The following is a 72,089-nucleotide window of genomic DNA, read 5'->3' as shown; positions in this document are numbered from 1 at the left end:
AAAACCATAAATAAAATCCTAAATTTCTTAAAACCATTAAGATTAAAACCTAAAGTCCATATTTTTCTCGGACTTGTCGTTGAATTTTAAGAAATGTCGCAAGATTTTCCGGGTCGAGATCCGGTTGGGGCTTCGTGTTTATGATTTGAAGATCGGTAAGAGCTATTTTTTGGCGGTTAGCGGCCTCCGACGATTCGTATTTTTTTTCTAGGAAAACTAGAGCTTTATCTATGGATGTCGCAAGCTTGCTGTCGCTAGTTGCCGGTGCTTTTCCACTTGAAGACGCTCCTTTTCTTGCATTGTCACGTCCCGGTGGTCAACGAAGTTGGACGTTTGGTGGGCCCTCCCCCTCAGTGGCGTCGAAGTCATCATTGAGGTCGAGTCCAAAACCCACATCCGACTCGGATGTTCTTGCCCTTTTGTTGGAACCGGTTGTAGATCACGAATGCCCCATTTCCGGATATAGAACCCATTTTGGACTGTTACGACAAACTTCTCACGCTTTTTGGTGGCCGAACGGTTTACCGTTGGTGGTAACTTTGTATTCGTAGGACGCGGTCGGTAAAATGTTGAAGTCGTTGCTACCACTAGTATGCATATTTTTAAGCTTGTCAAATATGCCATTGAATTTGGTGCAATCCGCTGTAAGTCACGCCATTTTGCGTTGATCGAGTCGTACGTCCGCTCCGTTTTCTTTCCTAATAACGCGTGGAAATGATCTAGAATATGACACCAAAAACTTTGACCCGATTGTGCGTTGGCGACATCCCCGTCTTGGGATATGAAAATCCAAGCTTTTACTAAAGCTTCCTCCTCGTCTTCGTTCCATGCAGTAGTCTTTTTTTTTCTTGGATCTTTGGTTTTTTTTTTTGCCTTCGACGAGTTGGTTGTTGTGTTTATTGGACCCGTTCATCGCCGTCGTCATTGTCGAGATTTATAGGTTGAGATTGAGATGGTTGAAATTGTTGAGAAGGTTGTTGAAATTGTTGGGAAGGTTGTTGTTGAAAGGCTTGAAATTGGGGTTGATTGAATTGTTGTGGTTGTTGATAGAAAGTTTGTGGGTATGAAGTGGTGAATAAAGTTTGTTGTTGGATTGGGGAGGTTAGCAATTGCATGTAACTAACATTTGCATTTGGAGTGTTTGGAGTGTTGGGGGTGTTTGGGGTGTTTGGATTTGAATCCATGTTGAGAGAAAAAAAAAATGAGAGATGAGGTTTTTTTGTAGAAGGTAATAAAATATAGAGAGTGTTTTTTGAAATGTAAAATGTAAGTAGAATAGTGGATAATTTATAGGTGTAAATATTTGTGTTTAAATGGTAAAAAGTAATTTTTTTTATGTTAGAAACGACTATATAGCCGTTAGTTTACAAGTTCCGACCGTTACAAGCTTAAACGAATTGTGATTGTGCGTCCTCTTGCGTCTTTGGCACCACGTCACATGCACCCCACCGGCTATGGGGGCGGTGTTCACGCGTGGGAGAGGTTGCCACGGCAGCCCATAACTTGTACGTACTTGACATCCACAATTTTCATAAACAAATCCAAATTCTTTGGACCGCTCATATTCTTTGAAAATGATATCAAGTGCATAAATTGAAACGAAATGACACAATGGTTTTAGATGTGGTATTTCGTAGTACCGATGTACAATCAAAATTTTGTTATGCGCAAGACTCGCTTTTATACCTGTGTATTGTGACTCAACAACATCAACAATACGCTTCAATGATTTGGCGATATCTAATCATGATGTTTCGACATATCTTTTTAACTTGGTAATGTTAACTTTCAACTCTATTAGTTGTGTGATTGCCAAAGTTAAGAAACTTATCGGTTCATGCAGACACAAACTTTTCTTTGTGTGGTGTCAACCATGTTTTGTTTAGATAAGAAAATGCATCTGAAATACATAAAAAATTTCAGTTGATGTAATGAATTATAACATATTATAATGTATATTTAAAAATACCTGGATAATTGTTCGTAGTTTTTTCTACTTGTGCCAAATTCTTGTTGTATGCTTCCTTTGTTTCAGAGTTAACCAACCTCGTCCATGACGTACAAAGAACATCCCAACATGATTTGCATTTCTTCATGATATTGTTATTTATATGCCATCTACAAAGTAATCCTTTAGCATCTGGAAATATAATAGTGTATGCGTTCATGAGAGCCATTTCTCTATCAGTCACAATAACACGCGATAACATACATCCTTCCATTACCGATTTTAGACAGTCTAAAGCCCAAACATAGTTGGACTGTTTTTCTTCATGCATGTACACAAATGCAATGGAAAATGTTATATTTGTTGGAGTTACACCAACAATCTCCAATAGAGGCATCACGAACTTGTTTGTCTTATATGTTACATCCATTAACAAGACATGTGGAAATGCACGCCATATTTCTAATGATCTTGGATGAGCAAAGAATAAATCTTCTAACTTATTTTTCAAAACATTTGTACGACTATAATAAACATATCCATTTTGATCTAGAAATTCCATAACACCTTGCATTTGAGTTTTACCTTCTCTCTCCCTACGTCGAAGTTTTTCGTCTGCATTGTAGATAGTTTTGAGAGTAGATACATTTTTCGGATTTAGGTTTTTTAGTGAAGATAATATATCTTTTGGTTTGACATTTTTTTTCAACAAATCTTCCACTATTCGATATTCATATTCAGTTAGTCGTCGTGGATAAGGATGACCTTCTAAATATAATGACGGCTCATGGTTATGAAATTCACATATCATTTTTATTTTCCAAGAATTATCTACTCACGAATATTTACCCTGTAGGCTAAATGGACAATTAATTTTTTTTGTCCCTGTTTTTTTTTTGGAGATTTATGTACTTTTGTATGTACCTTCACGGTCACATTGAAATACAACATTAAAGTTGCATTTAGAATTTTTTATGACGATGACATAACCTAAAGTATTTGCCATATTTTGCACCCAATCCATCAATTCTTGACGAGAATTGAACACCTGACAATTATATTATTATTAGTAGCAGACAAATCCACTTGATGCTTACATTACAGTAACAACATACTAATGAATCTATACCTTATTTGTTTTGAAGGGTGATGTGTCATCGAAGAAATAACGACTTTCGTTTAAACTTTCATTTTCATCTACTTCATTTGTGTCCATTGGATGAATATCCGTTTCGAATGGTGATGTGTCGTCGAAAAAATAGTTATTTTCATTGAAACTATTATTTTCATCTACTTCATTTGTCTCTATTGGATGAATATCATCTCTCTAAACATAACAAAGAGAAAACATATAATAATAATAATAATAATAATAATAATAATAATAATAATAATAATAATAATAATAATAATGATAATAATAATAATAATAATAATAATAATAATGATAATGATAATGATAATGATAATAATAACAATAACAATAACAATAACAATAACAATAACAATAACAATAACAATCACAATAACAATAACAATAACAATAACAATAATAATAATAATAATAAGAAAGGTTAAGTACAAATACCTCATAATATGTGTCACCCATCCATTCTTTTCAACTTATCATTTAATAAAATCTATATTTATAACAAATATCATATGTTTGCTTTTAAGGAAAGTTACTTTCAGCAAGTCGCTTTCAGTTTACCATATAAGAAATACCAATCCTCTATATATAGAAAGAAATTGTAACCAAATTTTCATTTTTATCCCTTCTATTTTTGTTAATGTTTCATAGTTTATATTTCTTATTTAACAAATTATTTTTTTCTATTAATATTTAATAATATTCATTATTACTCTTCTTGTAAATATATTCATGAGATCATTTTAATTAAACAACTTTTATGAATAAGTAATATGTTTCAATTTGTTAGTTTTCAAAATTAATAAAGTTTTAGGAATTTAAGATTTAAATTGATAAAATCTAGGGTCTTTTCTAAAACTACAATGTAAACCGAAGGTATAAAATTGTAATATTATATTTTATCGATAAAATGATTATGTTATCAGTACATATATTAATATATTTTATCGGCACACATATTATTTTAATAAAGTTATATATTGATCGATCAATATGAATTTTGTAAATAATAAAATATATTATTTTCATTAAATATCCTTACATTTATATTTGATTTTTAAATCAAACCTTATATTCTGCCGCCTCGGCCAGGGGTGTAACAATTGTATGGCTTAAAAATAATTGACAAGTTACTAATACATTATAATAGAACCCTTATCAACATTTGACCATAATAATAGTTCACAAATCAGTTCTTCTGCTTTCATTCAAGCTATTATTTTCATTTGTTTTAGTTGTGTCCATTGGATGGATATCCGTTTCGAATGGTGATGTGTCGTCGAAAAAATAATTACTTTCATTCAAGCTATTATTTTCATATACTTCATTTGTCTCCATTGGATGAATATCATCTCTCTAAACATAACACAAACATAACTAAGCGAAAAACATACATTTAACAAAAAAAACTATAAAAAATAAGAAATGTTAAGTACAAATACCTCATAATATGTGTCACCCATCCATTCTTCTAAACTTGTCATTTAATAAAATCTACATTTATAACAAATATCATATGTTTGCTTTTAACAAAAAGTCGCTTTCAGATTAACAAATAAGAAATATCAATCGTAAGAATCTGAAACCAAATTTTCATTTATCAATATTCATTATTACTCTTCTTGTAAATGTATTCATGAGATCATTTTATTATACAACTTTTATGATTAAATAATATGTTTCTATTTGTTAGTTTTCAAAATTAATAAAGTTTCAAAGGTTTAAGATATAAATGAAAAAAAAAAATCTAAGATCTATTCTAAAACTAGAATGTAAACTAGATGTATATAATTGTAATATTACTTATCAATAGAACTGATTGGCACTAATTGACACGCATTTTAAAACCATAATTGAAATGATATATGTCAGTTGTCATTTTAATATATTAAATTGAAAAGATGATTAATTTACTTAATTTTACTTAAATAATGTTTTTAGCAATGGGTTAGAAAAGTTATAAATTGGTTTATCGTTAATAATATGAATTTTAAAAATAATAAAATATATTATTAACGTTTTGATGAAAAATATATTTATTGAAAATGATTAGAATACATACCTTAACATTTTAATTGATATTATTTTGAATATATATATTTAAGATTTTTTAGTATTTCTTTTTATATGTGTATTTCATATAAAGTTGTTGAAATTAAAAAGAATAAAAAGTAGGAGGGTTTGTTTTGTAACTTACATCTAATTGAAAGGGAAGAAAATGAAAAATATAAAAACAATTAAAAATACGAAATCAACAAATATGATGATGGGATTGATTCTATAATGATTGCGTATACACGAATAAATTCGTGTTAATAGGAGCACCCAGTTTACATGACTTTGTTTTAGGTTGAGAGGATTCACTCTTGGGTACCCAGAGTTGACCATGGCTTTGACTTTGACCATGACCATCAACAAGGCTGTCACAGTTGTTTTCCAGGCAAACCTTGTCACAAGAGAGAATTTTTCTAAAACTTGACCGAAAAATCTCGGGCAGGGTTGTGAGTTTTTTGCCTCTGCCCACTACCCGAATGATTATCTTCTGAAGTAGTAACTACTGTATCATTTTAGACCTAAACAACAAACCTGATAATGAGGACATGTTAAATTGCAGCAAGAAACTCCAAAGATGCTAGACCTAAAATTAAGTAGATCATCACATTACAAAAAACTAAAATAGTACTTTAGAAAAATAGGACATTACAACAAATAGTGAAGAACCTTGTTTGATCAACTTTAAAGCATATTGAGTTGTATGAAATGTTATATTTTCCTTGACATTAAACTATTTGTGCCCTAAAACATATCGAAAATAGGTAGAACCTAAAGATACAAGATGTGGTGTAAAGCAACATGAATTGATTAAGTACAAAGCTAAAATTAGTGGACTTTTCAAATTAAAAGGACTAGATAAAGAAAAAATGTAGACTTTTGAAAGTTAAAATGTTGTCCCAAATGAAAACTAAAAATTGCAATGTTATAAAATAGTTGAACTTTCAAATAGAAACATGCTTTTAAAGGAAAATTCAAATTGCAATGCTTTAACTGGCAGATTTTTCAAAGTAAAATGTCTTGATATGAAATATATATATATATATATATATATATATATATATATATATATATATATATATATATATATATATATATATACAATCTTTTAAGAAAAAATCTGAAAAATGCAATATTTTTCAAAGGGAAATATGCATATAATAAGAAAACTGAAAGTGCAATGCTAAATTTGGTGGATTTTTTTAAGTAAAATGGTTTGATTGGAAATTTTTTGTACGATGTTTTATACAAAAGAAAGCTGAAAAGTGCATTCCATGCCTCAACAAAGTCGAGCATTCTAAAGGAGGATAAAAAGGGGAATTCACCAAATAAAAAAGCATCTTTGGTAATGGAAGGGTAATTTAGGCATTTTTGGTTTTATTTCTGTTAGGAGGGTTGGCTAGTCATTTTTGTCCCTTGGTTGTTACGTGAATGGAAGGAGAGCACATTGTCATTTTCTTGTAATCTTTTGAGTGATTCCGACTTAATCAGATGTTCTTGTTTTATAAATCAATTTGTAGTCAAGTTCATAGCAGTAATTAGCTATTTATTGCATTTAGCCCATTTGCTTATTAAAGTTTTTGGTTTGAAGTGCTAATCAATGTAAACTACAACAAGAATTTAGAAGACACAACAAAATAAATAGTAGATGTTTAGTAGAAATAACATACCTGGATTAAGAACTGAAAGTGTTTTGCTATTTCTCAGTGTCTTGGCAATTTGCCACAATCAACTTTCTTGAGAAATCTGATTGTCATACTCTACACACCAACTATGCATCAAATTATGATCACGGAAGTTTATTTTCTTAATAAGCATGCTATTGAAAAAATAAGAAAGAAAAACAACATGCTCATCAACATTGTTCACTACTTCCAAAGTGGAATGTAGTTGCCTTAGTAAAGTTATCCAAACCATTCACTCTCGGTTCATAACATAATGTAACACCTGCATAAGACATAATTAAATGGTAAATATAACCGCTTTTAACCCTAGGGGGGTTTAAAAACATATTTTTACAATTAAAACTAAAATAGTAGTTTAGAAAAATAGGACATTACAACAAATAGTGAAGAACTTTGTTTGATCAACTCTATGGCATACTGAGTTGTATGAAATGTTACATTTTCCTTGACATAAACTGTTTGTGCCCTAAAACATATCAAAAATAGTTAGAACCTAAAGATACAAGATGTGGTGTAAAGCAACATGAACTGATTAAGTAACAGACTAATGAAAGTACAATACTAAAAGTGGTGGATTTTTCAAAGTAAAATGTCTAGATAAGGAAAAAATGTATAGACTTTTTAAAGTTGAAATGTTGTCACAAATGAAAACTAAAAATGGCAATGTTATAAACCCGTTGAATTTTCAAATAGAAACATGCTTTTAAAAATAAAATGCAAAGTGCAATACTATAACCGGTAGATGTTTCAAAGTAAAATGCTTTGATATGAAAAAAAAAATTACAAAGTTACAACAATCTTTTAACAAAAACACTGAAATGCAAATAGTAGGGTTTATTTTTTAAAGGGATATATATATATATATATATATATATATATATATATATATATATATATATATATATGCATATAATATGAAAACTGGAAGTGCAATGCTAAATTTGGTGTACTTTTTAAATTAAAATGGTTTGATTGGAAATTTATTGAAATTTCAAATGAAAGAAAACTGAAAAGTGCAATGCTAAAGTTGGGTATATTTTTCAAAGGAAAGTGTTCTTAAAATAAGAAAAACTTAAAGTGCAATGCTATATTTGGTATATTTTTAGTAGAAAGAACATACCTGGATTAAGAACTGAAAGTATCTTGCTATTTCTCAATCAGCATAAGGAAGATTAAGTATCTCCACTATAAGTGACAAGAATTAAGACCACACAATTAAATATACAGATGTTTAGTATCACTCGGTTATATCTTACATTGTCAATGAGAACATTCAAATTGAAAAAGAATAACAGAAGCATAACATACCCAGCAAGCACTGAATATGAATTCCAAAAAGAATGCCTACGTGTCTCACTTTAAGTGTCAGATGCCTTCAAACTCATCTTCAAATAATTGGTGACTGTTATACATAATTAAAATAAATAAATTAGAGTTTCAAGATCCACATAGTGCTCAAATACTAGAGTCAATTTTAACAATTATTAAATATATCTTTCCTTTCTTTAAACTAATTGTTTCAGAATTACCTATTAGAATATTATGAGTCACTGAATAAGTGATGAAAACCAACCAAGAATCAACCGTGCCTACATCTACAAGAGGAGACTTATAAAACATCCTTCACATGGGTGCCTTTTATCTCCAACACATTCTCAATCATATCCTGTATTATATAAGAATAAAATAATTATTATAATTTTATATTTCAAGAAATACTGAAACTTGGAAACAAAAGTGACATGAACTTTATTTATGCATGCTTGCTCTTCTTCATCAACTCTGCAACCCTAAACATCAGCTTGAGTTCATCTTCTGTCACAAATGGCTCACTGGGGAAAAATTTAATTGCAAATCATTAACTTAAAAAGATTTAAAGTATTTAAGTTGAAATAAATGGCTAACCTTTTTCCCTTTTAACCCAAGAATTTTAAGCACTCCAACAACCCTAGCAACCACAGTAGCATTATGAAAATTAAAAACCAAACTATTAAGCTTTTCAAATGACCTTGTATTTTTAAATACTGTTGTGAATCTCATTATCCCTCTGAGAGAAGACCTTATCCCCATGTGTGAGCTTTGTAAAGCATCCATCCATAGCCCACTCACCTGAGACAAAGAATCACATGAGCAAGAATTGGAGATAAATATCCTTGTCATCATCATCCTGTGCATGTTTGAGAAATTTTATGCAAAAGTTATCATCTTCATAATATTTTAACTGACCAAAGAGAAATCACTATAGACCAACCTGAGTACAGATTATCAAGCAAGAGTTTTGTCACACTCTGCATAAAAAAAAAATCAGAAGCCAAGTATTTAAACAATCAGTCTCAGATGCATATATACTACTACCAGTCTCACACACATACACAAATGTATTAACAACCTAAACTCAGCCAGGAAACTATTCATCAGGTGTCAAAAACTCTTGCATGTTTGTAAATCTTCATCAAACAATCAAGGTTCTCACATTATAAGTCGGCAACAAACTCATGAACTTCAGTAAGTTTTGAAGCATAATTATGTTTCATGTGGAAGTCATCTTTATGCCCAGACTGTTCATCATTATCACCTTCCTTGTATCCAATAATTAATGTCATTCAGTTGTTTCCAGTCCTCATCCGTGAATTGCAAAGGTTTTGATTTTCATCTTCCCTAAAACCACATACTGCAAAATTTCCTTGACAAATAGAAGAGAAAAAAAAAGTAACTTGATACTTGAGAAGGTGAGGAAAAGAATACCTATTTTTACATGGAAGTACATTAAACATCAACGAGAAGATGAACACCAATAGCAGAAAACCCCTGGACAAATAAAGTAGAATATAGAATTACAAAAAATGAATATAAGAATGAATACATGAAGAAGAAGAAAAACCCCAACGAGAAGATGAACACCAAGAATACCAACGAAAAGAACAATAAAATGCAGTTTCCTTTTTAAGTTGTACAGTTAGTTAAGCAGACAAAATCAGAGTTCACAGAAAAACCCGCCAACGAATAGATGAAGAAGAAGAAGGCATTAATCCCAACGAGCAGACAGAGAATAAGATAAGATTAAGAAAATAGCAATTAACCTTTGATTCTTTCTTATTCAAACATCAATTTTAATTTACAAGGAAATTACAATATCGTAATCACAAAATAAAAAACCTAACAAATACTTACAATGATCTTGATAATTTCTTGGACTAAAGAGATGAATCAGAGTTTCCTGCGCGAGGTTGGGGGTGATTAGGTCTCCGGCAATGGAGTTACATAGATCGCTATGGATCTGGAGGTGTTTGAATTTGTTGAGAGCGGAATGACTGAAGAACGCGCGACCACAAACCAATTCTTTCGAATTCAAAGGGTATCTTAGATCTCCGGCGAAGGAAGTAAGGTGGTGTTTTGGACTCCGGGGAGCGGAGGAGTTAGAGAGATCATCAGGGGTTTTGGTCTGTTGAGAGCGGGAACGAATATACTGCGGGAATACGAAGCCAACCCTTTCGACTTCCAACGGTTCAATTTTCATTTTTTGTTTTTTGTTTTCTCTTTTCGATTTTCGTTTTCCATTTTTATTTTTCATTGAAAAATTTAGAAAACGCGTTTAGTTAAACTTATTCATTTTTTATTTTCAGTTCTAGAAAATTAGAAAACGTGTTTAGATGTGTATTTTTCTATCGGTTTTCATTTTTAAAAAATAGTAGCGGTGGTAGGGTGTGGGTGGGGGCGTTGACGGTAGCGGGTCGGCGGTGGTGGTGGTGATGACAGGCGATGGTGGTGGTGGCAACAATTGTGTCAGTGGTGGTGATGGTAGCAGCAGCGGTGGTGGTGATGCTAGTGAGGGGTTAGTGGTGGTGGTGGTGATGGTAGGTCGGTGATTGTCATGGTGGTGTTGGGTTGGTGGGGGTGCAAGTGTGTGTTTGTAGGGGAAGGTGTAGGTTTGTGTGTGTGGGTGTATGTGTCTGTGAGGGTGGGGGTGGGGATAGGTGTGGGTTTGTGTGTGCGCGCGTGCGGGTGTGTGCAGGTGTGTGTGTGTATGGGTGGGTATGTATGTGTGTGTTTGTGGGTTGGTGTGTGTGTGTGGGTGGGTATGTATGTGTGTGTGTGTGTTTGTGGGTGTGTGTGTGTGTTTGTGTGTGGGTTGGTGTGTGTGTGGGGGGGTGGGTATGTATGTGTGTGTGTGTTTATAAAAAAAAGTTTGGAATTAGAAAAATGTGGAAAACAATGATTATCAGTTTTCCAAAATTTTCCAACTTCTTTGTACTTTTAGAAAACGAAAAATTTTCATTTTCCGTTAAAATTTTAGAAAAATAGACGAACTAAACGCGTTTTCAAAGTTCTCATTTTTCTTGGAATTTTTTTTCGGAAAACGGTTCATTTTTCCGCAACTAAACGCATCCTAAGGTTTTCTATGTTACAGCTTATGAAAGCTAACATATCAAATTTTGAACTTATGCTTAATTCTTGTTTTGTATAGAAAAACTTAAATGTATTAATATGTTTATTTTTTATTTTTTATTTATTGAAGTATCTATTTATTAGTGGTTTTAGACATTGCATTGTTTAAATGAATATATTTTTTTTTCACCTAAATTTGGCCTATGATCCTAAAGTCAAAATGTTATTTAGAGACAAATGTAGATCCATAATCAACCCATTGTAGTGTTCAAAATATTTGGTTATTGATTTTTTTTTACGCAAATTGCCACTGACAATTTTGTTCGAAATATACCATATTAAACTTTTCTAGACTTCTTTTCAAGTTATTGTAAGACTTGTTTTACATTTTTTATAACTTTTTTTAATATTTTTATGTACTTTTCGACAACTTCTCTTTTGTAAAAAAAAAGGTCTAAAAATTGTAAAAAAAAAGAATAAAATTGCTAAAAAGTTGGTAAAAACGTTGGAAACAATTTATAAAAAAACTGCATTTTATGAAAAGTGGTAATAAACGTTTGTAAAAAAATGTTTAATGCTGTTTTTAGAACATAAATGTTACTTTAATGATAATTTGCATAAAAAATAGATGAGAGGTCAAATGTGTATAAAGTACATAGTTTCCATGTAAAGTCATTAACCAATTGGAAGCCTCATTGAAACCAAGTGGGTGTTTAGGATAGTTTTAAAAAAAAAAAAAAAAAAAAAAAAAAAAAAAAAAAAAACTTATTAACTTTTTAGCTTTTTAAAAAACTAATAAACGAAAAAAATGTTTGTCTATTTAAAAAGCGTTTTTTAAAACAGTTTTTTGGATGGAAAAAAGTAAAGCTTTTAAAAAACTGTAAAATCCTAGCTTTTTAGTTTTTTAACCATTTTACTCTTGAAAAAACAGTTTTTCGCATCCAAACACTTTTTAAAACCAGCTTTTTCTAAAAACTATAAGCTAATAAGCACTTTTCTTAAAAATCACTTTTGATATAAAAAAACTAACTCAAACATACCCAAGTAGACTATCTATTATCGATCAAAATTATAGATTTCAAACACTATATGTGAGTTAATGGTAAGTCATGTACAAACAAAATACAATGACCAAATATGTAAACACACCATAGTGTGTTAACATTTGATACTTTCTTACTTTCTTACATTTGTTTTTAAATGCTTTTGAATCACCATCTAATTTAAACCATTCATAAAGATAAAGCGTTTAAAAACAAGGATGTAAACCATTTGAAACCAAAATACCAAAGATTTTAGACCTTTTATGTGTTCCAAATTCAATCCAAAATGGTCCTAAAAAATTTTAGACTATGAATGGCTTAAATTGTAGCCAAACCTTTGAAGTCTCAACTTTCTCATTATATACCTAAAAATGTTACAAGTTTAACTTAGAAAAATCCATGGATTCATCACCATTCATATCATCTTGTGGACAAAGCTCACAAGACACTTGAAAACTAGGCATTTCTTTCACGCATTGATCAATATTCTTTTCAAGCCACGCCAGTCGCCTCTCAAAACTCAACACTGCACCATGCATAACCCTAACATCGAGTCGACCCACTCTTGCACATGATCTTAATAAAATATAATAATCCGCATGTGAAGCATAAGTATAGTTTCCATCATCTTTTTTCCTTGTATAATGTAAATAATCATCGGGTCTTTTAATTTTAGTCCTTGGAGGAATATAACAAAATCTTTTTTCTTCCATATTTGATATCATTCGTCTTATTGCCTTTTCTTTTTGGGTCTCATTGCTAATTCTGTCATCATTGTCATCTTTACATTTCTTGAGCTTCTTCACGTTGGTTTCGGAAAAATCAAAAGGTCTCTTGTGGGAACCACAATTAGAGCTTGGAGATGATGGCTTGTGATCCTCCTACCAGAAAAAAAAAAAAAAAACTTATCATGAATTCCATATGTAAAATTGTAAATCTCTTCTCACTGATATCATGTCATACATACATACCTCTTCTTTATGATAATAATTCCAAAGATCTTCTATTATCTGATCTTCTTCATGATCCTCAAATGACAATTCCACACCAGCAAACACCACATTCTTGCAATATTCAAGATACGTTTCAAGATCCCTACCAACAACTACCAAACAAAGACAGGACAATCTGTTGGAAAAATACTAAGAGTAGGTGTAGTTGGATGGAATGGAATAACAAAGGAGCGGAATGGAATGAACAATTCCATTCCTTTCCATATTCCATCACTAACCTAAACATATGAAACAACTTAACGTATTGTAAACTTCATGAAAATCAAAGGTTGCAACGATTTATACCATTTTCAGATTACGGTATAAAATCTAAAATTGAAATTTGTAAAAGCTTACCACTTGTATCAATGAGTTGACTGTATTTTGACTCGAGCAAAAGTAAAATCTCTGTATCATCCAAGTTCGATTGTTTCGGTAGTCGCTTATCATAACTCTCGGAAACAAGATTATTAGAAAGAGACGACATCTTGCATTCTGATTCCGATTCCGATTCCGATTCCGCTGTTTTATCCAAAATCTTAGATTCCTTTCCGTCTTTTCTCTTCACCAAACCCTTTTCCCACTTCCCAAAACCATGTATCTTATAAAGAATCCTAATTGAAAAAATAAGAATAGACAACACACAAGCACGTGTAGGAAGCCGGAATTCATTTCCAGACAACCAAAGCTCGGGTGGCATTGACCACTCATAAATCCGGGAAGCATGAGGGAGAATGGTCTCAACTGGAAGAGACAGCTGCCCGAGATACCGGGCAGCAATTCCATAGAAGTTGACCGGAGGTAATTCCAATCCAATGGAATGAGCAATTGAAGCAGCTAATGATTCCAGCTTCTGAATAGAAATACAATGTAATGGTCTGAACATACGACTTGAACTTAATGGACACGCGTTAGTTGGGGATCCGATTTGTTTTTCTATTTCAAGAAAGGCTGTGAAATACGGAAGTTTTCCTTCGAGTGTCCATTTTGCTATATCAGTTGATAAAATTGGCTCTCGTGCCAGGTGGCAGAGTAAAAAAGAAATGGCTAAAGAATATGGTAAGGGTATTGTTTTGCTTACGGATCTATACCATATCATTACGGATCGTTTTCCGAGTATGTTATGAGGTTCGGATTTGTGTTTGGCATTTGGTGCAACAGCTTCTGTTTCCCCTGAAATAGAATAAGAAAATGTCAGTATTTCTCTTTATAAAAATACCCAAAAGAAAACAATAAAACGAATACCTTGTACTTGAGATTCTGATTCATTAATAACCTCATCAGCCCAATCATCACTGAAAAGCTTAGTGGATGCCACAAATCTTAACCAAATGGGCTCCACCATATCAACAATTATAGGACACACGTTGAATTTTTCAACCAAAGCCTTAACCTGCAACTCAATCATGATCTGCACTCCCATTACATACCTCATCCTAATTTCTGAATAATAATCTTCATAACTCAATGTTCTTGGCCCTCTCCCAAAATCAATAGGCTCAGTGGGACCCACCCCATCATCATCATCATTCTCTTGGGTCCTTAAAGTTTTCCAAAACTGTGAAGGGGGTTGAGATTGAGAGAGAGGTTCAGGTTTGACCACAGCTACACGTCTTTGCACAATTCCACCAACATTTTCCTTTGTTAAAAGCATCTCATCATCATCAACAGCTGTATCTCTGATTCCATCAGCTTGAGAGCCACATCTTTGGCAATAAAAGAAGCCATCTGAACCATCATCCAATCCCACGAAGCCACAAACTTGGCATTCCAAACCTAATCCATCTGTCATCTTTGGATTGGGTGCCTAATTGCCTATAGAAACACAGCATCATGTAAGAAATGAGAAGTTTAGACTCTTATTGGTTTTGGACTATATGATTCTTTTGCAACTATTTGAATTTGATTGGTTTCTTTGATAACTTGGTTTGATTAAATAAGTTACAGGTTGAAACAAGTAATTATTTACACTGATTGTTTTCTTTAGTACCTTAGTTTGATTGGAATAAAGAACAAATTGGAACAAATAAGCAAATAAAAAACTAAGAAGTCTTGCAATCAAGTTCAAGTACTCATGAATTTCAAATAAAAAGCGAAGTAAACAGTTACCCTAATCCTAATTCAAATAGAAAAATCCAATTGATTTTAACGGATATTTGATTACCAGCTCTAGTAATGATCACTGATTAGGGCAAATTTTAAATCCACTGAATTAGGATTAGAGCTGGTTATCAAATATCCGTTAAAATCAATTGGATTTTTCTATTTGAATTAGGATTAGGGTAACTGTTTACTTCGCTTTTTATTTGAAATTCATGAGTACTTGAACTTGATTGCAAGACTTCTTAGTTTTTTATTTGTTTACTTGTTCCAATTTGTTCTTTATTCCAATCAAACTAAGTTACTAAAGAAAACAATCAGTGTAAATAATTATTATTATTATAAAAGTTAAAAGACCCCAACAAAGATAAATACTTACCTTCCATTTTGTATAGCCGTATATGTGCTATGGCTTTTTCAACACTGTTCATTACTTCCATAATGTTAACCAGACCATGCACTCAGTCTCATGTTTTTGCCTTTTTGTTCAAATTCTTTTTTTAACCTAACAAAAACAGAAACAGTGAATACTGAAATACGAGGTAAGATTATTGACTAAAACATCCTGATCTGATAGAATTAGTTTTCATGTCCATACATTAACTTTACTTTTACAGAGAAAAAAAAAAAAAAAAAAAAAAAAAAAAAACCCTGGAGAAATAAAGTAGTATAAAGAATTAAAAAAAAAAGGTATAAGAATGAAAAGATGAGAAAGAAAAAACCCCTAACAAACAGATGAACACCAAGAATCCAAAGGAAAAGACCAACAAAATGCAGTTTCCTTCTTAAATTGTAATGCATCTGGAAAAATCAAAATCAGAGTTTACAAAAATACCCGCCAACGAATAGATGAAGAAGAGGGCAGGGTAATACTAGAAACCCTAATGAGTAGAAAGAGAACAAAATAAGATTAAAGACATAGCAATTAACCTTTGATTATTTCTTATTCAAACATCAATTTTAATTTGACAAGGAAATTACAATATCTTAACCGCAAAAAAAAAAAAAAAAACAACCCTAGAGAAAACTTACGACGATCTTGATAATTTCTTGGACCAGAGAGATGAATGAGAATTACCTGCGCAGGTTGGGAGTGTTTACGTCTCCGGCAGTGGAGTTACATAGATCGCTACGGGTCTGGGGTTGTTTGGGTTTGTTGAGAGCAGAATGACTGAAGAACGCGCGGCCACAAACAAATCCAGTCGAATTCAAAGGGTTTCTTAGATCACCGGCGAAGAAAGGAAGGTGGTGTTTTGGTCCCAGGGGAGCGGAGAAGTTACGAGTAGAGAGATCGTCAGGGTTTGGATCTTGTGAACGGGAGTTAGGGCATGTTTGGGGTTTGGGAACGGGAGTGACATGTTTTTGTAGTGTTTGTTATCTTATAGTTAAAAAAAAAATTAAAAAGTGTTTGAAAAAAAAAACTTCTTTGAATAAAATAGTTTAAAAAACTAAAAAGTTAAGATTTTTTATTTTTTAAAAACTTTATTTGTTTTATTTAAAAAATGTTTTTTAAATATATAAATACTTTTTTTTAACTTATTAAAAAACTAAAAAGCTAATAAGTTATTTTAAAAAGTTATCCCAAACATCTAGAATAGAGGAGTTAGATCCCGAAGCCAACAACGGTTATATTATAAGTTTTTCAAAATTAAGATTTTCTAAATTATTACAACTTATAAAAAAATATTAAATTTTGAACTTATTAATATGTTTAACTTTTGTTTTGTATAGAAAAACTTAAATTTTTTAAAATGTTTATTTATTCACGGTTTTCACATTGCAATGTTCAAATTAAAATTTTATCTTGTCTTCATCTAAATTTGGCCTATGATCGTAAAATCAAAATAAAATGTTAAGAGTAATTTATACGAATAATCTCTCATGCAGATGTCAAATGGTACGTTTTACTTCTTATTTTCAAAAATTAATTGGACCGTCTTTTGTTTTGTTTAATTTTGCACATTTCATCCCTAATGAGTTTAAATCTACCCGATTCATCTTTTGTTAGAAATAAAATGACTATGTTACCCTTACTAGTTTATTTTGTATTTATAAAAAGACAAAAAAATGTCAACCATTTATTTTATATTTAATAATTAATAATTTTTTAAACAGTTAAACATATCACCCTTACCCCGCCCCCACCCCCATTTACCTATAGGTACCTTAAATCTTCCTTCCCATTTCTCCATCTTCATCTACAACCTCATCTCCCCCACGAAGTCAAAATCCAGTCACCAGGTACAACTAAGGTCTTCGTCATCCCCTTCAAACCACCGTCATCATCCTTTCACACCTCTGATTTCATCTCCTGCAAGTAATTGTCGCCATCGCCTCCAATCAGTCATCGTCGCCTCCAAGCCACCACCATCATCCCCGCAAGCCACTAACTTCGCCGGCATGTTTCAGGAGAGGGTGTCTCTCTCTCAACCATGGTTATTTTCGAAGCCATAATCCCCCCCATTACAATTGAACTCCACCATTACCATGTTTGAACCTGTTGTCGATGACTACTCCCTCTGGCGAACCTTCTTTCTTCACTCATTGTGGTCTCCAGCCCACTCCTTCTCACCCTCGCCCTTACCCGCCCCACCCCATTTACCTAGAAGTACCCTAAATCTTCCTTCCCATTTCTCCATCTTCATCTGCAGCCTCATATTCCCTACAAAGTCAAAATCCAACCACCGCAGGTATAACTAAGGTCTTCTAGGGATAGAGACAGTAGAGAGGTTGTCGGATGCTTTGCCCCCCTCAATCTCTTTTAAGAGAATAACTATGATATATATATATATAAAATACGCATACAAGCAAATACTTATCCCGCATCAGTAATTATTAAGGTGAGCCCCTCCTAATTTTTTTTTATTAAATCAATTGTTTTATGAGAAAACAATGAAGTTGTGAAACTTATGACCAATTGAGGCCCACTTCTGTCTAAAATCATGCAGCCTCTGCTCCAGATATTTTTATTTTAATGGCCTATAAATTTTATACCTTATTCATTTTAATTGGTCTAAGTCTTGTTTAAAAATAACTTTTTAATTTTGACCTTGATAGGTAGCTATTTTTATTGTGGATTCAATTATGAGTTATTGGGTATATTGCTATTTAACTTAATTTGCTAATAAATAAAAACGAAAATTTTTAATTCTTATTATATATTTTATTTTTTGTAACTTGTAACTAATAATTTAATTATAATTAAACTTAAAGTGATATACTACTTTTTATATTTTTATAAAATTTATTTAATTGCATTCTTCTAAACTGGAATATAATATGATATTATCTATGTTCTAACTAGTTTTTTTTTTTTTTTTAATAATAATAGGTTGATGTACGAAAAATATGATTTTGATCGTTTGAAAATTTTAAAGATTGTTTTTTTACAAAGATCGATATAGTTCTTATTCAAATTCTTTTTTAATTATACAGACTCTATTATGATATTTGGATATAAAATTATTTTAATATCTAATTACGATATAAGCCCTCCTAATTTTAAAATTTTGGCTTTGCCCCTGAGGTCGTCGTCAACCCCTTCAAATTTATTGAATAACATATTATGTTTTGTTAATATTATTTATTGAATAACTAAAAATTAAGAATAATAATAATTAATAATATAAACATTAAAAAAGAAAATATGCTAATAGAGTCGTAATTCAAATTTATATTTATATATGTAAACTAAATTTTAATAAATCACATATTGATGGACGCAAGTCATCACTTGTCAATATAGCCCGTACAAAAACGAGTCAATTTCAAAATGTGTCATGTTTTTATATATATAGAATCATTGTTTTAAAAAATATAATTAGAAAGAAAATTAGATGGTTTTCTTTACAAAGTATCATTAAAGATGTTTGAGATTCAAGATTGTGACTTGCAAGTTTCAATTCAAACCTCAATAATAATAATAATAATAATATTTTTCAACTTAGAAATTTAATTATTCGTTTATTTAAGAGTTTTGATTTCAAAATCGACAATATTTTCTTTTTTATAGTTTAAATATGTATTTTAAAGAACTTTTTTTTCTTTTTATTTCAAACCTAAATATAAAAATGTATAAATGGAATCTTACCATCTACATTAAATACTATGTTAATAAAACTAATTAATATGAAGTGACATTTAGTTAGTGACGTTTAAATAAAAAATAAGTTAAAAAAAACAACAAAATGATAAGTGAAATAAAGTTGTAAAATTACACGTGTCTAATTCAAAAAAACAAAAGTTGACATTTCAATGTAAATGATATTTATTTGAGTAAATTACACGAATGGTCCTTATGGTTTAGGGTAATTTACGCGTTTGGTCCCTAACTTATTTTTTTTTTAACTCGGAAGGTTCTTATTGTTTGTTTTTATTACGCGTTTGGTCCTTGTCTTACTTAAAAAAGACTATTTGGCCCTTGACTTTTTAATTTCTTTAAATAAAGAGACCCCCAACCACACCCCCTCACCTTAGTTTACCTATCCCATCATTTTTTTTCTATTTAAATAATAGTCTTTTTAGGTAAGACAAGGACCAAGTGCATAATAAAAACAAACAGTAGGGACCAAATGTATAACAAAAACAAATTGTAGAGACCTTCCGAGTTTAAAAAAAAAAAGTTAGGAACTAACCGTGCAAATTACCCAAAACCATAGGGACCATTCGTGTAATTTACTCTATTTATTTATTAGGGTACATAAGATAAGAATTAAATACCACACCCCAACCCTTTTTTTTTTCCGGTGGTAAATCTCAATGGTAAACTTCCACCAATGACAGATCTCAATGGTAAATATTTTTTGTGTTTCTTATTGGCCATTGGTAAAAAAAACCACCACACTTCATTCCTAGACAAACTAGGACAAAAATTGTAAAAAACCACCAAACCTCATTCCTAGACAAATTATGACAAAAATTGTAAAAATTTATTGTGGCGCATGTGTCACTCTTTTACTATCGACAAAAACATCACCACACCGTTTAGCCTAAGGTGCATATTCTAAACTTTTTTAAAATAATCGAACTATATATATATATATATATATATATATATATATATATATATATATATATATATATATATATATATATATATATATATATATATATATATATATATAAGTAATCAAAATTTATAAAAAAACTAAAATTAAATTAAAAGAAATCGAATCTATTAGAGAAAATTGGTAATCTTTTTGAGAAGCTTAACACAAACGGAAGTGAGTTATAGTAATATTAAGGTCGAAAACTCATTAATATATTTATGTATGTAAGTATTAGAAAAGCTAAAAGTCAAAATTTGTTAGAGTTTAGTACTAAGAGTAGAATATTATTGAATTAGAAAACAAAGCGTCGAAGAATTCTTATCTCGGTGATTAAGGCTTTGCACCTTTGTGTCTAAGGTCTCAAGTTCGAATCAACTTGGGAACGTATTCCATGCGGCATTTATTTTTCAGATTAATTTACAAGCTGATGTGGTAGTCATGTCAGCTCCACGTCTAAAGTGAAAAACACGAAAATATGACACGTAAAAATTTAATTTAAAATTACCAAAAAATGACATATATCAAAACTTATAAAAACACGGCAAAAACATTCTGATTTATTAGGGTAGATGGAGATTCGATTTTGTTACTTCCATCATAGTCAAGGACTTGAAGTTTGGACTAATAAATTTGGGCCTCAAAACCCATTTTTCTTTGAATTTGTTTTGGAAAAACTAAAGTTCAAAAACATTCTTATTTATTAGGCCATTTTGTTACTTCCATCATAATCAAAGACTTGAAGTTTGGACTAATAAATTTGGGCCTCAAAACCCATTTTTCTTTGAATTTGTTTTGGAAAAACTAAAGTTCTTCACATTTGACCTCCTCCACCTCAATAGTCCATTTGCCATTCACCAACAACCCGTTAATTCTGTTCCTCTTCTTCCTGTTGTTGATATACCTATGGAAAAATTTTGTGTTTTCATCTTCGTCCAACCATTTCACACGTGATATTTGTTTCAAGTCTAACACCGCAATTTTCTCCATTTCTAATATCTTTTGTAAGCCTTCACTTCGCGTGTTGAGTTCTGACTGAGTTAAAGTTCTTGTCTCCGCCATTTTTTCTTCTTCGTGAACTATTCTGATCCACTTTTTGATTTCCGTCTTCAAGTAACGTAACTTTGCAGCTAGGTATGTATCCATATTACCATAACCAACAAAACTACTCCAAGCATTTTTTTTACAGTACTTTCAAACCCATCTTTTATCATCCAACAGTTGAACATCTTGAATGAGGGAGGACCATAATCAGAGGCCTTAGAGATGAGAGTGATAGGGTTGTGATCAGATAATTCTCAAGGGTGTGGTATATGTCAGGAGCCACAACGGCATTGTCAATGGGGGTGGTCGAACCGGTGATGGAGATTGGAGAAAGAGGAGGATGGGGTGAGGGAATGTGATGAAATTGTCCGATTCCCAATTTGTATCTCTTTCTCTTTTTAGGTTTGGGACCTCCACTGTTAGAGTGTGTGCCACATGGGAGTTCAATTTTTTTGGGCGTGGGAAGAATTAAAAGAAAAGTGGTGGTGGGTTTCGTGTTTAGGAAAAGGCCCAAATGTGGGATTAATTGGACGTAATGACTCAAAAGTGGGCTCCACTAGCTTAGAATAATCCCTGTCGTGATAGGGTTTTCAACATCCGAAGTTTTGGGCACAGGCATCATTGAATATTCGTTTAATGGCTTTAACTTTATTACTAGGAACGTGAGACTCAATTCCTCATGACATGCTTCATATCAAAATTAATTTCTTTGTTAAAGACTTCTTCACTATGCACAAAAACCATACCAACACATGCCTTCTTTTGACAGATATGACAACTATAGTTCATAATACCATATATAGCATACATGTGACAGTGCAGCCACTAAACCAAAAAAAAAAAGTTACTCCATTTTCTCTCTGTCGCGTGATATATCATGTTTCATTAAACTTTTAAATATATCAAAAATAAAGAAAAATTCATGATATGAGATCGACATGTTCCACATGTAATTGTGTTGTTGTCTTCACTCTATCTGACACTCATAAAGAATCATGTGAACACACTCCATAACAAAGGAGATGTCATGTCACATAATAGTAGCAAGCATCTTTCCAAGACATTGAACAACTATAAACATTGTTTCATGCATCCTTTTTCTTTCTTGAATATAAATTCTTTCTTTGAACAATTTGGACCTAAATACCGTTCAATTGACAATCAAATCTACTTTTTGAAAGAGAGTACACATGCATCATATTTCAATTTCTTTCCAACAATATTATTGTTGTACTTATAATCTTATAATCTCCTGGAGCAAATGTTCTGTATCACTCTAGCATAGACTTACCTTTCAAAAGAGTTGACACATCTTCGGATACAATTTCACACACCAAATCTTCCAAAAATCTTTTATGATCAGAAATAATAACCACATAGACACAAGTTTTCATGCCTGTTAGATAGAAACAAGTAAATATGAACTTTGAAGGTTTCAAAGTCTCTCATTTCTTCACATTTGAGTTTGGGTGTTGGAACATACTTCTCTTTTTCAAGATGTCTCTCATCAAACAAAGAGCCACCATCTCCATGTTTCTGGAATCTTCCATTTTGTTTGATTATTTCCCTTGGGATATTTTCACATGAAGAATGCCTTTTGAACCAAGAACATACTTACCATCTTGGGAGCTTTTGGTGGCTGAAGCTGACTCAACATCTTAAATCTGAGTTAACTCGTCAACGCAAGGCCGAGTTAACTCATCAACACAAGTCCGAGTTCTCTCGTTGGTTGTAGTCTGTGTTGAGACTCGTCAACCACATTGGCTCCGTATAAATGAAAGGTGTTCACTTAAATAGTGTTCCCATAACCTTATTGTTTTATTGTATTCAAATTAACTGAAACCATGTCATAAATTGTAACTAGTATTGTAGTTTGTGAGGGTAGAAGAGTAAATTTACTTGCCTTTTGAATTGGATTGGAATCTAACGGAAACAGAAGAAGTAATTCAAGCTGTTGTTTTGTTTGAACTAATGGGTTGTTGAGTGGTTCCAGCAGCTGCCATATCAAAACAGTAATAAACATGTTAGAAACCACAGCAAAAAAAAAAAAATGGAATCATGGATTCCAGCAGAGTTGGTTGTTTATTTCAAAATTAAATTTCATATTTGATGGACTTCAACCATTCATAGGGACAGGTGGAAGGAATTCAGTTTCATTCTTCTTTTTAACTAAATGACTAAAAGACCCTTGTTATACATTGAGATGGAGGGAGGACCTTCTTTGACCTGTGTACAACACAGTTAGCATTACTTGATTAATTTTTATATGAGTATACAAAAAGCAACCTGCATGTATATTATTAGTTTTTACATAACAACATAATCATTTTTTTTACCAATAACAGCAATGTAGTTACATTTCTGATTTCTTTACCAATAGAACCAATGTACTAATAATCCTTAATAGCAACTTACTTACATTTCTTTACTGATAAAAGCAATATACTTTGCTATTGTTTGTAAAGAGATTTAAGTATGTTGTTATTATGAGTAAGGAATTGTAAGCAAGTATGATGTTTTTATATGTAAAAAGTATGTTGCTATTATGGGTAAAAAGTAAAGTATATTGCCTACATTGATAAAAAAAATGATGTTGCTATTTACTGTCACAGAAGAGTTGGGAAGTTGTTTTCCAGGCAATCATCCTTGTCACAAGAAAGAATTTTTCTAAAACTTGACCGAAAAAAATATCTTATGAAGTAGTAACTGCCGTATCATTTTAGACCTAAACCACAAACCTGATAATGAGGACATGTTGAATTGCAGCAAGAAACTCCTGGACTCCACTTTAGAAGTAAAGACCTAAAATTAAGCAGATCATCACACTACAAAAAACTAAAATACTACTTTAGAAAAATAGGACATTAACAAATAATGAAGAACCTTGTTTGATCAACTTTAAGGAATATTGACTTGTACGAAATGTTACATAAACTATTTGTGCCCTAAAACATATCGAAGTGTAAAGCAACATGAATTGATTAAGTAACAGACTAATGAAAGTACAATGCTAAAATTAGTGGACTTTTCAAATTAACATGCCTAGATAAAGAAAAAATGTATAGACTTTTGAAAGTTAAAATGTAAAACTAAAAATTGCAATGTTATAAAAGGGTTGAATTTTCAAATAGAAACATGCTTTTAAAAAGAAAATTCAAGGTGCAATGCTTTAATTGGTAGATTTTTCAAAGTAAAATGCCTTGATATTGAAAAGAAAAATACAAATTTACAATCTTTTAACAAAAAAATCTGAAAAATGCAGTGATATCGTTGGGTTTATTTTTCAAAGGGAAAGATGCATATAATAAGAAAACTGAAAGTGCAATGATAAATTTGGTGGATTTTTTCAAGTAAAATGGTTTGATTGGAAATTTTTGTACGATGTTTTATACAAAAGAAAGCTGAAAAGTGCATTCCATGCCTGGACAAAGTCGAGCATTCTAAAGGAGGATAAAAGGAGAATTCACCAAATAAAAGAGCATCTTTGGTAATGGAAGGGTAATTTTGGCATTTTTGGTTTTATTTCTGTTAGGAGGGTTGGCTAGTCATAGCAGTATTTAGCTATTTATTGCATTTAGCCCATTTGCTTATTGAAGTTTTTGGTTTGAAGTGCTAATCAATGTAAACTACAACAAGAATTTAAAAGACATAACAAAATAAATAGCAGATGTTTAGTAGAAAGAACATACCTGGATTAAGAACTGAAAGTATTTTGCTATTTCTCAGTCCACTTGGAGCATAAGGAAGATTCAGTATCTCCACTATAAGTGACAAGAACTTTCTTGAGAAATCTGATTGTCATACTCTACACAATTATGCATCAAACTATGATCACGGAAATTTATTTTTTTAATAAGCATGCTATTGAAAAAATAAGAAAGAAAAACAACATACTCATCAACATTGTTCACTACTTCCAAAATGGAATGTAGTTGCCTTAGTAAAAGTTAACCAAACCATTCACTCTTGGTTCATAACATAATGTAACACCTGCATAAGACATAATTAAATGGTAAATATAACCGCTTTTAACCCTAGGGGGGGTTTAAAAAAATATTTTTACAATCAAACAATTAAGCTTTTCAAATGCATAGTGAATTTTTTACATCCATGCTTAGTGTTATGTAAGAATTGAAGGCTGAATGAATGCAACATGTGTTGAGGTTATTCTATCAAATAGTTTGGCATCCAGACACATACTAGTGAGTCATTTAGCTTTTTTTTTCCAGATTTCTAGGTGCTCTCAGTTGCTCCAGTTATGTTATTCTTCTATCAAAAAGCCACAAAAAGAGGATTTGTTAGATACTCTTTTTACCAATATGTGCAAGTTACTTTAATTTTTACACAAAATAGCAACATAGTTACATGTTAAAAAGAAAGAAATGGAAAAAGAAAGTTACATTGCACTCAATGTAGGAACAGAAATTGGAAGAAAAAAAATAATAATAATACAATACCCCCAACAAAGATAAATATTTACCTAAATTACCTTCCATTGATGTGTATATGTTCTATGGCTTCTTCAACATTGTTCACTACTTTTATAATGGAATGTAGTTGCCTTTGTAAAGTTAACCAAAACATGCACTCTGTCTGGTGTTTTTGCATATTTTTAACCAAATAGAAACAGAAACAAAAACAGTGAATACTGAAATACGAGGGAAGATTGTTGACTAAAACATCGTGATCTGATAGAATTAGATTTCACGTCCATACAGTAATCACATCTCAATAGCAGAAAACCCCTGAATAAATAAAGTATAATAAACAATTAAAAAAAGTATAAGAATGAAAGGTGAAGAAGAAGATGAACACCAAGAATCCCAACGAAAAGAACAATAAAACGCGGTTTGCTTTTTATGTTGTAATGCATCTAAAGCAGTTAGTTAACGTGACAAAATCAGAGTTTACAGAAAAAAAAAACCCGCCAACAAAATAGATGAAGAAGAAGGCAGGGAAATACTAGCAAACCGGAACGAGCAGAAAAGGAATAAAAACATATTAAGATAATAGCAATTAACCTTTGATTCTTTCTTATTCAAACACCAATTTTAATTTTTACAAGGAAATTACAACATCTTAATCACAAAAAACAACCCTAGAGAAACTTACAACGATCTTGATAAGTTCTTGGACTAGAGAGATGAATGAGAGTTTCCTGAGAAGGTTGGGGGTGTTTAGGTCTCCGGCAGTGGCGCTACCTAGATCACTATGGGTGTCGAGGTGTTAGGGTTTGCTGAGAGCGGAATGAATGAAGAGCGCGCGACCACAAACCAATCCTTTCGAATTCAAAGGGTTTTCTTAGATCTCCGGCGAAGGAAGGTGGTGTATTGGTATCCGGGGAGAGGAGTTAGAGAGATCGTCAGGGGTCTTCGGGGTTTTTTTGGGTCCGTTGAGAGCGGATACCTGAAGAACGTATATATTGCGGGAAAACGAAGCCAACCCTCTCGACTTCCAACGGTTAAATATTTATAAAAAGCTTTCCAAAATTAAGATTTTCTAATTTTGCTTATAAAAACAAGCATATTAAATATTTATAGCTATTTTTTTGATGATTCTTTCCGTATATTAATGACTTTTATATATAATAAAAAAAATTATCATTATACATAAATAGTCATTACATAAATTATCAACTGACATTTTTGTTGGAAATACACCATTAAACTTGTTTTCCAATTTTTTCTAAACCTTTTTAAAACTTCTTTTCAAATTTTTCTATGACTTGTTTTACATTTTTTATAAGTTATTTTGATGTTTTCATATATTTTTTACAACGTTTTGAGAATTACTCTTTTGTAGGAAAAAAACAACTAAATGTTGTAAAAATATATAAAAATAAATAAATAAATACTAAAAATTGGGGGAAAAGTTGTAAATTATAAAAAAATTACAAAACAAGTTTTATAAAAAGTGGTAATAAAAGTTTGTAAAAAGGTTTTAAAAAGTTTAATGGTTTTTTAACATAAATTTTACTTTAATGGTAATTTGCTTAAAGAAAATGGGGTAAGAGACTAAATGTAAACAAAGATATAATCTGATACCCTATAAAGTTGTTAACCAATTGGAAGGTTGTCAAAAACCAGCTAGATCGTCTATTACAAATCAAAATGGTAGATTGCAAACACTACATGTGAGTTAATGGTAAATCTTGTACAAATAAAGTATAATGACCAAATATATACACGGGCTATAGTTTGTTACATTTAATACTTAAAGTTCATTAACCTATCTAAAGGGTCACCGAAAACCGATTAGGTCGTCTATTATTGATCAAAATAGTAGATTTCAACCATCACATGTGAGTTCATGGTAAATCGTGTAAAATTAAAGTACAATGACCAAATATGTAAACATACCATATTTTGTTGCATTTAATACTTTGTTACTTGCTTACATTTGTTTTTAAATGTTTTTGAGTGATGATACATCTTTGGTACTTTGGTTTCAATCGGTTTAAATTAGTTCTTTGTAATTGTAATTTAAGGAAGTTAGGTTTGTTATATCAATAGAGATGTATGTCATTTTATTGGACAAAAATCAGCTTTATGGGCTACAATTTAAGGAGCCTAAAATAACCTCAAAAAATCAGTTTTATGAGCTGATTTAGAAAGGCATACGATTTCAGGCTATTTTTGTGTTCCAAATGGTCCTAGAACCGATGTCACCAAACCAAACCATGTATATACAATAACCATGATTTAGAGTCAATAGCATGTTAATCAATATATGTTTCACGTCATAGATCATATAACCTCTCACCTTTGGGATAATTTATATTTTGGTTATGCAATAAATATGAAAAAATGTTACAAGTTTAACTTAGAAAAATCCATGGATTCATCACCATTGATATCATCTTGTGGACAAAGCTCACAAGACACTTGAAAACTAGGCATTTCTTTCACGCATTGATCAATATTTTTCTCAAGCCATGCCAATCGCCTCTCAAAACTCAACACTGCACCATGCATAACCCTAACATCGAGTCGATCCACTCTTGCACATGATCTTAATAAAATATAATAATCCGCATGTGAAGCATAAGTATAGTTTCCATCGTCTTTTTTCCTTGTATAATGTAAATAATCATCGGGTCTTTTAATTTTAGTCCTTGGAGGAATATAACAAAATCTTTTTTCTTCCATATTTGATATCATTCGTCTTATTGCCTTTTCTTTTTGGGTCTCATTGCTAATTCTGTCATCATTGTCATCTTTACATTTCTTGAGCTTCTTCATGTTGGTTTCGGAAAAATCAAAAGGTCTCTTGTGGGAACCACAATTAGAGCTTGGAGATGATGGCTTGTGATCCTCCTACCAAAAAAAAAAAAAAAAACTTATCATGAATTCCATATGTAAAATTGTAAATCTCTTCTCACTTATATCATGTCATACATACATACCTCTTCTTTATGATAATAATTCCAAAGATCTTCTATTATCTGATCTTCTTCATGATCCTCAAATGACAATTCCACACCAGCAAACACCACATTCTTGCAACATTCAAGATACGTTTCAAGATCCTTACCATCAACTACCAAACAAAGACAGGACAATCTGTTGGAAAAATACTAAGAGTAGGTGTAGTTGGATGGAATGGAATAACAAAGGAGCGGAATGGAATGAACAATTCCATTCCTTTCCTTATTCCATCACTAACCTAAACATACGAAACAACTTGACGTATTGTAAACTTCATGAAAATCAAAGGTTGCAACGATTTATACCATTTTCAGATTACGGTATAAAATCTAAAATTGAAATTTGTAAAAGCTTACCACTTGTATCAATGAGTTGACTGCATTTTGACTCGAGCAAAAGTAAAATCTCTGTAGCATCCAAGTTCGATTGTTTCGGTAGTCGCTTATCATAACTCTCTGAAACAAGATTATTAGAAAGAGACGACATCTTGCATTCTGATTCCGATTCCGATCCCGCTGTTTTATCCAAAATCTTAGATTCCTTTCCGTCTTTTCTCTTCGCCAAACCCTTTTCCCACTTCCCAAAACCATGTATCTTATAAAGACTCCTAATTGAAAAAATAAGAATAGACAACACACAAGCACGTGTAGGAAGCCGGAATTCATTTCCAGACAACCAAAGCTCGGGTGGCATTGACCACTCATAAATCCGGGAAGCATGAGGGAGAATGGTCTCAACTGGAAGAGACAGCTGCCCGCGGGCAACAATTCCATAGAAGTTGACCGGAGGTAATTCCAATCCAATGGAATGAGCAATTGAAGCAGCTAATGATTCCAGCTTCTGAATAGAAATACAATGTAATGGTCTGAACATACGACTTGAACTTAATGGACACGCGTTAGTTAGGGATCCGATTTGTTTTTCTATTTCATGAAAGGCTGTAAAATAAGGGAGTTTTCCTTCGAGTGTCCATTTTGCTATATCAGTTGACAAAATTGGCTCTCGTCCCAGGTGGCAGAGTAAAAAAGAAATGGCTAAAGAATAATGTAAGAGTATTGTTTTGCTTACGGATCTATACCATATCATTACGGATCGTTTTCCGAGTATGTTATGAGGTTCGGATTTGTGTTTGGCATTTGGTGCAACAGCTTCTGTTTCCCCTGAAATAAAATAAGAAAATGTCAGCATTTCTCTTTATAAAATACCAAAAGAAAACAATAAAACGAATACCTTGTACTTGATATGCTGATTCATTAATAACCTCATCAGCCCAATCATCACTGAAAAGCTTAGTGGATGCCACAAATCTTAACCAAATGGGCTCCACCATATCAACAATTATAGGACACACGTTGAAATTTTCAACCAAAGCCTTAACCTGCAATTCAATCATGATCTGCACTCCCATTACATACCTCATCCTAATTTCTGAATAATAATCTTCATAACTCAATGTTTTTGTCCCTCTCCCAAAATAATTTTCAACTTTGCTAAATATATATATTTATTAATAATAATTTATTATATATATATATATATATATATATATATATATATATATATTGGTTCCGACGGGTAACGGTTCCAACAGAATGAGAACCGGAACTGCATCAGGCGGTTTCAAAACTTTAGGAACCGAACCGGTAGTTCCGAGGCAGTTGCGGTTTCAAAAGCGGATTTAAAATTTGCGCTAATCACTGGATTACCAGCTCTAATCCTAATTCAGTGGATTTAAAATTTGCCCTAATCAGTGATCATTACTAGAGCAATAAACATAAACAAACTGACCTTGTTTGAGTGAGACCAAACGTGAATCGAGTGCGAGATAGAGGGTGTTTGGCTAAGCTTATTAAAAATGCTTTTAACTATTTAACTTATAGTTTATTAACTTACAACAGTCTGGAGTTTTTAAAAAGTGTTTGGCTAAACCTTCAAAACTCCTCGGTATTTCATTCAAAACCAATTCCCATTTCACATTCAAATGTAAGCTACTTTCATTGCAAATGTTTCTATTTTAGAGTTCTTTTATGAGTTTATTACGCATCAATCAACAAAATAATCACCAGGAAAAAAGAAGAATAAATGAAAGGCTAGGAAAAAAATCGACAGGAAGAAAGGGCTCTACAGCAGGAAAAATGGGACAAAAACGAACCTTAGCTGTGGGGTCGAAGGTCTCCGGTGTTTCTGTGGGGTGCGACTTGTCTCTGGCGGTAGCTTCACATGGGAGGAGATGGCTAACGGCGGGTGAGCTGGGAGGGCTAGCTTGAGGAGGCAACGATAGGTGTTTGTGTGGCTGTATAAGGTTTATTAGGCTAAGAGTATATTGGTCAATTTTATTAAATGGTAAAATAAAGACTTTTTGATAAGTAAAGGTATCAAAAAGACAAAATTATATAAATGGTTATCGTGGTTCATCAAAAATAATAATGATTTTAATCTCTTTTATTTTGACGAACATGATGTTTATGAATTAACCATATGAAATTATATAAATGGTTAGTGTGGTTTATCAAAAATAATAATAATTCAATCACCCAAAAAAAGGGGATTAGAGTTTGAATAGGATGATTTAAGAGTTTCAATTTGTAATCTTCAAGAATCGTACTGTTACGGAGAAATCAAAAAAGAGGAAAGAATATTTGGAGATTAGGAAGAATGATTTGTAAGTGTTGTTGAAGATGATGTGTGTGAAGCTCTACCAATGGATGGTGATATTGCTACTAGGTCATTGTATTTAAATTAATATATGCTTGAGTTTTAGAAGTTTTTGAGGTGATAAGCTTGAACCATTCTAAAAGGGCATGTTCTATTTGTTCAGTAATTGTACTCTATGTTTTGTATAAGTATAATATTTTTCATTTGATCCTTTAATATCATGGTTTTCAATTTTGATGTGTTAATACAAAAATACTGTTATTTTTCGCAATAGTTGTTCTTCATATAGTTGCTTATCCTTTATGTTTTGTTAATGTGAGATCTATACATTTTTATGTATTGTGTCAAATGCCCTTATTGGGATTTTGCCTGCTTGTAGTGTTTGCTTTTCTTGTTCTGCAATCTAATAGAGGAACAATGTTATATTCTATAGGAATCTAGGATGTCATGGTTATGTTTCCCTAGTCTAATCCTCAAGTATTCATGATTTCACTAGTTGTTTGTAGATATGATGGTAATGACCTCCATTAGTTATCAGATATGGATCTCCACCGATTGTTTATTGACGAAATCATGGAGCGTGTGAGGGAAATTAATGCAATGATATGGTGGAGGAAGGTGGCAACCGAAGTGATTGAACAATGAAGAATGTGATAGGTTTTAGACATTACAAAACAAAAACTAAATCCTAAGTGTGCATGCAACCTAAAATAAAAGATCTATATTTTCTCTATTGAACTTATAGCTATAAACACCAAAGCAAGGACCCTAGAAACCCTAGGTTATTTCGAAATTAATAAGGAAAAGATTACATACCTTATTCTTGTTATTGTAAACATTGTAGTATGGTTCTTATGATTCAAAATCAGAGGATGAACACACACGAACAAACCAAGAAAATAGGGAAAATGAACAACTAACCCGGAAAAAGCTTTAAATTAAATAGAAAGAACGTTAAAAAATATATATATAAAGAAAGAACATTAAAAAAAGGCAGTTTACTAGGCCCTATAATTTTTATAAATAAAACGTCAAATTAAATAGAACATTAAAAAAAAATGTATAAAAATTGTATTTTTTTTTTCCAGTTTTCTGAAAAACAAAACCACAAACAACTTAAAATGACCACCAATCCAAAAAAATAGAATTTTGATCAAAACCCAGAAACAATGCATAATATAGGGATATTTTTGTAGTTTTGTTTATTTAAAATTTAAGATAGAAACATATTTTTATTTTTAACACAAAACAAAAACCTATATCTTGAAACCAAAACAAAAACCAATAAATACTCTTTCCATCATTGATTGTCTTCCGTTTTCCAATATATTTGATTCAAAAACCATATCTTCAAACCATCTTATATATTACTTAAAATTAACAAAAATACACTTACAGACAAAATATATAAGTTCCTAAAAAAATAGTTTTTTGCAAATCTATTTATTTATCAATTAGGTTTATTAAGTTTTAAAGTTGTTTTATTTTGCAAAATAGTGTAGCATACGGGTTGTAATCTAGTTGTTTAATAAGTTGGTCCAATACCCTTAAACCGACCACTAAGTAACTAATTTATGTCTGATCAATGACGAAGCCACATTAAGACAATGGTGGGCCTTGGCCCACCCACACATTCATATATATATATATATATATATATATATATATATATATATATATATATATATAAAGAAAATGTTGGGCTTCTTTTGTCTATGACACACACAAAATCAAACAAAGAAAATGAATATGTGTTACTGTCTATACCTCAAGTCTCAAGAATATATGATTCCATTTTTTTCATTAGTCCTCAAGTCTCAGGAATATATGATTGGTTTCTTTGATAAATTGGTTTGATTAAATAAGTTACAGGTTGAAACAAGTAATTATTTACACTATTGCTTTCTTTAGTAACTTAGTTTGATTGGAATAAAGAAAATTTTGGAATAAATAAGCAAATAAAAAACAAAGTAAACAGTTACCCTAATCCAAATTCAAATAGAAAAATCCAATTGATTTTAACGGATATTTGATTACCAGCTCTAATCCTAATTCAGTGGATTTAAAATTTTCCCTAATGAGCGATCATTACGAGAGCAATAAACATAAACAAACTGACCTTGTTTGAGTGAGATCGAACGTGAATCGAGTGAGAGATAGAGGGTGTTTGGCTAACCTTATTAAAAATGCTTTTAACTATTTAACTTATAGTTTATTAACTTACAACGGTTTGGAGTTTTTAAAAAGTGTTTGGTTAATCCTTCAAACTCCTTGGTATTTCATTCAAAACCAATTTACATCTCACATTCAAATGTAAGCTATTTTCATTGCAGATGTTTCTATTTTACAGCTCTTTTATGAGTTTGTTACGCATCAATTGATAGAACCAACAAAATAATCTAACAAAAACCAGGAAAAAGAAGAAAAAAATGAAAGGCTAGGAAAAAAATCGACAACAAGAGAGGACTTGACGGCAGAAAAAATTGAACAAAAACGAACCTTAGCTGTGGGGTCGAAGGCCTCCAGTGTTTCTGTGCGGTGCGATTTGTCTCCGGTCGGTGGCTTAACAGGGGAGGAGATGGCTAACGGCGGGTGAGCACGGGAGGGCTAAGCTTGAGGAGGCAGCGATCGATAGAAGCAGGCGTTTGTGTCGTTGTATAAGGTTTATTAGTCTAAGGATATATCGGTCAATTTTATTAAATGGTGAAATAGAGAGTTTTGGCAAAGGATATATCGATCAATTTTATTAAATGGTAAAATAAAGAGTTGTTGACAAGAAAAAAATATATATATAAACGGTTCTTGTGATTTATTAGAGGGGTAAAGACTTAAAATGTTTGATTTTACACATTAGTTATTCACTTTTGTTTTTATCTACAATTACTTCTTCAACTTGTTAAATTGTACACATTTAGTCTTTATGACCGGCTACTTCAGGTTAGCCGGTAAAAATGACTTAATAAGGTAATATATTTCTCATTCTGTACAGTCCTTAATATTTTTATACACATTTAGTCTTTAATAGTTTTATACACATTTAGTCGTTAATATTTTTTTAGTTGCAAAATAAGTCATTTTTGTTTTTGCACTCATTCAGTACTTTCAATTGATTTATTTAGGTTTTTTCTCACGACATATTACGTGGGATAATCATATGGTGGTGGTATAGGTCATGAGAAAAACCTAAATAAATCAATTGAAAGTACTGAATGAGTACAAAAACAAAAATGACTTATTTTGCAACTAAAAAATTACTAAGGACTTAATGTGTATAAAACTATTAAGGACTAAATGTGTATAAAAATATTAAGGACTGTACAGAATGAGATATATATTACCTTATTAAGTCATTTTTACCGGCTAACCTGAAGTAGCCGGTCATAAAGACTAAATGTGTACAATTTAACAAGTTGAAGAAGTAATTGTAGATAAAAACAAAAGTGAATAACTGATGTGTAAAATCAAACATTTTAAGTCTTTACCCCTCTAATAAATCACAAGAACCATTTATATAATTTTTTTTTTCTTGTCAACAACTCTTTATTTTACCATTTAATAAAATTGACCGATATATCCTTTGCCAAAACTCTCTATTTCACCATTTAATAAAAAATTGACCGATATATCCTTAGACCAATAAACCTTATATAGCAACACAAACGCCTGCTTCTGTCGATCGCTGCCTCCTCAAGCTTAGCCCTCCCGTGCTCACCTGCCGTTAGCCATCTCCTCCCCTGTGAAGCCACCGGCCGGAGACAAATCGCACCGCATAGAAACACTGGAGGCCTTCGACCCCACAACTAAGGTTCGTTTTTGTTCAATTTTTCCTGCCGTTAAGTCCTCTCTTGCTGTCGATTTTTTTCCTAGCCTTTCATTCTTTCTTTTTTTTCCTAGTTTCTGTTAGATTATTTTGTTGGTTCTACCAATTGATGCGTAACAAACTCATAAAAGAGCTGTAAAATAGAAACATCTGCAATGAAAATAGCTTACATTTGAATGTGAGATGTAAATTGGTTTTGAATGAAATACCAAGGAGTTTGAAGGATTAACCAAACACTTTTTAAAAACTCCAAACCGTTGTAAGTTAATAAACTATAAGTTAAATAGTTAAAAGCATTTTTAATAAGCTTAGCCAAACACCCTCTATCTCTCACTCGATTCACGTTCGATCTCACTCAAACAAGGTCAGTTTGTTTATGTTTATTGCTCTAGTAATGATCGCTCATTAGGGAAAATTTTAAATCCACTGAATTAGGATTAGAGCTGGTAATCAAATATCCGTTAAAATCAATTGGATTTTTCTATTTGAATTTGGATTAGGGTAACTGTTTACTTTGTTTTTTATTTGCTTATTTATTCCAAAATTTTCTTTATTCCAAAATTTTCTTTATTCCAATCAAACTAAGTTACTAAAGAAAGCAATAGTGTAAATAATTACTTGTTTCAACCTGTAACTTATTTAATCAAACCAATTTATCAAAGAAACCAATCATATATTCCTGAGACTTGAGGACTAATGAAAAAAATGGAATCATATATTCTTGAGACTTGAGGTATAGACAGTAACACATATTCATTTTCTTTGTTTGATTTTGTGTGTGTCATAGACAAAAGAAGCCCAACATTTTCTTTTATATATATATATATATATATATATATATATATATATATATATATATATATATATATATATATGAATGTGTGGGTGGGCCAAGGCCCACCATTGTCTTAATGTGGCTTCGTCATTGATCAGACATAAATTAGTTACTTAGTGGTCGGTTTAAGGGTATTGGACCAACTTATTAAACAACTAGATTACAACCCGTATGCTACACTATTTTGCAAAATAAAACAACTTTAAAACTTAATAAACCTAATTGATAAATAAATAGATTTGCAAAAAACTATTTTTTTAGGAACTTATATATTTTGTCTGTAAGTGTATTTTTGTTAATTTTAAGTAATATATAAGATGGTTTGAAGATATGGTTTTTGAATCAAATATATTGGAAAACGGAAGACAATCAATGATGGAAAGAGTATTTATTGGTTTTTGTTTTGGTTTCAAGATATAGGTTTTTGTTTTGTGTTAAAAATAAAAATATGTTTCTATCTTAAATTTTAAATAAACAAAACTACAAAAATATCCCTATATTATGCATTGTTTCTGGGTTTTGATCAAAATTCTATTTTTTTGGATTGGTGGTCATTTTAAGTTGTTTGTGGTTTTGTTTTTCAGAAAACTGAAAAAAAAATAAAATACAATTTTTATACATTTTTTTTTAATGTTCTTTCTATTTAATTTGACGTTTTATTTATAAAAATTATAGGGCCTAGTAAACTGCCTTTTTTAATGTTCTTTCTTTATATATATATATTTTTAACGTTCTTTCTATTTAATTTAAAGCTTTTTCCGGGTTAGTTGTTGTTCATTTTCCCTATTTTCTTGGTTTGTTCGTGTGTGTTCATCCTCTGATTTTGAATCATAAGAACCATACTACAATGTTTACAATAACAAGAATAAGGTATGTAATCTTTTCCTTATTAATTTCGAAATAACCTAGGGTTTCTAGGGTCCTTGCTTTGGTGTTCATAGTTATAAGTTCAATAGAGAAAATATAGATCTTTTATTTTAGGTTGCATGCACACTTAGGATTTAGTTTTTGTTTTGTAATGTCAAACCCATCACATTCTTCATTGTTCAATCACTTCGGTTGCCACCTTCCTCCACCATATCATTGCATTAATTTCCCTCACACGCTCCATGATTTCGTCAATAAACAAACAATCGGTGGAGATCCATATCTGATAACTAATGGTGGTCATCCCTCACACGCTCCTATCCAAGCTTGCCCTTCACTTTTCCCAGTCCCCTCTTCTCTTTCAACACACACGACGCTGCCTCCCCCACTGCATCTCCGAACTGCAACCAGATGACCGGCCCTTCCGCCATCAGCCGGCCACCACTCCTCCAGAGATCTCTCCTCTGCCTTTGCCTCCGTCGGTGACGTTGCCTCCGCAACTACCGCCATCGCCGAAGTGAAGCCCTACAGGTCTCTCGTCAACAACACAAGTAACTGTTTTCTTTCGCTAAAACTCGATTATTTTCATTGGAATATTTGTGATGTTGGTAGAAATCATATTCTTTTCTTGAAATCATATACTTTTCTCTAATGTTCGTAAAATTTCTTACCTAGCTGTCTCTGTTAATGACTTTACTGCTTAATTGAGATGAAGAATCTAATGAGAATAACTTTGAGGATGTGAAATCAGACCTTAAAATTGGGTTAATGAATTTTCTGATTGATTTAACTTCAAATTTTTGTATTTTTTTTTTCTCTTTACTTCAAGTTTTTGATTTTTTGCAACTCTTTAAAGAATTTGGAAACTATGAAGTGATTATGTAACATTTTGCTCCTCCTTTAGTATTTCAATTTTCTTTCCAAAAGCCGTTAAAATACTCACATGATTTGTCAAATCCTAATTGCATATTCAATCACTAAACAACAAGCTGAAATTGATGGAAAGGCATGTGCAATTGTTAGACAAAATGGAAAGGGGTGCCATCACACTTTCATCCAAAGAAATCAACTCAAGTGTAGCTAGTACATTTAGCAGCTTATATTTTGTCACGATTTTTGTTTAGTTAAACCTGAAATTACTGTATTTATGTTTGATTTTGATCATTGTGTAACTTTGTTTTATGTATGGTTTACATTTTATATGTTGTTTAAACATTTTTTTGTAATAATCAAGGAGCTGTTTTGGTTATTTTTTAAACCAGAAATATTGAATTTAGCAATAGATAATAAAAAAGGGTAAATTTGTCATTTTTATTATTTTGCACAACAATTAAGAGGATTCAACCAAACGGCATGTTAAAAATTCAGATCTTAAAAATTCAGACCCTCTTAGAAATTCAGATCTCTTAAAAATTTAGATCTTAAAAATTCAGATGCTGCCAAACAGCCCCTAAGAAAGAAAGATGATATACAAGAGTAAGGGGATTGAATTATTATTATTTTTGATAAATCACAATAATCATTTATATAATTTCATATGGTTTAAAATTCTTAAACATCATGTTCGTCAAAATAAATTAATAAAAGAGACTTAAATTATTATTATTTTTGATAAACCACGATAACCATTTATATAATTTTGTCTTTTTGATACCTTTACTTATCAAAAAGTCTTTATTTTACCATTTAATAAAATTGACCGATATACCCTTAGCCTAATAAACCTTATACAGCGACACAAACGCCTATTGTTGCCTCCTCAAGCTAGCCCTCCCTGCTCACCCGCCGTTAGCCATCTCCTCCCCTGTGAAGCTACCGGCCGGAGACAAGTCGCACCCCACAAAAACACGGGAGACCTTCGACCCCACAGCTAAGGTTCTTTTTTGTCCAATTTTTTCTGCTGTCGAGCCCTTTCTTCCTGTCGATTTTTTTCCTAGCCTTTCATTCATTCTTTTTTTTTCGTGGTGATTATTTTGTTGATTGATGCGTAATAAACTCATAAAAGAGCTCTAAAATAGAAACATTTGCAATGAGAGTAGCTTACATTTGAATGTGAAATGGGAATTGGTTTTGAATGAAATACCGAGGAGTTTGAAGGATTAGCCAAACACTTTTTAAAAACTCCAAACCGTTGTAAGTTAATAAACTATAAGTTAAATAGTTAAAAGCATTTTTAATAAGCTTAACCAAACACCCTCTATCTCTCACTCTATTCACGTTCGATCTCACTCAAACAAGGTTAGTTTGTTTATGTTTATTGCTCTAGTAATGATCACTGATTAGGGCAAATTTTAAATCCGCTTTTGGAACCGGAACTGCCTCGGAACTATCGGTTCCGGTTCCTAAAGTTTTGAAACCGCCTGATGCAGTTCCGGTTCTCATTCTGTTGGAACCGTTACCCGTCGGAACCGATATATATATATATATATATATATATATATATATATATATATATATGATTAATAAATTATTATTAATAAATATATATATTTAGCAAAGTTGAAAATACAATCACATTATTAATCTCTATTTTAAAATTACGTATGTTTGTCATGCTAATTAATTGTAATGGTTATTGAAGATATGTTAGAATTATATACAAAATTTGTTAACTAGCAAGCTAAAAGGTCGATGTGATTGAAGTTATATTAATTCCATTTCATTTCGATTTAGAGCATCCACAATGGTGAATTTAATGGAAGAGTTGAAGATGTGGCAAGTCCATGTGTCATTTAATGGATGAAACTTAACCATTGTGAGATGCCACCTTGGCATTCAATGGATTTAGAGTGCAATAGCCATTGAACTCTTCAATGGGAAAAATGAAAGTTTTAATCCTTAAATATTTACTATAAATTATATTTTGTAACATTGTATTGAACTTTGTAGAGTTCAATGCATTGTAAAGAAAACAATAATAGAGTTGTATGAATTTAAGAATGATGATGTGGCAATCCATTAAACTCTATGGAGTTCAATGCATTGTGGATGCCCTTACATCCTTTTTTTTTTTTAAGATTTAAGGAAGGCATGCTTATGGATTTAATGCTTACAGGCAAAGTGGGAGGAGATTAAACTTCACCCTTATTCTCATCCCATATTTCCATCCCACATCGCTTCTAAACAAAAGTATGTTCCTCACCATTGTTATATAATTGAACTTCATGCTTAATATCCCCATAAGGCCTCTTCATTTCCTTTTTCCAAATGAGGAGCTTTCGGTGAATATGCATGTTTATGTATTTAACTAAATTCATAGTTAATATTTTCATAAATGGGTTTCACCTAGTTCTAATTGTAGTTGATTTGTTCTTGATTATTCTAAAACAAATAACTAAACCGGGAACCCGGTATTGGAACCGAAACTACCTGTTTCGGGACCGGTTCCGGTTCCGGTTCCATCATTTTAAGAACCACCGGTTCCGGTTCTTATCAAATTAGGCGGGTAGGTTGGTTTTATATTTTTTGGTGCTATTATTTAGAACGATTTTGTATTTTTTGGTGTTATTATTTAATAGAGTGGTTCTTAATTTTTTGGTGCGATTTGCGATTTTCACTTAGATATTTTATAAAGTGGTTTTTCATGATTTCTAATGCGGTTTACAAACCGCATCAATAGATATTGTTATTTTTTTATGCTATATTTGTTGGTGCTGTTAGAAAACCGCATCAACAAATAATAATAACCGCATTATCACTTAAAATAAAATGCAACTAAAACTTAATGCTCCTAGAGACTCCGGCAACAATTAAACAAAAAATAAAAAGTTAATAAAATTAGCCTAAGAGGAATTGTTTATAAAACTCAAACTGATCAGAAAACTTTATGATTTTGAGAAGATTTGTTGTTCTCGTGTCTTATCAAAAGAAATTATTGTATGTTAAATTTGACATTAAAATCGTACGGATATCAAGTTTGGAAAATCACAGAAAATAGCAACATGCTTTACTCTTTTTGAAGTGTGTGCAATGTAACTTTATTTTTTTTTTTACCAAAAGTAGCACCTTAGTTACATGTCAAAAAAGAAAGAAATGGAAAATGAAAGTTAAATTGCACTCGGTGTGGGAACTCTGAAATAAAAAAATAAATAAATAATAATAATTATTATTATTATAAAAGTTACAAGACCCCCAACAAAGATAAATACTTACCTCCCATTGATGTGTATAGCTATTATATGTGCTATGGCTTTTTCAACATTGTTAGCTATTAATCAAACCATGCACTGAGTCTGATGTTTTTGCCTTTTTGTTCAAATTCTTTTTTTAACCTAACAAAAAAAGAAACAGTGAATACTGAAATTCGAGGTAAGATTATCCACTAAAACATCCTGATCTGTTAGAATTAGTTTTCATGTGCATACATTAACTTTACTTTTACAGGGAAAAAAAAAACTGGAGAAATAAAGTAGTATAAAGAATAATAATAAAAAAAAAAGGTATAAGAATGAAAAGATGAGAAATTAACCTTTGATTATTTCTTATTCAAACATCAATTTTAATTTGACAAGAAAATTACAATATCTTAACCGCAAAAAAAAACAACCCTAGAGAAAACTTACAACGATCTTGATAATTTCTTGGACTAGAGAGATGAATGAGAATTACCTGCGCAGGTTGGGGGTGTTTAGGTCTCCGGCAGTAGAGTTACATAGATCGCTATGGCTCTGGGGGTGTTTGGGTTTGTTGAGAGCAGAATGACTGAAGAACGCGCGGCTATAAACAAATCCTGTCGAATTCAAAGGGTTTCTTAGATCACCGGCGAAGAAAGGAAGGTGGTGTTTTGGTCTCAGGGGAGCGGAGAAGTTACGAGTAGAGAGATCGTCAGGGTTTGGGGTCTTGTGAGAACGGGAGTTAGGGCATGTTTGGGGTTTGGGAACGGGAGTGACATGTTTTTATAGTGTTTGTTATCTTATAGTTAAAAAAAAAAAATTAAAAAGTGTTTGAAAAAAAAAACTACTTTGAATAAAATAGTTTAAAAAACTAAAAAGCTAAGATTTTTTATTTTTTAAAAACTTTATTTTTTTTATTCAAAAATTTGTTTTAAAAATTATTTTTTAAATATATAAATACTTTTTTTAACTTATTAAAAAACTAAAAACCTAATAAGTTATTTTAAAAAGTTATCCCAAACACGCATTTAAAATAGAGGTGTTAGATCCCGAAACCAACAACGGTTATATTATAAGCTTTTCAAAATTAAGATTTTCTAAATTATTACAGCTTATAAAAACATATTAAATTTTGAACTTATTAATATGTTTAATTTTTGTTTTGTATAGAAAAACTTAAATTTTTTAAAATGTTTATTTATTCACGGTTTTCGACATTGCAATGTTCAAATTAAAATTTTATCTTGTTTTCATCTAAATTTGGCCTATGATCGTAAAGTCAAAATAAAATGTTAAGAGTAATTTATACGAATAGTCCCTCATGCAGATGTCAAATGGTACGTTTTACTTCTTATTTTCAAAAATTAATCTGGACCATCTTTGTTTTGTTTAATTTTGCACATTTCATCCCTAATGAGTTTAAATCTACCCGATTTATCTTTTGTTAGAAATAAAATGACTATTTTACCCTTACTAGTTTATTTTGTATTTATAAAAAGAAAAAAAAATGTCAACCATTTATTTTATATTTAATAATTAATAATTTTTAAACAGTTAAACATATCACCCTTACCCGCCCCCACCCTCATTTACCTAGAAGTACCCTAAATCTTCCTTCCCATTTCTTCATCTTCATTTACAACCTCATCTCCCCCACAAAGTCAAAATCCAGCCACCACAGGTACAACTAAGGTCGTCGTCATCCCCTTCAAACCACTGTCATCATCCTTTCACACCACTGATTTCGTCTCCTGCAAGTAATTGTCGCCATCGCCTCCGATCAGTCATCGTCGCCTCCAAGCCACCACCATCATCCCTGCAAGCCACTAACTTCGCCAGCATGTTTCAGGCGAGGGTCTCTCTCTCTCTCAACCATGGTTATTTTCGAAGCCACAATCTCCCCCATTACAATTAAACGCCACCATTACCACTGAACTCCACCATCACCATGTTTAAACCCGTTGTCGATGGCTACTCCCTCTGGAGAACCTTCTTTCTTCACCCATCGTGGTCTCCAGCCCACTCATTCTCACCCTGACCCATATATGTGCTTAATTTATACATCAACGTTGCTCAACTTATGCAAGTGGCTTTTCAAATTGTAGGGTTGGGTTTTCCGATTTAATGTGGTTTGATGTTAACGTTTGGGATTTTAGATTTATGGTTTGATTTTAAGGTTTTGAGTTTTATGATTTTCATATTTGATTCAAATTTGGTTTGGTTTGGGGTGGGGTGGGTGGGGTGGATTACAAGTGGTTGTCGAAAGTAGAACATAGTGGTTGTTGGATGTTCTTCTCAAAGTTTTTTAGAAAGAAGACATGGAAGATATATTGAGATATATATGTTATAAAGGATGATCGAAAATGGTTAGTAGTTAGAGGTGTCTGGTGGTCAAAGTAGGATGGTGGTCGGATGTAGATGGTTATCGGAGGTAGCATGTGGTAGGAACATGATATACTACATTGTTGACCAACATTTTTCACAAAGTTATAATTAATAAAAATAAATGAAAAAAAAAGGAAAAGGAAAAAAAGAAATATAAAATTATGATATAGTCATTTCATGTTAGGTAGGGGACAAAGCGTGTAACAAAATGACTTTCTAGGGACAACCTGAGTTAATTTTTGAAAATAAAGATTGAACGTGTATTTTTGGCACCTGCACGTTGGACGATTCGTATAAGTAAAAGGGAATGAGCCTTTCAAGTAACCCAACATTATAAGTCGACTATGTAATTCCAAATCAGAGATGTGAATACCGAAGAGTAGGGACTTATGGAAGTTGACCTTTAGGCCAGAAGACACATGAAAACATCTTAGAATGCAGGCAAGATTTCATATACTTTACGTTCCCAATATCCAACAAAAATGGCATCATCGTCGTATAAGATTTTTGATACTTTCATGTTCCTAATCCCCAACAAAGAAGTGAGGACGGCTAAGGGTATTGATGCAATTTGGGTCATTATCAACCGGTTGACCAAGAGTGCCACTTTCTCGCCATTCGGGAGAATTCTTCGGCCGAGAAGTTGGCCGATGTGTATGTACGTGAGATCATTGCTCGCCGCAGGGTGCCTGTTTCTATCGTCTCCGACAATGATGTACGATGTACTTCTCGCTTTTAGCATGAAGTTCAACGAGAAGCTGGGTGTGAGACTGTATTTTAGCATTGCTTATCACCCCAGACTGATGGACAGAGTGAGCGGAGCATTCAAACAATCGAGGTTATGTTGAGGGCTTGTGTTATCAATTTCGTTGGGAGCTCGGACTCCTACCTTCCCTTAGCTGAGTTCTCTTACAACAACAATTATCATTCTAGTATTGGTGTGCTGTCTTTCAAGCTTCTTTATGGAAATAAGTGTCATACACCAGTATGTTGGGGCGAGGTCGGTCACAGGGTCATGGGGAGGACCGAAGTGGTCCTTCGGACTATGGAGCTTATCTAGCAAATCAGACAAAGATTGCAAACAACCCAGAATCGACATAAGAGTTATGTCGACCGACGACGATCCGAGATAAAATTCCAGGTTGGGGATATGGTTTTACTGAAGGTATCACCATTGAAGGGTGTTATACGCTTCAGGAAGAGGGGCAAGTTGGGGCCCCGATTTATTGGACCGTTCTGAGTAGTGGCTAGTATTGGATTAATGTCTAAGTCCATAACTATAATTGGTAAGACTTGACCCGACCCGGCATGGTCCATTTGGGTTGCATGGCATCATGCACTTGGATAGACTAAAATGAGAGAAATAAGACACTTATGGTTATTAATATATTATAAGTTCTAGTATATTAATAATAAGAATAATAAGATTATTTAATTAGTATTGATCAAGAATTAATCTAGGATTAATTAAGTGATCAAAAGAAGACTAATTAAATATATGGGTTGATTGTACAAATCATCCATACTTATATAGTGGGCTAATGCTCCATGGATTATCTAGTTGGGCCAAAACCCATATGATGCTCCATGGTGTATTTGAACCCATGGATCCAAGGAAATGGAAAGTCATGACAATTAGAGTTTACCCTAATTGTATAACTATAAAGATCTTATTCTTGACAAAATCGACCACTAGATTATTCTAGAGAGGGCTAGCCGATTTCATGAAGTGTAGAATTCTCTCTAAGTTATTCCAAGTGTTTATGGTGTTGTGTGAACCATTTGAGGTGTCACACCTGGGGCACTAGGCACTCAAGCTTCATGAAGACATTCTACATCAAAGAGGTATGTATTCTATCTTGTTATATTGATAGTTTTGTATGCTAGATTAGGATAATACCTTGGATGTTCATATTTGCATGTATAGTAGAGAAAACATAGATCCAAGGTATTTAGGGTTGCATGTACACTTAGGAGTGTTAGAATGCTCATAACCCAATAGTGGTATCAGAGCCTGGGCTTGTTTTCTTGTTATACCTGCAATAGAAGCTGAAAAATCGAAATTGGTGCTGTCAGCCCAGCAGACTCGCCGAGTCCATGAAGGGACTCGACGAGTCCAAGGCAAAATGCATCCAACTCGCCGAGTTGTGTTCATGCACTCGACGAGTTGGACCCCAGACAGCATATTTTCGAGTTTTTTTGGCTAGAAATGGACTAGGAACATTACCCTAAGTTGTTTTTGAACTTATAAACTTGTTTTTGTTGTGGTAATGTTCATGCTAATCCAATTTCAAAGATACTTGTCAATAGATTCATGTTTTGTATTAGTTTAAAGGTTAGACTAATTACATGAAAAAGTTTGATTTGAATTATCTTGTTCTTATGAGTTTCTTAGATTAATAGAAAAGTTGAATGAAATAATTGTTTTCAATCCATTTTAATCTAAGAGTTGAGTATAAAATGTGTTTGTGTAACTTGTCCTCAAGTTACATGAAGAGTCACATTAAAGACTCATAAAACTCATAAAATTGGCAAAGGTTACAAAAAATGAAGAGTCTAGTTCTAATTAATTGGAGTTATGACTCCATAATTTGTCCTCAAGTTATGGAGGACCAAGAGTCTCTTCATTAAATAAATATAAAAAAAATAATGTAACCTTAATTAATTCCATAAGTTATAAAATAAAGAAAAAGTTAATTCTTTATTAGTTTAAAGTCTTCCATAATTTGTCCTCAAGTTATGGAACTTGAAGAGTTTTTGGATTAAAACTACTTTAAATACATAAGTTATGGAATTAATTAGTTTTGAATAGTTTCAAAACTTGCCCTCAAGTTTTGGAATTTGTAAAGTTTTCTCTTATGAATACTTTAATTCCAAGTTAGCCCTTAGAATTTTAAAAGTTAAAATTCAACCCTTATACTTTATAATATTATAAGTTAATAATATATATATATATATGTATAAGAGTAAAGTCGGTCTTACCGCTAGTACGCCTCATTCACGAAGCCGGTCTATAAGGTGGGTATAAGGTTGTTGCCTATAAAATGGCAACTTAATGGGTGTCCACTCTCACCCACCGCTTGCTTGACTGGTGGAGGGTCGTTAGCCGAACGGGTTTGACAGGACTATAATTCTCCCTTCATTAAAAGTATTAATGATAAATACTAAGTAACTAAACTCTTATAAATACCCAATCTTAGTTACCTAGGAAAATGTGAAGAAGGTGTTAATCCATGAAATTACACTTTGCACTTTGTTTAAGTCGGTTAGTGGAGAGTGTGTGGTTAACCGGCACACTAACTCGTATTTAACAAGGTAGGCAAAGGGTAACTTAATGTTTATCATAGTATCGATGGAGCGTGTGTGGTTAACCGGCACATCGATTGAGCGGTAAACACTTAAGGGTACCCAGTAATTTGCATGGTTACTTCACACCTTGTTTTGTGATCCTCAGCATCCCAGTCACAAAACCTGAAGGGCACACTCGAGATTGAAACATGCCATTGAACAGTTCAATGAATCTCAAAGATCTAGGAGTTTCAAAACCAATTAAAACCTAATAATAAATTTCGTTTGCCTTGGTGGAAATTGGTGAATCGTCATTCACCTACCTTCAAATATTTTATAGCTTGGATTACGGCATACCTCTTCTAAGTTATAAAATAGTTTGTTGGGTCCTAGCCTTAATATTTCATATTGGGTGTCATATTAAGGACTTTAAATCAACTATCTTGAATATCTCCCAAAAAGATGTCTGGTTTAGACATTTCTGATCATCCCAAATCTCTTGAAACAAGCTTTCCTAAATGAAGATGATGTCCCTTGGAAATCATACTTCTTTCACCTCTTTCAATTATTCTCCCCTAACCCACAAGTTCAAGGTCACTCAAGTCCTATTGGCAAGGCAAGGTCTAGGTGTGATCACATCTTGGAGATGTAGTCACATATTGACAAGCCGGGAGAGTTGGGTGTCAAAGTCTTGAGAAAGTTGGTGGTTCAACTACTTTCTAAGTCACATAGTGAGTTCTTTTGGAACACCTATGAAACAGACTATGACAGGACCCTTAATGATCTTATCTATTTGTTAAGATCAACTTCCTCAAAACTTGATGGACATTGACAATAGTGACACGGGAAATCCAGAAAAGCATTCTCTTCCCAATGGAAAGGGATCGGTCATAGTCAACTCGGTTGACCAAATGGTAAAGAGAAAAGTCTAAGTCTGTGATAGTCTCGTGTACCATTATCAAAGGGTCCATATGTTTATATTGCCAAAGGAAGGGGCATTGGTTGCGAAGCTGCCAAGTTTACCTAAGGATGTTAAAGTCAATAAGTTTGACTCTACTTCAGGTAAAGTCCACTAATCTAACTCTGTTAAGTTTCTATTCTAAGATTCCTGATACATGATGTGACTGGGTCACATGGTAATGTTTTAAGAATCAAAGAAAAGTAAATGAACTTAAAGAAAGAATATGCTGAATCTGATTGCATAGATGGATTTCTATCGCGTAGTTTGAAAATCGGATTCTTGAGCTACTTCTTAGGAGTTATGAGATATTGCTAAGGAATAGATAACAACAGGTTTTCATATGGATTGTAAGGATAAGTTTTTCCGCATAGTTTTAAAATAAAAGAAATTTTTTTATTTTATTTATTTTAAAATATCCTTACAATGGCATTTGAGGAAAAAGTGTTGTTTATAAGATTCCATTAATAGCAAGAGTGGAAATATGAAATTGATTCTTTCATTTGTGGTAATGTCTAAATTTATCAAATAAAGGAAAGATTCTCATCACCTAAGTCTCAATTGGACCGGAACTTGGAATCATGCAAGGTGTATAGCATGATGAATGAGAACTTTCAAGTATTGGAAAATTAAGACTAATTACTTATTCACATGGATGTGTGAGTCAAGTAATGGACTAAGGGATCGAGTACATAGTCATGTGCACTGATTAAGTCAACCACAAAAGATTAATAAGACTATTCGTCATAGTTTACTAAAGCTCAGTAAATATGATTATACTTACAGGCTTAAGTGTAACTCTGAGACATTGGAAAAGGTTCCAATGTAAGGCAGAGCGAATAAGAAGAATCAACTTAGGCAGAAAGATAAAAGTTTTGTCAAATCTGAAAAGATAGGAGAGTACTTTAGTATCAGTTTTGTGATTATCTTAATGATTAAGAAACCATATCAAAATTAGTTCTCTAAGGAAGTCTTAGTGCATTCTTATGACTAAGAAGAAGGGATCTTGAATTGTTGAAATGGTTAAATCAAGAAGATGAGTCATACTTCGTTCCAATACAAGTCTTAGAGTTATACTCCAAGATTGTGACTTGAGTGACATGTCTCAAAGAAGGTTTAAAACACTTGTCAAATGTAAGAGTAAAAGTTTTCTACTCTTGTACATTTGAAATTGGTAAGTTGTGAATTTTTGGATAAAACAAAGACCAACTCAGGCTAATTGTGTGAAGCGTTTGTCTTGATAAAGAATCCGCACTATCCCTTGAATATTTGACAAGAGAGTCTTATAGGTCAAGAGGACAGTGGGAGTCTTAAAGGTCTTGAAAGTATCAAGAACTAATCAAGAATAAAACCTAAAGTTCTTCACTAGCACACGACTTGAGGTTTATAACCTATCGTGTTGACATAGTCTGTGCCCATTCCAGTTAAAGTTGAGTTCTTAGAGTTCTCAATTGGTTGCACAACAACTTGGAAGCAATGGCAGACCCTTGAGCTGCCAGGTGGCAAGAAATTAAGATTGAGTTCAGTCAATATGAGTTTGGATTTGTCATTATCCTTGTCTTGTGACTATGGTTTTGACAATTCACATGGATAAGAACACATACACCAATAAATCTAAGTGTCATAAGGTTTCTCTCCGATTAATGAAAATGATGGTGAGGAAACACTTTCACTAAGTAGATTTTAGCTAGATAGCAATTGTGATATTTGCTTTTTCAAAGTCGTTAGTGGAGCGTGTGTGGTTTACCGGCACACTAACCTGGACTTGTGAGAAGTGGCAAAAGGTCTAATCATTATGATTACGGCATCCCTCTTCATAATTGTTTAGACACACAAGTGTGCTATCTAAGGGAAGGCGTATGATTTTGATAAAATTTTATCAAAACAATCTAGTATCAGAAATCTGATCTTTGGTAAGAAAGTCAGCTGTTTTCTGAGTACATGTCAAAGCTAGTGGGAGCATAAGTGTTATGCTAATGATCATCATGTTAGTGGGAGCATGATAATTATGATAAATATTGCAAGTTAGCAATGTTAATTATAGAAAACAAAAGATTTCAATTGGGAAAAAGTTGTTTTGCTATAATTAAGGGAGAGAAAAGTATACTTCATCTCAAATCTATAAGCTTAGATCGTGAGGTTATAATCATTTAGTCAAGGATATATATGAATTTCATGTTGGAACGGCTCAACATAAGGAAATTTTATATATGAGTCCATTATTTGCGTTCTAAAATTCGATTATGATTACGGCATCCCTTTTCATAATCTGAATTATGAGAACTTGGCAAATTGAAATGGAAATGTTATAGCAAAAGACTGGTTTAGTCTTTATGTGAGACATCATGAATCGTTTCCCATATGCTTCGGATATAGGATCGATTACATGTGCTATATTCATCCTTTCTAAAATTTTCCAAATGCTTGGGGCATTAAGAAGGGAAAAGGTTTAGAACTGGATATGACTAAAAGGATTAAACAGTTGTCGAGGACAATCTAAGGTTTACCAAAGATTGGTTGCTCAAGGACATTTGGAAGTATAGTGATAATTTTGGAAGGACCATATTGACATAATCTGTAAGGAGGTAACTCTTGTTCAGAAGTGATAGTCAAAATGGAATCTGGAAATGTTTTAAAGTTATAAATTATTCAATCTGTGTAAGATTAGGAAACTTAATGCAAGAAGGATGTTCCCAAGGAGCTGATCTCCTTTGGAATGCTCTGTAATGGTTGTTGTCAAGTCTTTCTGACTTCGTGCATAATCATTACAAGAGGATCAATGCATATAAGTTTAGAGTCTAACAGATTTTAGTAAATGACATGAATTTGGAATTCTTGTATTTACAGTAAGGATTTGGGAGTGTGAAAAGAGAATCATTGAAGATATGTTCAATGGATCTAGTTCACAAAGTAAAGATCATAGACAAACATAGTGTGCATACTTGGTGTATGGCATGACTAGTGTTTAGAAAACATAGTGTACGTGCTTGGAGCATGGGACAACTATTGTTTTAAATTCAAGAATAAAGTTGATAGCTGAAACAGTATACAATGAATAATGTGTAATCATATGGTGATAAATAAAAGGTGTTTTATTTATGTTCATAGGTTTTGATACCATATTGGATTCAATTATTCTTGTGTTTCATTTTGCATGTTTTGACTTCCAGAATAAACTAGGTTATTCTTCCGGAATGACTAAGTTATTCAAACCATCCATAGTCGGTCATATGTTGGAAGTAGATATGAATCAAGACTGTCATGGGTTGGCTTGTAGAGGTCTAAGATGTTGGACAAATGGCTACAACACTCATGAGTGCTCATAAGTTCTGAGTATTGGATTCAACCCGCGCTCATTGGAATCACTTCATGGATTTTATCACGAGTGATCATGAGACGATAATATCTTATATTCTTCAAACCTAGAGATATGAGTTGTTACTATGAGTTGGTTGTACATTGATTGCACGAAACCGCATTTGGTAACTCGATGCTATAAAACGTGCCTTTGTGTATGATTCAACAAGTAGTAGAACAAGGCATATGAGTTGAAGTTTATCCATTCCTTTTAACTTCGGGATAAAAGCGATATATGTGGGCCCCTCGATGATTTGATGATGACAAATGGAAGTGCTCGGCCGGGCCAAGACTGATTTGATTTGTTTAATTAGTCAGTCATCATAAATCGGAAATCGGGAAACAACAAATGGACAGAGAGAATGATTATAATCCATGTCTCAGTCCATATGATATCTATAATGGAGGAATATCCTTATCTAAAGGACAAGTCATTGACAAAGGTCAGAGTTCATCTACAAGGTCAAAGTTCGACAGAAGCTTGTGAGAGCTGCGATTTCCAGTTGGTTCCTGAAGTCATACGCAATAATAGTTTTAGACTTATCCAAGTGGGAGACTATTGGATTAATGTCTAAGTCCATAACTATAATTGGTAAGACTTGACCCGACCCGGCATGGTCCATTTGGGTTGCATGGCATCATGCACTTGGATAGACTAAAATGAGAGAAATAAGACACTTATGGTTATTAATATATTATAAGTTCTAGTATATTAATAATAAGAATAATAAGATTATTTAATTCGTATTGATCAAGAATTAATCTAGGATTAATTAAGTTATCAAAAGAAGACTAATTAAATATATGGGTTGATTGTACAAATCATCCATACTTATATAGTGGGCTAATGCTCCATGGATTATCTAGTTGGGCCAAAACCCATATGATGCTCCATGGATGCTCCATGGTGTATTTGAACCCATGGATCCAAGGAAATGGAAAGTCATGACAATTAGAGTTTACCCTAATTGTATAACTATAAAGATCTTATTCTTGACAAAATCAGCCACTAGATTATTCTAGAGAGGGCTAGCCGATTTCATGAAGTGCAGAATTCTCTCTAAGTTATTCCAAGTGTTTATGGTGTTGTGTAAACCATTTGAGGTGTCACACCTGGGGCACTAGGCACTCAAGCTTCATGAAGACATTCTACATCAAAGAGGTATGTATTCTATCTTGTTATATTGATAGTTTTGTATGCTAGATTAGGATAATACCTTGGATGTTCATATTTGCATGTATAATAGAGAAAACATAGATCCAAGGTATTTAGGGTTGCATGTACACTTAGGAGTGTTAGAATGCTCATAACCCAACAGCTAGTAGGCAGGGTAACCTATCGACTGGATCTTGTTGAGGAGCTTAGTCAGATTCACAACACCTTCCATGTTTCTTAGATTTTAAAGTGTGTGGTTGATGATTCCGTTTGTAGTCCCCATGGACGACATTCATGTCGATGAGCGTCTGAATTATGTGGAGAGACTGGTGACTATTTTGATATGAAGACGAAGACCTTGCGCAATAAGGTGGTACATTTAGTCAACGTTCAGTGGCAGCATTAGAAGGGTTCTGAATGTACGTAGGAACCTGAGATAGAAATGTGAGAGCACTAACCATAGTAATTCACAACATCAGGCTTTAAGGACAAAGTTTGATTCAAGTAGAAGAGAACTGTAATACCCGGTTATTTCAGGTAAAACTTTCCCTTCTTTCATTCTTAAGATTTTGCGGGGTTCAAGTCTACGTATGGCGTAGATAGCATCTACGTGCTGCATAGAAGGGAAGTTGATTCGAATCTTTAATGAACTATGCAGAGCGTAGTTAGAGAGTACGCAGGATTTACTCGGCCAAAGTGCAAACCCTAAATCTGGGGTTTTGAGCGCTATTTAAACACCTTAACCTCCATAAACCTCTTCCATTATCAGCCTCCATCTCTCCAAACGACTCCCTTGAAACCCCAACTCCATATTTGTGCCTTGTGACCTAAAAAGTGTTTTTGGGTGCTTTTGAAGGAAGAAGAAGTTTGTGGTGTTGATTGGAAAGCTTCAACCATTATAGATCTTGGAGTTGCACATCTTAAGCATTCCCTAAGAGGTATAAAGTTCAAAACTTGATGAATCTCCTGTTAGATCTTGTTATCTTTAGGTTTATGTCCCTTTTTTCCCATATTCTTGATCTATATGGGTATGAACTACTTCAGACCTTAAGTAGCTTTTTATGAAGTTTTTGAGTGCACAGAGTCATAAAAATGCTATCTTGGCCCCTTCTTTCCACCCATTCATGAGTTATGGAGCTTAGGATCCTGTGATAAGTTAGGGTTTTGGTCTTGGGCATTTTTCTAGCCATTTAAAGTCATAAAGTTGGAAACTATTATGATTTTGGATGTTATTCGGGGTTAGATATGAGTTTTGGATAAAAGGTCTTAAGGGAATAAGAGCTTAATGAAGAGGTGGAATTTGACTTGAGTACACGGGGCATACCTAAGGGTACGCTGATAGGTTTAGAGCATTCTAACACTTCCTAAGTGTACATGCAACCCTAATAAACCTTGGATCTATGTTTGTCTAAATACATGCAAAATTGGTTTCCAAGGTTCATAATCCTATCTAGCATACATGGGGAACTTTAATCCTAAAATAATGGCTAGAATTACATACCTTGTAGTTGATTTTGATTCCTTGAAACCTTGTGAGCCTAGCACCCCAAGTGTGATGCCTCAAATGCTTCATACAACACCAAATGCTTTTGGAATGACTTTTAAGAGAATATACACACTTGAAAAATCGGCCTAGCCCTCTTATCTCTTTGTGTATCCGGTTTTGGTGGAGGAGATGATCCTTATATAGTGTGACACATCTAGGGTTACACCATGTAAACCCTAATGTGTCATGACTCTTCATTTCCATGACCCATGGGTTTGTAACTCCCATGGAGCATCCTATGGGTTTAACCCAACTTGATAATCCATGGAGCCTCTTAGCCCACTATACAAGTTATGGATGATTTACATAATCAACCCATATATTTAATTAGTTATCTTTTGATCACTTAATTAATTCCAAATTAATTCTTGATCATTACTAATTAAATAATACTATTAATATATTAGAATTTATAATATATTAATAAACCACAAGTGTTATTTCTCTCATTTAGTCTATCCAAATGCATGGTGCCATGCAACCTAAATGGACCATTCCGGGTCGGGTCAAGTACATACCAGAAATAGGTATGGACTTAAACACCTTATCCAACAGTCTCCTACTTGGATAAATCTAATAACCATAACTGCAAGTATGACTTCAGGAACCGATCAGCAATCGTAGCTCTTTCAAGGTCTCTCGGAACTGAGAATATGATGATACGCCATTTAAGATAAGTGATCATATAATCCTCTATTCTAGATATCAGCTGGAAAAATACATGGAATAATGTCTTACTTATTGTCTAGCAGTTTGTTTCCCGATTTTCGATTTGTTTGACAAAGAACTTAATTGGACACATCAACTTAGTTCTGACCGGGCCCGATACATAGGTCAAAACAAAATCATCGAGGGGCCCAGATATCAACTTCTAATCCAAGAAGGAACAAACAAACTTCGACTCATATATTTGTTCTACTACTCAATGAATTATACACAAGAGCACGTTTTATAACATCGAGTTACCAATGCGTTTTCATACAATCAATGCATAACCAACTCATAAGTAACAAATCATATCTCTAGGTTTGAAGACTTATATAATATTACTGTCTCACGATCACTCGAGATAAATTCCATGAAGTGATTCTAGTGAGCGTGGGTTGAGTCCAATGCTCAGAACTTATGAGCACTCATGAGTGTTGTAGCTATGTCCAACAACTTAAACCTCTGCAACCAATCATGAAAGTCTTGATTCATACTTACTTCGGACATATGACCGACTGTAGAGGTTCGAATAATATGATATACCAAACATAATTATTCTGGAAGTCAAAACATGCAAAAAGAAATATAGTAAACGATTGACAAGAGATAACAACACTTTACTCATAAATAAAACACCTTTTATTCATCATCTAATGTCAATTACACTTTACACATTTCAAAATTATATAACTATTAAATCTAATATCATCCTTCAGCCCTATGCTCCGAGCATGCTGGAGATGCTTAACCCGAGTCAGTCCCTTCGTGAGGGGATCTGTTGGATTCTCATCACATGATACCCTCTTTGCCACGAGGAGTCCTTCTTCTATTCGATGTCCGATGAAATGGTATTTTCTGTCGATGTGTCTGGATCTCCTGTGATCCCTTGGTTCCTTGGCTAAGGCAACTGCACTTTCACTATCACAGAAAATTTCCATTGGCTCCTTAATAGCTGGTACAACTCCAAGGTCTCCAATGAAGTTCTTCAGCCATATCGCCTCCTTTGGTGCCTCGCTAGCTGCTATATACTCTGATTCGAAAGTTGAATCAGCCACTGTCTCTTGCTTGGAACTCTTCCAAGAAATTGCTCCCCCGTTTAAGGTAAAGAACCAGCCTGACTGAGAGCAGAAACTATCCCTATCAGCCTGAAAGCTAGCATCACTATACCCTACAACTCTCAAGTCATCACTCCCACCGAGGGTAAGGACCCAGTCCTTAGTCCTCCGTAGGTACTTAAGGATATTCTTTACCGCAGTCCAGTGTGCCTCACCAGGTTTCCCCTGATATCTGCTAACCATACTCAAAGCAAAGGCTACATCAGGACGTGTACAAGTCATAGCATACATGATCGAGCCTACAGCAGAAGCATAAGGTACTCGACTCATTTCTGCTATCTCAGCCTCAGTACTCAGACTCTGAGTCTTACTCAATCTGGCGTTACTCTGGATGGGTAACTCTCCTTTCTTGGAATCTTGCATGCTGAACCTCTTCAGCACCTAATCCAAGTAGGTACTCTGACTAAGTCCAATTAGTCTTTTACTCCGGTTTCTCAGAATCCTTATCCTTAGAATATAGGCAGCTTCTCGTAGGTCTTTCATAGCGAAACACTTCCCAAGCCAGGACTTAACTTCCTGCAGAGTTGGGATGTCATTTCCTATGAGTAGTATGTCATCCACATACAGTACCAAAAAGCTAACTATATTCCCACTAGCCTTGACATATACACAAGATTCATCTTCACTCCTCAAAAAGCCAAACTCTTTGACTTTCTCATCGAAAAAAATATTCCATCTGCGAGGTGCTTGTTTCAAGCCATATATGGATTTCTCAAGCTTACACACTCTATTAGGGTACTCTATATTGATAAAACCCTCTGGCTGACTCATGTAAACATCCTCAGCCAACTTTCCATTAAGGAAAGCGGTTTTGACATCCATTTGCCATATTTCATAGTCATGAAATGCAGCTATGGCTAATAGAACCCTAATAGACTTAATCTTGTCCACTGGAGAAAAGGTCTCATCATAATCAACTCCCGGAGTTTGTGAGATTGCAACCAGTCGTACCTTATAAGTGTGTACATTACCATCCATGTCGGTCTTCTTCTTGAAGATCCATTTGCACCCTACAGTCTTACGACCTGGTACATTCTCAACCAAGTTCCAAACTTGATTGTCATACATGAACTGTATCTCGCTGTCCTTTGCCTCTTTCCACTTGGCTGACTCATGGCCTGCCATGGCTTCCGCATAACTGTTAGGTTCATCCAGACCTATCAGTGTCTCATCACTGATAAGTGTATCACCTTCCACAGTAATATGGAATCCATAGTAATGCTCAGGTGCATTCCTAACCCTTGTGGAACGCCTCAGAGGTACAGACTTGTCAATTGGCTCAACAGGAGTTTCCTCCTCAAGTTGAGTGCTAGGGTTTGAATTTCCTTCACCACTTGACTCTTGAATTTCTTCAAGGTCAACTTGCCTCCCACTGTTTCCTTGGCTTATGAACTCTCTCTCTCTCTATCTATCTCTCTCTCTCTCTCTCTCTTTCTCTCTCTCTCTCTCTCTCTCTCTCTCTCTCTCTCTCTCCCTCTCGAAAGACATCCCTCCTAGCTACAAAGACCACATTTTCACTAGGTCTATAGAAGAGGTAACCAAAGGATTGTTATGGGTAGCCGATGAAAATACACCTCTCACTTTGAGGTTCGAGCTTATCATGAGTCTCGCGTCTCACGAAAGCCTTGCAACCCTAAATCTTGATGTGGTCTAGTTTGGGTACTTTACCAGTCCACATCTCATGAGGAGTTTTGGCAACTTTCTTTGTAGGGACTAGATTAAGGATATGGGCGATAGTCTCTAAGGCATACCCCCAAAATGAGACTGGTAGCGAAGCTCGACTCATCATGGAACGAACCATATCCAACAAGGTTCGATTACGCCTCTCAGCTACACTATTCAACCGTGGTGTCCTGGGAGGTGTCAATTGTGAGACAATCCCACATTCCCTAAGATAGTCGAGGAACTCTGAACTAACATACTCACCACCACATTCAGATCGAAGCATCTTAATGTTCCTGCCCAATTGATTCTCGACTTCTTGTTTAAACTCTTTAAACCCTTCAAAAGTCTATGACTTATGCTTGATTAAGTAGACATATCCATATCTACTGTAATCATCAGTAAAAGTCAAATAATAACGATTAGCATCCCTTGTGGCATGTTTGAAGGGTCCACACACATCCGTGTGTATAAGATCCAACAAACCTTCACCCCTCTCACAAGAACCCGTGAACGGTGAATTTGTCATTTTTCCAAGTAAGCATGATTCGCAACTATCATCTGACTTTAGGTCAAATGACTCCAAGACTCCATCCTTTTGGAGTTGGCATATGTGTTTCTTACTTATATGTCCAAGACGAAAATGCCATAATGATGCTTTATCCAAGTTATTATCATTAACACAATCAATACACAATACATTATTTCCTAAGTTATCAACCATAGATACAGTTTCATACACACTTTCACAAGGTAATGCTAACCATGCTCAAAGCAAAGGATACATCAGGACGTGTACAAGTCATAGCATACATGATCGAGCCTACATCAGAAGCATAAGGTACTCGACTCATTTCTGCTATCTCAGCCTCGGTACTCGGGCTCTGAGTCTTACTCAATTTGGCGTTACTCTGGATGGGTAACTCTCCTTTCTTGGAATCTTGCATGCTGAACCTCTTCAACACCTTATCCAAGTAGGTACTCTGACTAAGTCCAATTAGTCTTTTACTCCGGTTTCTCAAAATCCTTATCCTTAGAATTATAGGCAGCTTCTCCTAGGTCTTTCATAGCGAAATACTTCCCAAGCCAGGACTTAACTTCCTGCAGAGTTGGGATGTTATTTCCTATGAGTAGTATGTCATCCATATACAATACCAAAAGCTAACTATATTCCCATTAGTCTTGACATATACACAAGATTCATCATCACTCCTCGAAAGGCAAACTCTTTGACTTTCTCATCGAAACAAATATTCCATCTGCGAGTTGCTTGTTTCAAGCCATATATGGATTTCTCAAGCTTACACACTCTATTAGGGTATCCTGTACTGACAAAACCCTCTGGCTGACACATGTAAAAATCTTCAGCCAAACTTCCATTAACGAAGGAGGTTTTGATATCCATTTGCCATATTTCATAATCATGAAATGCAGCAATGGCTAACAGAACCCTAATGGACTTAATCTTTGATACTGATGAAAAGGCATCATCATAATCAACTCCCAGAGTTCGAGAAAAGCCCTTTGCAACCAGTCGCACCTTCTATGTGTATACATTACCATCCATGCTGGTCTTCTTCTTGAAGATCCATTTTCACCCAACTGTCTTACGACCTAGTACATTGTCAACCATGTTCCAAACTTGATTGTCATACATGGACTGTATTTCGCTGTCCATTGCCTCTTTCCATTTAGCAGACTCGGGGGCTGCCATGGCTTCCGTATAGTTGTTAGGTTCATCCAGACTTACCAGTGTCTCATAACTGATAAGTGTCTCACCTTCCGCAATAATATGGAAACCATAGTAGTGCTTATGTGCATTCCTAACCCTTGTGGAACGCCTCAGAGGTACAGATTCGTCAATTGGATCAATAGGAGTTTCCTCCTCAGGTTGACTGCTAGGGTTTGAATTTCCTTCACCACTTGACTCTTGAATTTTTTTTCTAGGTCAATTTGCCTCCCACTGTCTCCTTGGCTTATGAACTCTCTCTCTCTCTCTCTCTCTCTCTCTCTCAAGACACCCCTCTTCAGGTTGACTGTTAGGGTTTAAAGTTCCTTCACCACTTGACTCTTGAATTTCTTCGAGATCAATTTGCCTCCCACTGTCTCCTTGGCTTATGAACTCTCTCTCTCTCGAAAGACACCCCTCCTTGCTACAAAGACCACATTCTCACTGGGTCTATAGAAGAGGTAAACAAAGGATTTCTTTGGGTAGCCGATGAAAATACACCTCTCACTTTGAGGTTCGAGCTTATTGTGAGTCTTACGCCTCATGAAAGCCACGCAACCCCAAATATTGATGTGGTCTAGATTAGGATCTTTTCCAGTCCACATCTTATGAGGGGTTTTGGAAACTTTCTTTGTAAGGACTAGATTAAGGATATGGGCGACAGTCTCTAAGGCATACCCCCAAAATGATATTGGTAGCATAGCTCGACTCATCATGGAACGAACCATATCCAACAAGGTTCGATTACGCCCCTCAGCCACACCATTCAACTGTGGTGTCCTGGGAGGTGTCAATTGTGAGACAATCCCACATTCTTTAAGATAGTCGAGGAACTCTGTACTAACATACTCACCACCACGATCAGATCGAAGCATCTTAATGTTCCTGCCCAATTGATTCTCGACTTCTTGTTTAAACTCTTTAAACCTTTCAAAAGTTTCTTACTTATGCTTGATTAAGTAGACATATCCATATCTACTATAATCATCTGTAAAAGTCACATAATAACGATTAGCATCCTTTGTGGCAGTTTTGAAGGGTCCACACAAATCTGTGTGCACTAGATCCAACCAACCTTCACCCCTTTCACAAAAAGCAATAAAGGGTGACTTTTTCATTTTGCCAAGTAAGCATGGTTCACAACTATCATCTGACTTTAGGTCAAATGACTCCAAGACTCCATCCCTTTGGAGTTGGCCTATGCGTTTCTTGCTAACATGTCCAAGACAAAAATGCCATAATGATGCTTTATCCAAGTTATTATTATTATTAGAAGAATCAATACACAACACATTATTTCCTAGGTTATCTACAGCAGACACAACTTCATACACACCATCACAAGGTAATGCCTTAAAATAAAGAACATTATTATAGAAAGCATATATTCCACCAACTTCATTATCAAAAGAAAAGGTATACCCTTGTTTGTACAAAGCATGAAAGGAAATAATATTTCTTGCCATTTCAGGCGAGTAACAACATTTATTCAAATCTAATGTAGACCCACTACTTAGCAACAAAGAATAAACTCCAATATTGGTCAAAAGTTAAGCTTTCTTATTCCCCGCGATCAAGTTTATCTTTCCATGCTCCACATTCTCACTTCTTCTTAGTACCTACAAATCATAACATATGTGAATTCCACATCCTATATCAAGGACCCACGAGTTAGAATTTGGTGAGTTATTAGACAATATTGTGTAAATACCTGTATGGTTGGGTTTTACTTTCCCATCCTTTATGTCTTGCTAGTACTTTGGGCAGTTCCGCTTCCAATGCGACTTTTCATGGAAATAGAAGCATTCGGCCTCTTTTGTGCCAGAAGAAGGAGCGACGAAACCTTTCTTCTTAGTCCCTCTACCTTTCCCGATTGCTAGGACAGGACGGAGTTTGGAGTAGGAGTAGGAGTGGTAACATCCGACTTACCTTTAAGACCTGTTTCAACAGTCTTTAGTGGTCCTTGAAGCTTTCTAAGGGTAACATCCTCCTTGTTAATGTGGTATATCATGCAGAATTGATCATAACACGATGGTAAGGAGTGCAAAACAATATCTATTGCTAACCCCTCGAGGAAGTTCACATTTATCTTCAGCAAACGGTCCACACACCTTTGCATTTTCTGCATGTGGCCCGTGATGGGTTCACCATCCTTCATTCGGGTTGTTATCATGGAGGAGATGATTTCATATCGCTCTTGACGAGCACTTTGATGGTAGCGGTCTGATATGTGCATAATTATTTGTATATCTAGCATACATTTTTATTTATTTTTAGCTAATTATGTATATAATATGGACAAAAGGTACTTAATAATGCTTAAATTTTGTTTTCAGTCCAAAAGACATGCTTGGAAGTGAAAGGGAACAAGGAGAAGCAATTAGAGACCAAAGAATGAAGAATGAGGAACAAAAGCATAGCTACTCGGCGAGTTCTCGAGGCTACTCGGTGAGTACCCAAGAATATTCCAGAAGATAATTCAAGACTCCTGGCATAAGACGGATTTTATGCATCTACTCGGCGAGTACACCCTGTTTTATGATAATTATAAATATCGAACCATTATCTGAATGGAGAAGACTTTTGGCAATTTTGAGAGCTGCACCTGCAAAAAAAGAACCCCTTGAAAAGCTGAGAAACCCTAACCTTCAATCCTTTGAAGAATCAAGGCAATTTAGGTTATTCATTCCACTTAGCCTTAGGAATTAAGCATGTTTAGCTTAGTTGAATTTGTTTTTGAGTTTGTTTTTGCTATGACTATGAACTAAATTCGTTTTTTTTTCTGGTGGGGAAGACCAAGTTACTCCTATGGTTTAATTATACTTTTTGATTGATTGTTATTTGGCGATTTTATTAAATTAAGTTTGTTAAAGAACTTTATGCATTAATAACAACTATTTTCTGTTAATTGGAAGGCAATTAAGCTGCATGAACATCTCTTAGTTGTTAACCTCATATGTTATGTGAACACTTTATCATATGCCTAGGAATAATGAATATGAAACTAGGATTAATTAGAGAATGGGTAAATTAATGTGTGATCTTGTTTGAGAAACCAACAAACAAGAGGTTAATTGAAACACCAACTTGATTAGCCAATTACAAATCTTATTTAATCCAAATAATTGAACTAGGGAATTAATTAGTTTAAACAATTGGCCACTGCTTGAATTGATTAATTGTCTAAGGGTTAGGAGTAATGAACATGAACCTAACCACTATAATTGGTAACCAATAATAATTGATTTATCATTTAAATAACCATAGGAGTGAATTGGTTGAACCTAAACAGAAACCCTTTATTAAATTTGGTGAATTTGTCATTTTCTTTAATTGTTTAGTTAGTTAAGTGCTTAAGTGTTGTGTTTAAGTTTCTAGTCTTGTAGAACTAGAGAAAAACCCTTTTACTTTTATTATTTGCTTAGTTAAAATTAGTTATTAGATTAATTTCCGTTCCCTGAGTTCGACACCCTACTTATCCAACTATACCACTAAAAGACAGGTTCACTGCCTTTGTGTGCTTAATTTATCAACTAAAAGTAAGATTAAAACTAGCTCGTTTTACACACATCAAGTTTTTGGTGCCGTTGTCGGGAACGGTTCTAAATAGTTAATCTAATTCCTAATTTTTTCGATCCTTTGTGTGAGTTTACTGGCACAAAGTTAATTTATTGCAGTTTAATAGTTAGTAATTAGGTTTTAGCATCTGTTTTAGTTTTATTATTAAGCTCAGTTTTTTTTTTCAAATTTCACTACTATTCGCCGAGTGCATTCGGACCTACTCGGCGAGTAGACCAGTATTTTGCATTTAATTTTAATTTTTTTGTTGCATTTTTTTGTTCTTTTTATGTTTTTATCTTGTTTTATTTTAGGACTCATGACCAGATGATCAAACACTCCACTGGTACCCCCGTTTGAAGATCCCGAATTCGCATTGAGAAGGAACAGAGGAAAGGACGTGGAGAGCTCGAATACACCTAAGAAGTCACCTTTGTCTAATTTGAAGACTGTTTTTGGGAAGAAAAAGAGCAGCAAAGCAGGTGCATCCAACGCATCTTTAGCAAGCGAAGACCCGATTAAGGAAGACACCGAGTACGACACCGAGGAGGAAGAAGAACCTACATACGGGCACGACTCTGATTCCGGCGACGAGTTAGCTCTTACCATGGCTAACATTGATGAAATCCCCATGGGAGAGTGGAAGAAGAGGATCCGCGATGACACCGGCCCGGGACTTGTGCAACCCGTAATTCCCGCTACTGCTACGTTCGAGCTAAAGGGCCACATACTCGCCCAGCTAAAGGAAATTCCTTTCTATGGAAAAGACCATGAAGATGCCTACAAGCATTTGGATGAAGTCAATGATGTAGCTGATTACTTTAATGTTCCAAATGTGCCTCGTGAGACTCAGCTACTTCGCATGCTTCCAGTGACATTCAAAGGTGTTGCAAAAGACTGGCTCAAGTCACTTCCCCCCGGATCAGTCACCACATGGGCCAAGATGAAAGAAGAATTCATTGATCACTTTGGCCCACCTTCCAATATAGCCAAGTTGAAGAAGGCCATTGCTAACTTTGAACAACAAGCTGGAGAGTCGCTATATGAAGCTTGGGAGAGGTACAAGAGCCTGCTAAGAAATTGCCCGCACCATGACCTTAATAGCCAGCAAGAAGTCTCCTTCTTCTATGATGGAGTCAATGTCACAACCAGGCAGTCACTTGACTCGCAAGGCCGGCTCACAAAGAAGCCACCCCTGGTGATCAAGGAATTGATTGAAGAATTCTCTAAGCACTCTAGAGAATACCATAATCCAAGAAATGGTGTTACTAGGGGAGCCACATATGCAGCTATTGAAGACTTGTCCGCGGTTATGGCAATGCTAAAAACCATGGATAAGAGGATGGATAAAATGGATCAAACGATCCATGCTATTTGGGTGGGTTGTGAAAATTGTAATGGACCTCATCTTACTAAAGACTGCGACTTGGATGAAAATGGAAACAAAAAGGTACAAGTGTGTTACTCAAGTGGAGACTGATATGACGAAGATTGGCGAAAACCAAAGAAAGAGCGGCTCCCGTATGAAGAATACAAGAAGGCTAAGGAGGAGAAGTACAAGCAGAAAGGAAGAGGTTTCTACCAAAAGGAGGAGCCGACACAAGAAAGAAAACCAAGTTTGGAAGAGATGCTTACCAAATTTGTAACATCCCGAAATATCAAGAGTAGAGTTGAAGGGCTAAAAGAGTAAATGTTGAAGGGAAACTCTACGAGTCCATGGATGGACTCGGCGAGTAGGGTCGCGACTTTGGTCGCGTGTCAAGTAGCCTACTCGGCGAGTCCAAAGATGGACTCGGCGAGTAAGTGCTGAGTGGAGAAAACCCTAATTCTCGAGGTTGAGCCCTATATAAAGAACTTAAGATCCATCCCCCTAGCCTCTTTACTCATCCTCAAGTCCAGAAACCCTTAGCATTCGTGTGTGAGTGGATCAAAATGCATTTGGGAGCTTGAAGGGTAATTGTCGAAGGAATCTTGGGAGTTTGGAGGCTTGGAGCAAGGGATTTTGCTTGGATTCAAGTTTCATTGCAGTTGGGGCGTTCTTTTAAGGTAATATCTCGTTCTTGGGCTGTTTCTCATATGGATTCATCATTTTTGGGGTTTATGGGGAGCTTATCTTGGTATGTTTTGGAGTTTGGAGGTTAGATCTGAGGTTGCTACCTCAGATCTGGAATGGAGAAGGTCTTGAGTGCATTAAAGTCCCTGTGTTTGAGTGCTTAGTGAAGCCATCATGTCCCAAACCCTAGCTCTAAAGTCTTTAAGGCCTAGATCTCTTTGGATTCACGTAAAGTTTGCCACTTTACGTGATGGATGGGTTGTAGGAGGCTAGATCTATGTTTTGGATCAATTGCATGGCCTGGAATGCTTCTGTATGGATTCAAACCGGTGGTACTCGGCGAGTCACATAGGTAGACTCGACGAGTTGCTTGAAGATGAGCTGGAACTCGATGAGTTGGATGAACAACTCGGCGAGTAGGTTGAAGATAGCCTTAGACTCGGCGAGTCTGTTCTTGGACTCGGCGAGTCTTGTCGAAGAGTCCCAATATTTTCTGGTTGAGTCGGTAATCGGTGAGTCAATGGATGACTCAGTGAGTTGGACATGACAGAACTCGGAAATCAGTGAACTCGGCGAGTCAATAGACTGACTCGGCAAGTAGGGTCAACATGGAAGGTTGACTTTGGCCAGGACTTTGACTTTGATCGGAGTTGAGTTAGTTGACTTTTAGAGGGCTGTCAGGCTAAGTGTCGCTTTGTTATTGGTAGCTCGGAGAGTTAGAGGAGCAGCGTTTCAGATGGTGATTGGTTAGCAGTCCGAGGGTTACCAGTAAAATTCAACAGTTTAGGTGAGTTTCCTTCCAGTAGGAATGGGTCTAAGGCCACAATGCCGGCCTGTTCAGTTAGTAGTAGTTCCCGGACTTCGGTCCGATGCAGTAGTTAGTATGTTTGATGCCTTCGTGGCTCAGACAGGATTTATGTGCTAAGTGTTATGTGTTATGTGTTATGTGTTCCAGGTTACGACCCGATGCAGTATGCAGTATATGTGTTCATGTTAGTTGATATGTTATGCCATGCTATGTTCAGTCAGTTCCCGGACTTCGGTCCGATGCAGGGGGCAAGGCCCCAGTTAGTCCGGACTTCGGTCCGATGCAGGGGACAAGGTCCCAGTCAGTTTCCGGACTTCGGTCCGATGCAGGGGGCAAGGCCCCAATTAGTCCGGACCTCGGTCCAATGCAGTGGGCAAGGCCCAGTATGTGCTTTATATGTTCTTGTATGGTATGTGGTAGTTTGGGGGAGCTCACTAAGCTTCGTGCTTACAGTTTCAGTTTTCGGTTTTAGGTACTCAGTTTTCAAAGGAGGAGCTCGGGAAGATTGCAGTGCACACACCATAGTCAGCTAGCCTGGGATGTTTTACTCTGATAATAAGTTTGTATTTCGAATTAATGCTACAAAATTATGTTATGATTCATGATACGACTTTTATGAATATGGTTTTAGTAATGTTTTTAAAAGAAAAATTTTAGTCGTGATTTTTGGGATGTTTCAAGTTGGTATCAGAGCCTTGGTTTGAGGGATTCGGATACACTTCGAGTGTGTCTGAACTCAAACTAAGGAAGTGGTAAAAGGTTTTCAAAAGAAAGACATTTTAGAAAAGAAATTTTTAGGAAAGAAAGAGTTTTTTTTTAAAAGCAAAAAGAAATTTTAGAAAGAAAAGAACTTAAAAAAGAGAAAAAGGGTGTGGTGCCTGCAATTAGTCGAGCTCAAGTAAGTACTCCCAAATTACCCATGCAAGTTTATGTGATGATTATCAGTTTCAGTTTCAGTTCCAGTTTCAGTTTCAGTTTTAGTAGAACAGTATGCTAGTATAGGACTAAGGATCTAGGAGGATGCCTTATGTGCCTGCTATATGTGCTTTAGCTTTACAAGATTTGCATGCTAGTATTGAGTAGACAATAGTAGGATAGCCTGTTAGGGTTATGCTTGATAATATGAGCTTAGCATTGTATGCTAGTGCAGTATCTCGTTATGAGAATAGATTTGTTTGAGTAGTTTCATGTATCCGAATGCTGCTTGCTTTGTGCTTTGTGGGACTCTAAGTGATGGGACTTAGCCATTAGTTGAATACGTCACATCACATGTGATCAGGGTTGAATAATCTTAGAGTGGGATTTGGCCCTATTGCGTGATGTGCACAAAAGTACCCACTAATTTTAATATTTATAACCTAACAAACTAAGACTAACTATGCACTTATAGGCAGTGTACCTAGTCAGATTACAGTATAACTTAGGTAAGTCGGGTGTCGATCACAGGGAACGGTGTTACTAATTAATCTACTTACTATTAAATTAACCTAATTTATTAACAAATTTAATAAAGGGTTTTATCTGGTTTTGCAAGATCAGATGAACTTAATCAAATTAAATAAAAACACACTCTTGCTTAGTTGAATCCACTTATTCCTTATGACTAGCTAATGATTATGGGTTATTAAGTTGGGTTTTAGTTATATTAGTAATTTAGTTCTATCTTACCAATAAGTAACTAATTCATGTTAAACCATGTATGTTCACACATAATTAAACGCATAACTAATTATGAATGTAGATATGCTATGTAAGATTTGTTGTATAAACGCAATTATGATCACAATTCACATTCTATAGCACAACTAAGATTTATTCAGTCTAATTACTAACTAAGATTGGTCAATCCTAGCTCTAACAATTTAATGTTCACTAAATTATTAGGTAAACAAGTTCATGCAGTTTCATGGTCACTAAGCTACACAGAACATGCAATCTAGCAATTAGATAAACAAATAATAACATGCTAGGTTATACAAATCAAACACAAACAATTCTTACCAACTCAAATTAATCCATAAGCATATAACTATTCATAAGTTCAAAGCTTCATCTAGCTAAGCAAAAGTAGCTAGATTTAGCTGCTCATCATAGTAATTAAACTAACACAGCTAAAACTAATGAAAAACATGTTTATAATCAACTAAATATAAAACTTTACTTCTTTTGGTGTTGAAATCCATCTTCCAGGACCTTTCTTCTCTTCTGAAACGTCTCCTGGAACTCCTTTTCTTCTGCCAAAAGTCCCCCATTCGTAAAGGTCAAGGATCTTTATAATTGCTGTTATCCATACATTCACGTCGTGAATAATAATAAATTCACGTCGTGAGTAGTAGATAACCGTGCCCGCCAAGGATTTCTTCACCCGCGTACATATCTTCTAGAACCATTGATTCACGTCGTGAGTTCTTTAATTCTCACGTCGTGAATAACCCTTTTCTCCAGATTTACTTCACTTTTACTCCTCTAATTCCCAAGTTTCTTTCTTTACGTTTCCAGTCCTCTTTTCTTCAAAATGTCTTCTTTTTTTTTGCTGTAAACAACATTTAAGCTCATAAGTACCATTATTCTAAACAAATTACCAACTTTTTAATAAAAATGTACTTAAATATTGCCTAAAAATAAGTATAAATATGGCAATATCAAAATACCCCACACTTAGGCTTTGCTTGCCCTCAAGCAAATTTAAACTAACATTACATTGAACAATCCGACTCCAATTCAGCCATTATGCCAAGACCTCAACGCATGCATTTGTGTCGAAAATTTTCCTAAAGTACCCCCATACTTTAAATACTCACAATCTTCATAAACACTTGCCCACTTTTTCCGAACAATGCTCATTTTATGCAACCCTCCGAATCCATCCCCAGAAAACCTCTTAACCTCAAGGTATTTTTGGTTGAGCAACCCAAGCATACATAATCTAGAAAATTACAATTTATGATACCAGTATGGAGCTCTTTGGAATTCTTCACTTTCTTAACAAGCCGATCTTTGATTTCTTTGAATTCACCTCCTTATTTGATTTGATTTCTTGGTATCTTCAACTTTTTGACCTTCTTCAGAATTTTTGATCTTCTAATTTCATACTTTAACTTTGATGCTCCAAAAATTCTTCAAACTTTTTCTTGTAATTCTCTCTCTTTTTTTTAACATGTATCTCGTTCTTTTTTTTTCCACTCAAAACCCAACATGCTTAAGCAGGGGCGCTCAACTTTAACCTTTATTGGTTAATGATAATAATTTCCCTGGATACATTTCAGGTTTAGGCTGCTAAACATATTGCATCCTTCAAACCGAGCGGGGGTATGTTTTTGTTCCATGATTTCACTAAAATAAGGGAAGCCACAAATGCACTATAATGTATATTGGCTCAACTAAACATTTGAACTTTCATCAGATCATCCCGCATAATACTAGCAATTATAGCTCAAATTATTATTACTAGATTCAATTAATAAAAATTTGAATTTTCAAAATTTCCTAGCAATTTACTTTTTCTACCCCTACCCCACACTTATTTCATACAATGCCCTCATTGCATGTATAAAAACAAATCAAAATTAAAGAAAAGGGAGATAAAGGAACAAACTCCCCTGGAATAGCGGCGTGAGCATCTCGAAAAGTGCGGAAAATGTGCAATTTGAATATGGACTTCCAAAAATAGAAACTTGATTTTGGAACTCGCGAAATAAGGAGTGTACCCGCAAAACATGAAATTGGGCCTTCAATCATCTTTTAACATGGTGTAAGTCTCCAAAAGTAGAATGACCAATGTGGGGAAACATGTAAGATTCACGACGTGAGCGTGTAATAATTCACGACGTGAAATCGAACTGAACATATCCTGACAACCTCCTGATAACTGACTCACGACATGAATTAGAAATGTTCACGTCGTGAGAACTGGACAAGTAGAAAACATTGCTCAATCCTTCTTCTAATGTCTTAATGTATTAAGACTCTTCCAAAGTCATCAGTTGATAACTCATGCGCGGACACTCCACTTCATTAACTCACCCCAAACGTATTTTGAAAATATGGGTCTCGACTCTCGGAATTAAACACTCCCAGCTAAAAACGTACGCATTCATAACTCGCTATCCTGCCTAAGCACTCCATAGCAATTTCTGAGAAACAATCAACAACGAAGAGTAACATAATATTCAAAGTAGTTCTTACAATCCCATAAAAACAAACTAAAAACAAACTAAAATAAACTAAAAGAAACTAAACACAAATCTAACAAAATAAATAACGATCAATCATCCGCCTCATTTTCATGCGCTCCACTGGTACCAGCTCCATCACCTCCACGACCACCATACTCCGACCAACGTGGGCAAATCGGGTAATGATACCCTAAATGAGACGGCTGCTCCACCCCAGGATGTTGAACCACATTTTCCATCGTGCCGCCTATCCAATTCACACTCAACGATAACTGGTCAAAGTAACCAGCCATATCACCCCCAAAAGGTGCACCCACCATGGAAGCAGTTGGGTGTGTCGGCTGCCCGCGGTCTCCCCTTCCTCTTACGTTCCTGCGTCTCGGTCTTGGCTCTGGCGCAGGTTGATCGGCTGGCTGATCATCCTCATCTTCACCCTCAGCGTCTGATGGAACTATTCCCCAGTGTGATCCAAAATTTCTAACCACTCGCATAGTCTCCAAATATCCCATACCAAAGTCATGTTCGTCTACACACGTCATGGATCTAATAATATCGGGAACAATCAGATGATAAGAACGGGCCAAACGAGTAACAAAATGACCCCCACAAATAGGGCTCCCAGGGCGCGAATTCGCAGCAGACCCAGCCAGAAAACGGGCTAGGAAATACGGGATGTTACAACAGACACCAGGCTGTAAGATGCACCATAAGAAAAATAAGTTCTGCTTAGTCACTTTGTCTCCATGCCTCTTATGGTTGATGGAAAAGGTAATGAACCGGTGGAGTAAACGATGGATCGGGGACCGAATACTACTCTCAGGAGATACTCCGGAATTAAACATCCCAGAGGCAATGTTATGCCAAAAAGAATATCCTGTGACACCCTCCATATATCCTCTAGCAGCCTCTCCTAAAAACATGCCAAACTCGGGAGTCACAGCCTCCTGTCGATCATACAGTCCCACTCTCCAAGCAAACTCAACTAGGCTGCACTCCCGGTACTCGCCCCCAATCGAAATACCAACGCATGTGGCCAATGTGGATCTTGGACCGTTTCTTGAAACGTCACCGTTGTGAAGAACTCGACACAAAATTCCTTCTAGACCCGATCTTGCACCCGGAACAGATTTTGCCAACCAGAACAGGTGAACGAATAGCCATCTCTAATAAATGTCTTTTGCAAGTACGGGCCCACCCGGTCTACGAGCCCTACTTCCCTCAATCTTGTCCAATTGACTGTTGGAGCAACTGCAATTTCCCTGTTATAAATCCATCCTAATCTGTTGTTCCAACGGGTCAAAACATCACGGGCCGTCGTCGCAGGAAAATTGTAAAACGGGTGTAAACCCGCAACCCCAGCTGGAGCCTCTCTTCTTGGAGCCATTCCTGCAAAAACACGAAAAAGAAACAGCCAAAACAAATATCCACAAGTCAAACATAGAAAAATGAATTCTGATTAGCACCAAAATTCACGTCGTGAATCTTGTATGATTCACGTCGTGAGTTCGTAACCACAGGAGGCAGAATCTTCACAATCGGGGAAGATCCAGTCAACATATCCCTGGGTTTTACTCCTATACCACTTCCAAACACTTAACATGAACATTCCAAGGTTTTTTACGAACTGTAAAGAATTAATTTCATCATTTAACAAACCCTAACCCTAAGTTCCTCTACTAGAACCAAAAATTAAACGTAATAATCAAGAATTAGTACCTTTGTTGGAAGTATTACGTAAGCACAATGGCAATTAATAGGATTGTCGGCTAATTTCGCAGCAATGGGGACTAAGGGGGACCAATTTTTGTTTCCACTTCGTGAACAATAAACAAATGAGAGGGTTTGCTGGTTTCCAGGGACTTAATATGTGGTCCCGTACTTGTAAAAGTTCACGTCATGAATTATATACAATTCACGTCGTGAGTAGTGGTTGGGCTTAAGTTTGGGCCATGTACTCACGGACTGGTCTTGGGCTTGCTAGTCTAATGGGTTAAGCCTTATCATGGATTATGTGTCCGGTTTATTCACAATTCACATCGTGAATGGCTAACTATTCACGTCGTGAATTAAGTCTGGATAATTAAATTTTTTTGAGTTTGAACTAAGTTCTTAATTACTACTACCTCCGTTTTAAGGTCCCCACATTTTGTTCTAATAGAGTTAGATGACTCGATCTAAGTTTTCAAAACTAAAATGCAAAAAGAAAGAGAAAAAATTTTAAACCAAACTCGGGTTGCCTCCCGAGAAGCGCTTCTTTTTCTTGGAGTCTTGAGCTGGACTCCGTGCCTCCAACGTTGAGTCTTAGGAAGAGTCCTCCACCAAGATCTTTTGCTCCTTGAATCGCCTTTTGTAAGCTTCAACTCTCCTTTTATACGCCTTCTTTGAATTCTCCTTTTTAGCTTTTCCCTTTTCTTCAAGCTTGCGTTTTGT

General features: G+C 34.3%; 2 protein-coding genes, 3 long non-coding RNA genes and 1 other non-coding gene across 17 annotated transcripts; all 6 read right to left on the bottom strand.

Moving 5' to 3' along the window:
• Nucleotides 1–5,301: 5,301 nt before the first annotated feature.
• On the bottom strand, nucleotides 5,302–10,294 carry LOC144997930 (uncharacterized). 4 transcript variants are annotated; one of them, XR_013660019.1, is made up of 12 exons: nucleotides 10,007–10,294; nucleotides 9,581–9,643; nucleotides 9,225–9,506; nucleotides 9,087–9,123; nucleotides 8,741–8,944; nucleotides 8,584–8,667; nucleotides 8,365–8,501; nucleotides 8,144–8,237; nucleotides 7,956–8,020; nucleotides 7,211–7,301; nucleotides 6,821–7,097; nucleotides 5,302–5,736 (listed from the first exon to the last, which is right to left on the bottom strand). It is a non-coding gene; the product is annotated as an uncharacterized LOC144997930 (long non-coding RNA). The 4 variants fall into 4 exon arrangements; XR_013660020.1 differs by having other exon boundaries at nucleotides 5,302–5,684; XR_013660021.1 differs by having other exon boundaries at nucleotides 9,225–9,493.
• Nucleotides 10,295–12,505: 2,211 nt separating this feature from the next.
• Nucleotides 12,506–16,712, bottom strand: LOC145047941 (TATA box-binding protein-associated factor RNA polymerase I subunit B-like). Its single transcript, XM_078996314.1, has 6 exons — nucleotides 16,435–16,712; nucleotides 15,736–15,861; nucleotides 14,502–15,071; nucleotides 13,614–14,429; nucleotides 13,236–13,369; nucleotides 12,506–13,145 (listed from the first exon to the last, which is right to left on the bottom strand). Exons 3-6 carry the CDS (start codon nucleotides 15,046–15,048, stop codon nucleotides 12,639–12,641), a joined length of 2,004 nt encoding a protein of 667 aa, XP_078852440.1. The 5' UTR covers nucleotides 15,049–15,071; nucleotides 15,736–15,861; nucleotides 16,435–16,712; the 3' UTR covers nucleotides 12,506–12,638.
• Nucleotides 16,713–22,643: 5,931 nt separating this feature from the next.
• On the bottom strand, nucleotides 22,644–26,892 carry LOC145047940 (uncharacterized). Of its 8 annotated transcripts, none has more exons than XR_013682563.1 (8): nucleotides 26,558–26,892; nucleotides 25,926–26,190; nucleotides 25,646–25,714; nucleotides 25,340–25,435; nucleotides 25,135–25,250; nucleotides 24,184–24,247; nucleotides 23,567–23,671; nucleotides 22,644–23,441 (listed from the first exon to the last, which is right to left on the bottom strand). It is a non-coding gene; the product is annotated as an uncharacterized LOC145047940 (long non-coding RNA). The 8 variants fall into 8 exon arrangements; XR_013682569.1 differs by lacking the exon at nucleotides 23,567–23,671 and having other exon boundaries at nucleotides 22,644–23,281; nucleotides 23,349–23,441; XR_013682562.1 differs by lacking the exon at nucleotides 23,567–23,671.
• Nucleotides 26,893–28,107: 1,215 nt separating this feature from the next.
• On the bottom strand, nucleotides 28,108–35,298 carry LOC145046732 (TATA box-binding protein-associated factor RNA polymerase I subunit B-like). The gene is made up of 6 exons (XM_078995009.1): nucleotides 35,240–35,298; nucleotides 31,025–31,184; nucleotides 30,103–30,250; nucleotides 29,229–30,032; nucleotides 28,851–28,984; nucleotides 28,108–28,761 (listed from the first exon to the last, which is right to left on the bottom strand). Exons 1-6 carry the CDS (start codon nucleotides 35,296–35,298, stop codon nucleotides 28,255–28,257), a joined length of 1,812 nt encoding a protein of 603 aa, XP_078851135.1. The 3' UTR covers nucleotides 28,108–28,254.
• Nucleotides 35,299–39,548: 4,250 nt separating this feature from the next.
• Nucleotides 39,549–41,919, bottom strand: LOC145047939 (uncharacterized). Of its 2 annotated transcripts, none has more exons than XR_013682560.1 (3): nucleotides 41,658–41,919; nucleotides 41,202–41,320; nucleotides 39,549–41,120 (listed from the first exon to the last, which is right to left on the bottom strand). It is a non-coding gene; the product is annotated as an uncharacterized LOC145047939 (long non-coding RNA). The 2 variants fall into 2 exon arrangements; XR_013682561.1 differs by having other exon boundaries at nucleotides 39,549–40,246.
• A 21,695-nt stretch (nucleotides 41,920–63,614) lies between these two features.
• On the bottom strand, nucleotides 63,615–63,721 carry LOC144999134 (small nucleolar RNA R71). The gene has a single exon (XR_013660655.1). It is a non-coding gene; the product is annotated as a small nucleolar RNA R71 (small nucleolar RNA).
• Nucleotides 63,722–72,089: the final 8,368 nt, after the last annotated feature.

This window comes from Lactuca saligna, chromosome 5, assembly GCF_052625555.1.
Source record: "Lactuca saligna cultivar CGN05327 chromosome 5, ASM5262555v1, whole genome shotgun sequence".
In the NCBI taxonomy this organism is placed as follows: Eukaryota; Viridiplantae; Streptophyta; class Magnoliopsida; order Asterales; family Asteraceae; genus Lactuca; species Lactuca saligna.
This window is presented reverse-complemented; position numbering and strand designations above follow the sequence as displayed.

What these genes read in the sequence shown, in the direction of transcription:
- LOC145047941 (XM_078996314.1), bottom strand. Translation starts at nt 15,048, where the DNA reads ATGACAGATGGATTAGGTTTGGAATGCCAAGTTTGTGGCTTCGTGGGA. An exon ending in ATCAGAATCTCAAGTACAAG is followed by an intron (nt 14,430 to 14,501) that starts GTATTCGTTTTA and finishes ATTCTATTTCAG; the next exon opens with GGGAAACAGAAGCTGTTGCA. An exon ending in TCAACTCATTGATACAAGTG is followed by an intron (nt 13,370 to 13,613) that starts GTAAGCTTTTAC and finishes TTTGTTTGGTAG; the next exon opens with TTGTTGGTAGGGATCTTGAA.
- LOC145046732 (XM_078995009.1), bottom strand. Translation starts at nt 35,298, where the DNA reads ATGCGGTGCGATTTGTCTCCGGCCGGTGGCTTCACAGGGGAGGAGATG. An exon ending in CCTTCGACCCCACAGCTAAG is followed by an intron (nt 30,251 to 31,024) that starts GTTCGTTTTTGT and finishes ATTGAATTGCAG; the next exon opens with GTTAAGGCTTTGGTTGAAAA. An exon ending in ATTATTATCATAAAGAAGAG is followed by an intron (nt 28,762 to 28,850) that starts GTATGTATGTAT and finishes TTTTTTTGGTAG; the next exon opens with GAGGATCACAAGCCATCATC.